The sequence below is a fragment of the Musa acuminata genome, chromosome BXJ2-3 (assembly GCF_036884655.1).
Source record: "Musa acuminata AAA Group cultivar baxijiao chromosome BXJ2-3, Cavendish_Baxijiao_AAA, whole genome shotgun sequence".
Lineage (NCBI taxonomy): Eukaryota > Viridiplantae > Streptophyta > Magnoliopsida > Zingiberales > Musaceae > Musa > Musa acuminata.
This window is the reverse complement of record NC_088340.1, coordinates 15,139,214-15,210,164: the sequence shown is the minus strand read 5'-3', so window position 1 is coordinate 15,210,164 and position 70,951 is coordinate 15,139,214. Positions and strand designations below refer to the sequence as shown.

Genomic DNA, 70,951 nt, shown 5'->3' with positions numbered 1-70,951 from the left:
TTATTAAAATGATTTAACATGGATAATTCAAAAGCAATAAACACCCCTATGAGTACTGCTACTAAGTTAGATATGGATGAAAATAGTGAAAATTTCGATCAAAAAACATATAGGGGAATGATAGGTAGTCTACTCTACCTCACTACGACTAGACCGGATATTATGTTTAGTGTAGGACTTTGCACTAGGTTTCAATCTAATCCTAAATTATCTCATCTTAAGAGTGTTAAAAGAATATTTAGGTATCTTAAAGGAACTCCAAATCTAGGATTGTGGTATCCAAAATCTGAAAAATTTGATTTAATAGCTTATGCAGATGCCGATTTTGGCGGATGTAGGATAGATAGAAAAGTACATCCGGAACATGCCAATTTTTAGGAGATGCACTTATTTCTTGGACTTCTAAGAAACAAAATTCAATTGCACTATCTACGGCGGAAGCCGAATACATTGCTGCAAGTGCATGCTGTGCACAAGTTGTTTGGATGAAAAATACATTAGAAGACTATGGAATTCACTTTAAAAACGTTCCCGTAAAATGTGATAATACTAGTGCCATATGTCTTACTAAAAATCAAATTCAGCACTCTAGAACTAAGCACATCGACGTTAGGCATCATTTCATACGCGATCATGTCCTTAACAATAATGTTGTTCTAGAATTCATTGTCACAAAGCATCAATTAGCAGATATATTTACAAAAGCTTTGAATGAAGACCAATTTGAATTCATTAGAAGGGAATTAGGTATGTTAAATTGTCCCTAAGAATAAACTTGTTTGAATGGATTTTCCGTAAAGTTTTTCATCCTCTCTCCATTCCTTGGTGAATTTGATCCTTCTCTTTCGATTCTAAATGACACGTTAAATTACCTCATCCTATCTTGAGTCAAACACCACTCCCATTTGATCAAGATTAATGATTTTATGATATTTTGTGAATCTCGAAATTGATTTTGATGGCTTGATTATGAGTTTCAAGTTGACGATTTGAATTTGAATGAGTTTGTATTCGAATTATGATCTTGACTTATTGGAGTTACTACTACAAATTTTTTTTAATCACAATCTCTTCTTTGTACACCTACAATTTTTGTTATTTATAGAAAGAAGAGATTTGATAAAATGGATGAATGATGAATTTTTGTATGATCAATGCTGAATTCCTGATGTTATAATCACAAATTATGTGCTTCAAGTCTCATTCCCTTTTTGTTGATGACAAAGGGGGAGAAGTGATAACTAAGTGATGACTTATACCATTTCGATAGCATGACTTAATGAAAATATCTTATGCGCATCGATAACATGACTTATATGAATTACAAGAGCTTATATAATACAAATATCTTATATACCTTGCAAAATCCTTGAGAATATCGCAAGATTGATTGATTATATTGAAAGCATGCCTTACATCTATATCATCATGTTGAAAATCTTTATCTCCTATCATAGTGAAAATAGTCCCTTATCATTTGACTTGAAAATGATTTTCATCGAAGTTTCATATTTACTATTGCTTAATGAGAATAATGATAAGTTCTATGGTTAGAACTTATTGGTTTATACTTGAATTCAATGGGATGGAATTCAAGTGTTTTTATCTTCTCATAATATGGCATATAGATAAGGGGAGTTACGTTTACCTCCGTCATCAATTGATTGTCATCATAAAAAAAGGGGAGATTGTTGAATCTCATATTTTGATGATAAAATCAATTGATGGGTTAATTGATCTAATCCATATTATTGAGTTAAGTGTGCAGGATTAACTACGATAACCAGAAAACATAAAGCAAGAATACCAGAGTCAAGTTCGATGGACGTTTAAGAGACCGAAGAATCGTCGGAGATGCTGCCGGAACCAACCGAGAAGAAATCTGGAACCTGTCGGAATTTTCGGAACTTCGCCGAAGAGATCGTCGGAGGTTCACGAAAATCACCGAGAAGGCTCGGCTACTCGTTAAAGTCATCACAAGATCGGGAGCTTGCTGGGAGTCCGTCGGAAGAAGTTCGTCGGAAAGCTCGGCGGAACAAGACTCGATGTTCGCGGTTGAAAACTTGCTTAGGATGTGTTTAGTTATGTAGTTCACATGTAATTAGGATTAGGATTAAGAGATAATCCTATATCTTGGTTGGGGGCCAACTGGGCCCAAAATTAGACTTGGTTTGGGCTAAATTTAAAGCCCGACCAGTGAACCGAAGGGTCTAGCGGTGGCACCGTCAGACTGGGCGGTCGCAACCGCCCAACACCCGAGAGCTAGGCGGTGGCACCGCTTGGCTGGGCGGTGGCACTGGCAGCATCGGGAACCAAAGAGAATTCAAATTTTGGAGCCCAAATTTGAATCCTCTTGAGGCCTATAAATACCCCTCAAATCTCAACTGAGATAACAACTTTTTCAGAAGCAATTGATTGAGAGAAAGGTCTTAGAAAAGTCGTAGCAAGTCTTGTTTTCAATTTGCTAGAGTGTTCACCTCCTTCTTTCTTACTGAAAATTTGTAAGAGTGTGAACCGCTTGTAAAGAGTTATAAGAGAGGTATTTGCCCTTCCCCTTCAAGAGATTTGCTAGTGGAAGGTGGGAGCCTCATCGAAGAGGGCCTCGCAAGTGGATGTAGGTCATTTGACCGAACCACTTTAAAATCGGCGTGATCTCTGGTTTGCATTTCATTATTGCTATTTACATTACTGCAAACCTTCTTACATGCTTTATTTCCTTATTACCTTTGCTGCACAACTTTACGAATACACTTTCAAATTAAGCACTTCCGAGTTCGATTTTTATCGTACAAAAGATTTGTCAAAACCGACGTTTTAATCCGCTGCACTAATTCACCCCCCCCTCTTAGTGCCGCTCCGATCCTAACACTTTGTTTTATGCTTTGGATAAAAATGAGTTCAATCAAGTGTCCATTTGTGAAACGACTTTTGATATTTGGCATACACTCGAAGTACCTCACGAAAGCACTAGTAAAGTAAAAGAGTCAAAAATTAATCTTTAAGTTGTTGAATCTGAAATTTTGATGATGAAACTAATTGATTGTGTTTAGATGTTTAACTACATTTTGAGTGATGCAGGTCTACTCGATCAGGATTAGACAGTTGATGCAAGAGGAATTGACGTTGCGCCGGAGGAGATCACGTCAGGATATTGGACGGTAGAAGGCTTCGGACGTCGGGCATCGGGCCAAGGAGAGTGGGATTACACCAAGGATAACGGGGTTATGGAGGTCAACCGCCGATTGGGCAATAAGCCACAAGAGAGGACGATGCGTTGAAGAATCGGACGAAGCGCCAACCAATGACGTGCCGAGCAACATAATATCAATTCGCGTTGTAATAATTGTCTAGATCGGAGTAGAGTTTTGGCTTGTGTGTGCAGGATTAACTACGATAACAATGAAGACATAAAGCAAAACAAAGTGTCGAAGTCAAGCACGAAGGATTTGTTGCAAGTTCGAGAGTTCGACGGAAGCCCGAAGGTTCATCGGGAATGCTGCCGGAACTAGCCGAGAATGAGTAAGGGAGCTTGCCGAAGGGTTTTTCAGAAGCTCGTCGGAAAGTTCATTGGAATTCGCTGAGCTCACTGAGAAAGATCGGAGCTTGTCGAAGAAGCTCGTTGGAACTCGCCAAGATCAAATCGTGAAGTCTAGGAGCTTGCCGGGAGTCCGCAGAATGGTTTCCGAGAGTTTATCGGAAGACCGTCGAAAGTTTGCCGAAAGCTCGCTGGAAGAAGTCTTGACTTACGAACTTTGTAATAGCTTAGGAAATGTCTTTAAATTTGTAGTTAACGCATTAATTAGGATTAGGATTAAAAGATAATCCTATATCCTGGTTAGGGGCCAATTGGGCCCAAAATTAGACTTGGTTTGGGCTAAATTTAAAGCCCAACTAGTGAACCGAAGGGTCTGGCGGTGGCACCGCCCAGCACCCAAGATCCAAGCAGTGGCACCGCTTGGCTGGGCGGTGGCACCGCCAGTCCACTGTCAGTGTCAGACATTGACAGGCGGTGGCACCGCCAGCATCGGGAACCAAAGAGAATTCTGTTGAATCTCGTATTTTGATGATGAAACTACTTGATATATGTTTATGATTTAATCTGCGTTTTGAGTGACGCAGGATGCTTTGATCAGGATGAGACAATTAAAGCACGAAAATCATGTTGTGCCGGAGGAACATGTCAGAAGATTGGACGTCGGGCCGGTGGATCGGTCGACGTATCGACAGAAGGCTTCGGGCCGTGGACTCGGGCATCGGGCCAAGAAGAGCGGGTATTGTGCCAAGGATATCGGAGTTGCGGAGTCAACTGGCCGATTGGGCAATAGGCCGCAGGAGAGGACGATGCGCCGAAGAATCAGACGAAGCGTCGAGGGACCAATGACATGCCGGACAACTTGGTTAATTGCTTAGGATTAATTGTCTCGATCGAAGTTTTGTTTTAATTGTGCAGGATTAACTATGATAACGATGAAGACATAAAGCGAAACAAAGTGTCGGAGTCAAGCGCGAAGGATTTGTTGCGAGTTCGAGAGTTCGACGGAAGTCCGAAGATTCGTTGGGAGTTCGCGGAGCTCGCCGAGAAAGATCGGAGCTTGCCGAAGAAGCTCGTTGGAACTCGCTAAGAACAAATCGTGAAGTCTAGGAGCTTGCCGGGAGTCCGCAGAATGGTTTCCGAGAGTTCATCGGAAGACCGCCGGAAGTTTGCCGGAAGCTCGCCAAAAGAAGTCTTGACTTGCGGACTTTGTAAAAGCTTAGAAAATGTCTTTAAATTCATAGTTAGCACGTTAATTAGGGTTAGGATTAGGTGTTAATCCTATAACCCAAGTAGGGGCCAATTAGGCCCAAGTTCGGACTGGTTTGGACCAAGTTTGGAGCCAAACCAAGTGAGCTGGAATAGTGAAAGAGGTGCCACCGCCAGGGTTGGAGGTAGCACCGCCCAGGCTAAGTCTCCCAGCGAGACTGGGAGGTGCAACCGCTCCAGCCAGGCGGTGCAACCGCCCAGGGCTCAGTCTCCAAGCGAGACTGGGCGGTGCAACCTCCTCTGTCAAGCGGTAGCACCGCCTGAGCTCAAGTTTCGAGCTCTGCCTGGTGATGCAATCACCAAGCTCAGTCTTCGAGCTCTGGAAGAGAAGTACAACCTCTCTGGCCAGGAGATGCACAGCCTAAGCTCAGTCTTCGAGCTCTGGCAGAGAGGTGCAACCACCTCTGGCAGAGAGGTGCAACCACCTCTGGCAGAAAGGGGCGATCACCTCTGCTAGTCATAAGTGCCCAGCAAGCCAATCACGTGAGTGATGGCACGTGTGACTTGATACAGAATCTTTTTGCTTATTATATTTTGGCATATATCACTTTATAACTATTGCATAAATGCATATATATTGTGATGTCCTTGGATTTGTGCAATGGGAATCAGATCATGATGAGATCACGATAATGAGATCGATTCACCTTTAAACACATATCCTAAATAATCCCGGTCATAGGTTACTCGAGAGGGACATCGTGATAACCGGATAGACTGGTGTGCTGTATACCCGTCCATATGATGGATGCAGCTGGTCTCATAGCTGCTCGTGTAGGGACACTAGGGATACAGTACAGGTGCTCATTGGAGAATGAGTTCACTGATTGATCCGCTTACGGAATGCTGGATGGTTGATGATGCCTTATTGTCAGACAACGATTCCGTAGTCCTAGTGGTGTATCTGGTTCTTAGACTTGAGACACCAAGGATGTCCTGTATGAGTGCTCCACTCTTTGATACCAGACTTATAGGTTTGGCTGTTCCCAGATCTAGTACAGCTGGTCATTGGGAGTGGTAGTCGACCTTACGAGGGCTATTGAGTGTCGATAGAGGATCATCCACTCTCGGTATCATGAGAGGAATATCCCATGTGTTCTTGCTCAGACAAATCCCTGGCCAGGGTCATTCGGGTTGAGAGAGAAAGAGTTCTCCGGGAGAATCCGATTAGAGCGAGACTCGAGTAGAAACCGTATGGGTCTGACAGCACCATGCTCGATATACGGTCTCTGGGATATTAGATGGATGAGGGACTATAGGTACATGGTAACTGAGGACAGACAGGTCCAATGGATTGGATTCCCCTGTATCGTCTGGGGACTACGGCGTAGTGGCCTAGTACTTCCGTAGTCGATGAGTCGAGTGAATTATTACAGAGATAATAATTCACTTAGTTAGAAGGAGTTCTGACAGGTATGACTCACGGCCAGCTCGATATTGGGCCTAGAGGGTCACACACATATGGTAGGCATTGCGATGAGTAGAGGTTCGGATATGAGATATCCGACGGAGCCCTTGTCTTATTGGATGCAGATCCAATACCCACTAGGGAAAGGACCCATTAGGGTTTTGACACGGGATCTCTATAAATAGGAGGGATTCACAGCCTCATAGGCTAGAGTCTTTGCTTGCCCTTCCTATTCTCCTCTCCCTCTCCACCTCAGAGTAGGCCTGGAGTTTTGAGGAGCGTCGTCGCAACCCTGCTGTGTGGATCACCGCTAGAGAGGAGGACGCTTGACCTCCTTCACCCTCTCCTAAGGATCTGCAAGGAAACAGGGATATACGATCTCCCTAGGTAACACAATCTCTATACGCAGTTTTTGTGTTTTTTGCGGATTTTGCGCACCAATCTTCGCACGACGATGAACATCTTTTTGGGAATCGGGGATTTTTGTTTTCTTGTTCTTCCGCTGCGCATATGATGTCGCCCTCCCATGATTTCCCAACAGTGGTATCAGAGCCAGGTTGTTCGTGCGAATGATTGGTTTTGAACTGCGTGTATTGTATTTAGGAAGAATTTTGACGTCAAAATCGTTGACGCAAAAGCAAGGAAGGGCAACAACAGTTGCTGCCCTCGATCTGCATGCCTGCAGCCACCTGCAGCGGCAGCCGCAGCCGCAGCCAGGCAGCACAGCGCCGGCGCATGCGCAAGCGCTGTGCCTGCAGCAGCCGGCCGGCGGCCTGCTTGCAGCAGGCTTGCTGCCGGCGGGGCTGGCAACCCACGGGCAGAGGCGCCGCAGGGCAGCGGCGCCTACCGCCGAAAGGAAGCGGCGCCTGCCGCCGCAGGGCAGCGACGCGCGACGCCTGCCGCCGCTGCTCCCGCGGGCGAAACCCCCCCCACAGGGGCGGCCGCCCGGCGGGACAGCACCGCCTGCGGAGGCAGCGGCGCCCGAAGAGGGCGCCCACCCGCAGCGGCATCGCCGCCAGCGGGCGTGCCGCCTGCAGGCGAGGGCAGTGCCCTCGCCACGCCGCACAGGCCGCCGCCGGCAGGGTGGCGGCGGCGGCAGCAGCGAAAAGGGGAAAGGGTATTAGGGTTTTCTGCGCAAAAGACAGTTTTGCCCCTCGGAATTTGAGAAATTCCAGTTTCTGTCTTTTGTCCAAATTACGAAAATACCCTTAGGAATTGAGAAATTCCCTATATATCCCTGATTTCAGAAAATATTAATTAATTAAAAGGTTTAGTTGATTATTATTTTTATTATTATCTAGTAGTCCTACATGATAATGATTATTTATACATGTGATGTATGATGAGTGGACGGATGATCATGGACCGTGTGATGTGTGTACTTGTGATTATTATTATTGAGGTCTGCGAACCTCCATTATATTTCTCGTTTATTGTCGGGCCTGCGTGCCTATGATTAAGTTGTAATCACATGAGGAGGTGCAGCGGGAGCGTGGAAGCCATAGCGGGACCCACGAGACGGACGATCATGCATGGAGATGCATCAAGATATCGACGGAACCGACGAGGACGAGATGGACGATCACAAGGCATGGAGATGCACCGTTGCACACATAGATCTTGATGTGAGTGATTAGGCCTACTGGCTCGGGCCTAATCATATTAGGTTGTGGTCCATGATCATCTGGTGTGATTGCTTATACACATACTAGATATGTATATATATTTGCATGCGATGTAGATATATATTAAATATGTATATGTGTGACATGTCATATTAGGAGACCAAATCATAGAAACATCTCTCGATAATATTAAGTCGGTAAACGTGAGGCAATTAGATTGACCCACGTGGCCTTCCATCGTTATGAGTAGGAACCGAATCCTGGTGTAGGTTGAGTTGGTCGAGTCCCTCGAGACTCACCTATATCGCGATTCGCTATCATGCTTACGACATAGAGATGTCACCGGTGACCTGAGGGCATGATATGCTTGGTCGAGTCCCTCGAGGGTATATCATCAAATCAGACTCATCTTGTAACGAAGGTGTTGACTTAACCGAGCATCATGGTTGGTCGAGTCCCTCGAGGCCATGGTGATTCGGAGGCCGAACAGGACGGGAATCACAAGGAGTTGTGATCGGCAAGAGTTGTCTACCTTTTAGGCTTAGTGTGATTGGTCGAGTCCCTCGAGGTTACACTAAGACGCTGATTGGATCCTGATCCCCACTAGAAGTCTGCCGGAGACTTCCGTTTCACGTGCTGAGGGTGTCGTGTGACTCGTTAGTAAAATAGTGGGAGCATATTAAGATAGAAGTCCATATCTTGATAGTTTATTTCTTGCAAAATCTGCATGTTATTCATTTTTGCTACATCTTTATTTTCAGAAAATGTCGCTTTCAAATCCCTTACGTGGCATACTTGATGTCAACCGCCTCACTGGTCCAAATTATACGGATTGGCTCCGTAACTTGAGAATTGTTCTCACAGCGGAGAAAATCGTGTACGTCCTTGATACAGTGATGCCTACGCCCGAAGAAGGGGCAAGCGAGGATGAGATCGCTCGCTACGTGAAGTACATTGATGACTCCACTCTTGCTCAGTGCTATATGTTGGGCTCTATGACTCCAGAGTTACAGAGACAACATGAAAAGATGGATGCCAGATCCATTCTCCTACATGTCCGTAAATTGTTTGAGGAACAGGGAAGGACTCAACGATATGAGATATCCAAGAGCCTTTTCCGTGCTAGGATGACTGAGGGGACACCGGTTCAGAACCATGTCCTAAAGATGATTGAGTGGATAGAGAAACTCACAGGTCTAGGAATGGTCCTAGAGGATAACTTGTGTGTGGATATTGTGCTTCAGTCCCTACCAGATTCCTTTTCACAGTTCATAATGAATTTTAATATGAACAAGCTTGAGGTGACTCTCCCAGAGCTCCTCAATATGTTGAGGGAGGCAGAGAGTACTATTAAGAAAGAGAAGCCAGTTCTCTACACTGGTGAGACCAGAAAGAAAAGGAAAGCAGAAAGGTCCCTTAAGAAGGGAAAGGGCAAGGGCAAACAAGGTAAAGCAAAGGTTGCTAAGAAAGACCCAACAAAGGACAAAGGCTAGTGCTTCCACTGTGGTAAAGATGGGCACTGGAAGAGAAACTGCAAAGAGTACCTTGCAGAAAGGGCGAAACAAAAGCTTGATGAAGCTTCAGGTACATTCATGATCAGTCTCCATTTGTCAGACTCTTATGATAACACATGGGTATTAGATACCGGTAGTGCTTATCATATATGTAATTCGTTGCAGGTTCTGGCAAGGCCTAGGAGACTAGAGAGAGGCGAGATGGACCTCAAGATGGGTAATGGAGCAAAAGTTGCTGTATTAGCTGTTGGCGAGGTCGCCCTACATCTGCCTAGTGGAGCTTTTATTGCATTAGATGCATGTTATTTTGTTCCTTCTATTATCAAAAACATTATCTCCATTTCATGTTTAACAGTTAGTGGATATAAATTTGTTTTTGAGAACAATGGTTGTTCGATATTATTAGATGATAAGATCATCACGAAAGGAACATTGCATAATGGTTTATTTATGTTAGACACCACTCCACATATCATGAATATAAATGTGTCCAAAAGGAAACGAGACGAGTTGAACAGTGCATACCTGTGGCATTGTAGGCTAGGTCACATCCATGAAAGAAGGATTCAAAAGTTGCTAAATGATGGATATCTAGATCCATTCGACTATGTGTCATATGCAACTTGTGAGCCTTGCATTCGTGGAAAACTGACCAACTCTCCATTTAGTGGAACTGGAGAGAGAGCCACTGAGTTGTTGGAACTCATACATAGTGATGTATGTGGACCCATGTCAACTCATGCCATTGGAGGTTACTCCTACTTCATTACATTTACTGATGATTTCTCAAGGTATGGATATGTGTACTTAATGAAGTACAAGTCCGAGGCCTTTGAGAAATTCAGAGAGTATAAGAATGAGGTGGAGAACCAGACTGGAAAGAGTATCAAAACTCTTCGATCAGATCAAGGAGGTGAGTACTTAAGTACAGAGTTTACTCACTTCCTCAAGGACCATGGGATATTATCCCAATGGACACCTCCTTATACACCTCAGCTCAATGGTGTCTCTGAAAGGAGAAATCGTACATTATTAGATATGGTACGGTCCATGATGAGTTTCGCTGACCTACCCATCTCATTCTGGGGATATGCCCTAGAAACCGCAGCTTACCTTCTGAACAGAGTTCCAACTAAGTCGGTGGTGTCTACACCATATGAGATATGGAAAGGGAAGAAGCCTGATCTTAAAGTTGTTAAGATTTGGGGCTGCCCAACCCACGTTAAAAGACACAACCTCGATAAGTTAGAATCAAGGACAGAGCGATGCATATTTGTGGGGTACCCCAAGGAAACTTGTGGCTATTACTTCTATCATCCCGAGGACAAAAAGGTCTTTGTAGCTAAGAGAGCAGTGTTCCTTGAGAAGGAACACATTCTTGACGGAGACAGTGGGAGAATGATAGAATTGAGCGAGGTTGGAGAACCAAGCTCAAGCACCACTCTACAGCCCGAGTCTGTTCAGGTATCTAATACACAAGTTTCAACTTTACGCAGGTCTGATAGAGTATCCCATCCTCCTGAGAGATATGTGGGACATATTAGAGCAGAGGATGTAGAGGATATTGATCCTCAGACCTACGAGGAGGCTATTATGAGTATAGACTCCGGGAAGTGGAAAGAAGCCATGAATTCTGAGATGGATTCTATGTACTCCAATAAGGTTTGGAACCTAGTTGATGCACCCGAAGGTATTGTACCCATCGGTTGCAAGTGGATCTTTAAGAAAAAGATCGGAGTAGATGGAAAGGTAGAGACCTATAAAGCAAGGCTAGTGGCTAAGGGGTATCGTCAAAGGCAAGGTGTTGACTACGACGAAACTTTCTCACCCGTAGCAATGCTAAAATCCATCAGAATTCTATTGGCTATTGCAGCACACTATGATTATGAGATCTGGCAGATGGATGTGAAAACCGCATTCCTCAACGGGAACCTGGAGGAGGAGGTGTATATGATGCAACCTGAGGGATTCGTGTCCAAGAACTGCCCAGATAAGGTGTGTAGGTTGCTTAGATCCATTTATGGACTAAAGCAAGCTTCCCGAAGTTGGAACATAAGATTTGATGAGGCAATCAGATCTTATGACTTCGTTAAGAACGAAGATGAGCCTTGTGTATACAGAAAGGTAAGTGGGAGCGCTATTAGCTTTTTGGTGTTATATGTGGATGACATCCTCATCATTGGGAATGACATAGGAATGCTATCCACAATAAAGGCTTGGTTATCTAGACACTTCTCCATGAAGGACTTAGGAGAAGCATCTTATATCTTGGGGATTAGAATCTATAGAGATAGATCCAAAAGGATGCTTGGCTTGTCCCAGTCCAGGTACATAGAAACTATTGTCAAAAGGTTTGGCATGGAAAATTCCAAAAGAGGTCTCATACCGATGAGACATGGGATATCGCTTTCTACGAGTATGTCCCCAAAGACTCCAGAAGAAAGGGCGAACATGGATATGATACCTTATGCCTAAGCAATAGGGTCTATCATGTATGCCATGCTATGTACTAGGCCTGATATAGCGCATGCTCTGAGTGTCACGAGCAGGTATCAGGCGGATCCAGGCTTGGAGCACTGGAAAGCAGTAAAGTGTATCCTTAAGTACTTGAGAAGGACTAAGGATCTTTTACTAGTATATGGAGGTAATAGCCTTAAGGTTGAAGGCTACACTGACTCAAGTTTTCAGTCTGATGTCGATGATAGCAAGTCGAATTCAGGGTATGTGTACACCTTGAATGGAGGAGCAGTGTGCTGGAAGAGTTCCAAGCAAGATACCACTGCTGACTTGACCACAGAGGCGGAGTACATTGCTGCATCAGATGCAGCAAAGGAGGGAGTCTGGTTGAAGAAGTTCATCACAGATTTGGGAGTCGTGCCGGATAGTGAGGAGCCGATTTCCCTATATTGCGACAACAACGGGGCAATTGCTCAAGCGAAGGAACCTAGGTCTCATCAGAAATCTAAGCATGTTCTGAGGAGGTTCCACCTTATCAGAGAGATCGTGACCCGAGGAGATGTAGCAGTGGAAAGAGTTCCATCCGAAGATAACATTGCAGATCCACTAACAAAGCCATTGTCTCAGATTGTCTTTGAGCGTCATAGGGGTCTGATGGGGATCAGACACATAGGTGATTGGCTTTAGGTCAAGTGGGAGATTGCTAGTCATAAGTGCCCAGCAAGCCAATCACGTGAGTGATGGCACGTGTGACTTGATACAGAATCTTTTTGCTTATTATATTTTGGCGTATATCACTTTATAACTATTGCATAAATGCATATATATTGTGATGTCCTTGGATTTGTGCAATGGGAATCGGATCATGATGAGATCACGATAATGAGATCGATTCACCTTTAAACACATATCCTAAATAATCCCGGTCATAGGTTACTCGAGAGGGACATCGTGATAACCGGATAGACTGGTGTGCTGTATACTCGTCCATATGATGGATGCAGCTGGTCTCATAGCTGCTCGTGTAGGGACACTAGGGATACAGTACAGGTGCTCATTGGAGAATGAGTTCACTGATTGATCCGCTTACGGAATGCTGGATGGTTGATGATGCCTTATTGTCAGACAACGATTCCGTAGTCCTAGTGGTGTATCTGGTTCTTAGACTTGAGACACCAAGGATGTCCTGTATGAGTGCTCCACTCTTTGATACCAGACTTATAGGTTTGGCTGTTCCCAGATCTAGTACAGCTGGTCATTGGGAGTGGTAGTCGACCTTACGAGGGCTATTGAGTGTCGATAGAGGATCATCCACTCTCGGTATCATGAGAGGAATATCCCATGTGTTCTTGCTCAGACAAATCCCTGGCCAGGGTCATTCGGGTTGAGAGAGAAAGAGTTCTCCGGGAGAATCCGATTAGAGCGAGACTCGAGTAGAAACCGTATGGGTCTGACAGCACCATGCTCGATATACGGTCTCTGGGATATTAGATGGATGAGGGACTATAGGTACATGGTAACTGAGGACAGACAGGTCCAATGGATTGGATTCCCCTGTATCGTCTGGGGACTACGGCGTAGTGGCCTAGTACTTCCGTAGTCGATGAGTCGAGTGAATTATTACAGAGATAATAATTCACTGAGTTAGAAGGAGTTCTGACAGGTATGACTCACGGCCAGCTCGATATTGGGCCTAGAGGGTCACACACATATGGTAGGCATTGCGATGAGTAGAGGTTCGGATATGAGATATCCGACGGAGCCCTTGTCTTATTGGATGCAGATCCAATACCCACTAGGGAAAGGACCCATTAGGGTTTTGACACGGGATCTCTATAAATAGGAGGGATTCACAGCCTCATAGGCTAGAGTCTTTGCTTGCCCTTCCTATTCTCCTCTCCCTCTCCACCTCAGAGTAGGCCTGGAGTTTTGAGGAGCATCGTCGCAACCCTGCTGTGTGGATCACCGCTAGAGAGGAGGACGCTTGACCTCCTTCACCCTCTCCTAAGGATCTGCAAGGAAACAGGGATATACGATCTCCCTAGGTAACACAATCTCTATACGCAGTTTTTGTGTTTTTTGCGGATTTTGCGCACCAATCTTTGCACGACGATGAACATCTTTTTGGGAATCGGGGATTTTTGTTTTCTTGTTCTTCCGCTGCGCATATGATGTCGCCCCCCCATGATTTCCCAACAACCTCTGGCAGAGAAGAGAAACTTCTCTGGTCAGGAGATGCACCGCCTGAGCTCGGTCTTCGAGCTCTGGCAGGAAGGTGCAACCACCCCTGACAGAGAAGGTGGAACCGTCCGAGCTCAGTCTTCGAGCTCTGCCAGGCGGTGCCACCTCTCCAGTCGAGAGGTGCAACCGCCTGAGCTCAGACTTCGAGCTCTGCCAGGCGGTGCCACCTCTCCAGTCAAGAGGTGCAACCGCCTGATCCCGGAATTCCGGGATTTGATCGTTTTGAGCTCGAAATTTGAATTGGGTTGGGGCCTATAAATACCCCACCCATTCAGCACTGAAAAGATACAGACCCACACCGAAATCTTGATCTTTTCTGTGATTCTAAGAGCTCAAAAGTGTTGTAAAGCCTTTAAGTCTCCTCCTTCTGTTCTTCAAGTTTTCAGTTGTAAAGTGAGGAGAGAAAGGTCTGTAAAGGTTGTCTCCTGAGCCTGTTAAAAGGAGAGAAACTGTAAAAGGGCAGTTTGGCCTTCGCCCATTGAAGGAAGGCCCCTAGTTGACGTCGGCAACCTCGTCGGTGGAGGAAGCCAAAAGTGGAGTAGGTCAAGGCTGACCGAACCACTCTAAATCTCTGGTTTGCGTTTATTTTTGAGCACTTTATCATTACTGCAAACCTCCTCCATTACTACTGCTCTCTGCGCTTTCACGAACAAGTTCTAAGTGCTGTTCTTCCGAATCTGCATTCAGACGTAAATTCGTATTTTCGTACATTACAGTTTACGTTTACGTTTGATTCTGCAGAACTGTCTTCGGTGCTTTTACGAAAGAGTTTCTTTGCAGTTTACACTTACATTTTGATCCTATTGATAACTGCAAACTGTCCTCTACAATTTTACGAACGAGTTTCAACATTTAGACGTAAAACTGCATTTAGACGTAAATCAGCTTTCCTCTCACAATCATCAGTTCTCAGTTCACGTTTACGTCTTGATTTCAACTACATACTGCTTTCTGCGAGTATACAAACGAGTTTCAAAGTTTAGACGTAAATCTGCGTCTAGACGTAAAACAGCGTTTAGACGTAAATCTGAGTTTAGACGTAAAACTGCGTTTAGACGTAAATCTGAGTTTAGACGTAAACTGCGCTTAGACGTAAAACTACGCTTAGACGCAAACTGTGTTTAGACACAAACTGCGCTTAGACGCAAACTGTGTTTAGACGCAAACTGCGCTTAGACGCAATCTGCGCTTAGACGCAAACTGCACTTAGATACAAACTGAGAATTAGCTTTTGCATCATAATAGTTTTTATTGAACGAACGCAGCTTTTGGTTTTTAATCGCTGTAAGATTTCCGCTGCACTAATTCACCCCCCCCCTCTTAGTGCTCTCGATCCTAACAATTGGTATCAGAGCGGGGTATTTCTCATTTCGGATTTACACCCGAGAGAAATGGCTCTTCAAGAGGGCTTTTCGGTCTTTCGTCCACCATTCTTTAACGGATTGGACTATACTTATTGGAAAACTCGAATGAGAGTTTTCTTGATTTCTCTAAATCTGGATTTATGGAATATCGTTGAAAACAGTTTTCAACTTCCCTCTAAACCGACGAACGAATGGTCGGATTTGGAGAAGAAGTATTTTTCTTTAAACGCAAAGGCTATGAATGCCTTATTTTGCGCTTTGGACAAAAATGAGTTCAATCGGATTTCTACGTGCGAAACGGCTTTTGACATTTGGCGAACACTTGAAATCACGCATGAGGGAACTAGTAGAGTCAAAGACTCGAAAGTTAACTTTTTATTGCATGATTTCGAGCTTTTTCGAATGCAACCAAGCGAGACTATAGGCGACATGTACACCCGTTTCACGGATGTCGTCAATAGTTTAAGAGCTCTTGGAAAATGTTTTTCGGACTTTGAACTCGTAAACAAGATTTTGCGTTCTCTCTCTAAGAAGTGGAATTCAAAAGTAACTGCAATACAAGAAGCTAAAAACCTAAACAACTTACCACTTGAAGAACTAATTGGTTCGTTGATGACATACGAAATGGTGCACAATGAACATGATGAACATGTTGAACACAATCACCTTCCAAAGAACAGGAAGGATTTGGAACTCCGGACAAATGAATGCCACTTGAGCGATGACTCAAGTGATGAGGACAATGATGAACAAAACAACCTTCCAAAGAACAGGAAGGATTTGGGACATAGAACATTTGAAGACCACTCGAGCATAAGCTCAAGTGATGGTGAACTTAAACTACAAATGAAACGAAAATTAAAAAGCAAAAAGAATGGAACAACTTGCTTTAAACGCAAGAAGAAGAAGAACAAAAATTGGGATGAATCGAGCTCCTCCGAAGACGAAGAAAAAATCAACAAAAGCGAAGTGGCAAACTACGCCTTAACAGCCTACGACGTTGAGGTAATTAGAATGCCTTTGATTTATTTTGAAATTACTTGACGCCTTCATGATGTATTTTCTTTTTAGTTTAGAATTAATTTTCTTGAAAATTACATGATCATGCTAGTAATTTCGAAAATGATAATATTGCATATTCTATAATAAATAAATAAAATGATCTTGATTGAAAATATGAAATCATGGTTAAGAAGTAAAAATGTGTATTACGTTGATTTCCATTGTTATTTCTCGACTTTAATTAAAGATCATGTTTGATTTGAAGAAATGCATAATGATGAAATTAAATATTTTGATTAACAATTTTATGCATGAGGTTTTAAGCCGATGATAAGCATGTGTTATTCTCATGAGTATATTTGAAAAACTATGGCAAAAATGTGCTCGAATGCATGAACGTGTTAAGATTATTTTTCGGACATTCTTGATTCAATGTTCAAATCACTTAATTGCCATGATGATTTTACACTATAACATGTTGGAAATTATATGTTTTGGATACATAAATTTTTATGATCATGAGCATGTTTTATCTTCATAATTGAACTTGAAAATCTATAGCAAAATCTTATCCGAATGCATGAAAGTACTAATTTCATTTTCGGATTCACTTAACAATTGGTATCCTAACAATCGGATTTTCTCATACACTTATGAAAAATATTTTTCTAAAATGGATTTGATGAAATGATTCCTGCTTATAAATTCCATCTTGAAATATGAATGATAGTGTCTTTGCTTGCAAAGATTTGTTTCACATACATATCTCCTATGATTCATGTGCAGAAAAAGAATTTATAAATCATAATACAATAAGATTTCTTATGCAAAAATAAAGTGCTTTTGTGATTCTTTGCTAAAGAGAATAATTATTAAAATCATGATCTTGATAATTATAACATGAAGCTCTTTATAAATTAAGATCGTTCATTATGCTCCCTACATTTATCAAAAAGGAGTTCTTCAAATGAAATGCAACTTGTCTTTTGATTTCATGATATTTTGTGAATCTCGAAATTAATTTTAATGACTTGATTATGAGTTTCAAGTTGACGATTTGATTTGAATAAGTTATGTCTAAATCATAATCATGATCTTGCAAAATTGAAATCACAAATAATATCTTTTGGTATTCATGAATTGATACTCACAATATGAAAGTATTGGTATTTATGACTTGATTTTGATTGAAACATTACATTATTAAATTAATCATTCTTCTATGTTTCAAAAATTCTTTAAATGCCTTATGTGATGACTGAAAATTAATTTGCTTTATGATGAATCACGAATCATGACTTGATCTATGATATTGAAATATTTTAATCATGATTCTTGGTCATATAATTCCTTTGCCCTATTAAAAGGATTTGTTGAATGGATCATGTCCTTCTTGAACTTTCCTGATATCATGACAAGATTTTGTAATATGGCCTGTATAATAATTAAAAACTTTTGGCCATTGATTTCTCCTTTCTTTTCGACAAAAACAAAGGGGAGAAAGCTTTTGCTAGTTAGAACATGCAAAGAAAAGCAATTGCAATCTTGCACATGAAGCAAGTGTTGAATTGTCATGATTGAACCTAAGAATCTTGCTATGCTTTTGTGCTTATATGTTGTGATGAAAATATAGCTTCATGTTATAAAAACTTGCATATATTTTAAAATAGCTAGAGCTACTTCTCCTTTTGTTGATGATAAAGGGGGAGAAATATATAAATTGATACTATAAGTGCCATATTTGAATTTTCATCATGTTAAGATATCAAGAACTTGCATCGTAATTCTACTTGATGATATCTTGCCATGTGATGAAATGCTACGATTTGTTGCTAAAATGATGCATGCAATACTTATGCTTTCTACATAATGTATTGCATATGATATGAACCTTGATTAAAATTGCCTTGATTTGAATTCAAGGTTTATCTCAATTATGGAATTTTGAAATAAAAATGATTACTCACCTTTGTCATGATTTAGAAATTGACAGAAAAGGTTTTCCCTTCTTTTTGACAATGACTAAGGAGGAGATAACTTGCATGCACAATTCAAGAAGAAAGCAAATTTTCACTTCTCAAAAGAGAAGAAATTGCTATCTTGAACATCTTAAGAAACAAAAAGAACAAAGGTGCTATCTTGCCTATCTCAAGAAGCAAAACATGCTAACTTGCGCATCTAGCAAAGTGGACAAAATTTTCATATTTCAAGAAGCAAGAGTTGCCTTCTTGAACATCTCTAATTTGCTAGCTTGCATGATGTAGAACTTGCTACCTTGAACATCTCTAATTTTCATACCAAGTGCTATCTTGTATGTTATAAAACTTGCATATCTAAAACTTGATAGCTTGAATATTCTAAGCATGATTCAACACTTGCTATATTTTCTAGCAAAATTGCATGATGATAAAACTTGATATTATGTTTTTCATGCAATGAGTTGAACCAATATCACACACACTTGATTGTGGTACTTCTCCTTTTTGTTGATGACAAAGGGGGAGAAGTATGTTGATGACATGACATGTGATGCATAAGTTTATGCATATGTTCATGTTGACGTGTTGCAAGTATTCATGATGAATATTGCAATGACTTGAATTCAGTTTAAATTCAAGGTTCTATCAATATGGCATATTGATAGGGGGAGTTTGTTTAAACTCCGGGAGTTAAGTTTAACTCCGTCATCAAGTGGTTGTCATCATCAAAAAGGGGGAGATTGTTGAATCTCGTATTTTGATGATGAAACTACTTGATATATGTTTATGATTTAATCTGCGTTTTGAGTGACGCAGGATGCTTTGATCAGGATGAGACAATTAAAGCACGAAAATCATGTTGTGCCGGAGGAACATGTCAGAAGATTGGACGTCGGGCCGGTGGATCGGTCGACGTATCGACAGAAGGCTTCGGGCCGTGGACTCGGGCATCAGGCCAAGAAGAGCGGGTATTGTGCCAAGGATATCGGAGTTGCGGAGTCAACTGGCCGATTGGGCAATAGGCCGCAGGAGAGGACGATGCGCCGAAGAATCAGACGAAGCGTCGAGGGACCAATGACATGCCGGACAACTTGGTTAATTGCTTAGGATTAATTGTCTCGATCGAAGTTTTGTTTTAATTGTGCAGGATTAACTATGATAACGATGAAGACATAAAGCGAAACAAAGTGTCGGAGTCAAGCGCGAAGGATTTGTTGCGAGTTCGAGAGTTCGACGGAAGTCCGAAGATTCGTTGGGAGTTCGCGGAGCTCGCCGAGAAAGATCGGAGCTTGCCGAAGAAGCTCGTTGGAACTCGCTAAGAACAAATCGTGAAGTCTAGGAGCTTGCCGGGAGTCCGCAGAATGGTTTCCGAGAGTTCATCGGAAGACCGCCGGAAGTTTGCCGGAAGCTCGCCAAAAGAAGTCTTGACTTGCGGACTTTGTAAAAGCTTAGAAAATGTCTTTAAATTCATAGTTAGCACGTTAATTAGGGTTAGGATTAGGTGTTAATCCTATAACCCAAGTAGGGGCCAATTAGGCCCAAGTTCGGACTGGTTTGGACCAAGTTTGGAGCCAAACCAAGTGAGCTGGAATAGTGAAAGAGGTGCCACCGCCAGGGTTGGAGGTAGCACCGCCCAGGCTAAGTCTCCCAGCGAGACTGGGAGGTGCAACCGCTCCAGCCAGGCGGTGCAACCGCCCAGGGCTCAGTCTCCAAGCGAGACTGGGCGGTGCAACCTCCTCTGTCAAGCGGTAGCACCGCCTGAGCTCAAGTTTCGAGCTCTGCCTGGTGATGCAATCACCAAGCTCAGTCTTCGAGCTCTGGAAGAGAAGTACGACCTCTCTGGCCAGGAGATGCACAGCCTAAGTTCAGTCTTCGAGCTCTGGCAGAGAGGTGCAACCACCTCTGGCAGAGAGGTGCAACCACCTCTGGCAGAGAGGTGCAACCACCTCTGGCAGAAAGGGGCGATCACCTCTGGCAGAGAAGAGAAACTTCTCTGGTCAGGAGATGCACCGCCTGAGCTCGGTCTTCGAGCTCTGGCAGGAAGGTGCAACCACCCCTGACAGAGAAGGTGGAACCGTCCGAGCTCAGTCTTCGAGCTCTACCAGGCGGTGCCACCTCTCCAGTCGAGAGGTGCAACCGCTTGAGCTCAGACTTCGAGCTCTGCCAGGCGGTGCCACCTCTCCAGTCAAGAGGTGCAACCGCCTGATCCCGGAATTCCGGGATTTGATCGTTTTGAGCTCGAAATTTGAATTGGGTTGGGGCCTATAAATACCCCACCCATTCAGCACTGAAAAGATACAGACCCACACCGAAATCTTGATCTTTTCTGTGATTCTAAGAGCTCAAAAGTGTTGTAAAGCCTTTAAGTCTCCTCCTTCTGTTCTTCAAGTTTTCAGTTGTAAAGTGAGGAGAGAAAGGTCTGTAAAGGTTGTCTCCTGAGCCTGTTAAAAGGAGAGAAACTGTAAAAGGGCAGTTTGGCCTTCGCCCATTGAAGGAAGGCCCCTAGTTGACGTCGGCAACCTCGTCGGTGGAGGAAGCCAAAAGTGGAGTAGGTCAAGGCTGACCGAACCACTCTAAATCTCTGGTTTGCATTTATTTTTGAGCACTTTATCATTACTGCAAACCTCCTCCATTACTACTGCTCTCTGCGCTTTCACGAACAAGTTCTAAGTGCTGTTCTTCCGAATCTGCATTCAGACGTAAATTCGTATTTTCGTACATTACAGTTTACGTTTACGTTTGATTCTGCAGAACTGTCTTCGGTGCTTTTACGAAAGAGTTTCTTTGCAGTTTACACTTACATTTTGATCCTATTGATAACTGCAAACTGTCCTCTACAATTTTACGAACGAGTTTCAACATTTAGACGTAAAACTGCATTTAGACGTAAATCGGCTTTCCTCTCACAATCATCAGTTCTCAGTTCACGTTTATGTCTTGATTTCAACTGCATACTGCTTTCTGCGAGTATACAAACGAGTTTCAAAGTTTAGACATAAATCTGCGTCTAGACGTAAAACAGCGTTTAGACGTAAATCTGAGTTTAGACGTAAAACTGCGTTTAGACGTAAATCTGAGTTTAGACGTAAACTGCGCTTAGACGTAAAACTGCGCTTAGACGCAAACTGTGTTTAGACGCAAACTGCGCTTAGACGCAAACTGTGTTTAGACGCAAACTGCGCTTAGACGCAATCTGCGCTTAGACGCAAACTGCACTTAGATACAAACTGAGAATTAGCTTTTGCATCATAATAGTTTTTATTGAATGAACGCAGCTTTTGGTTTTTAATCGCTGTAAGATTTCCGCTGCACTAATTCACCCCCCCCCTCTTAGTGCTCTCGATCCTAACAAATTCAAATTTTGGAGCCCAAATTTGATCCTCTTGAGGCCTATAAACACCCCTCAAATCTCAGTTGAAAAAACAACTTTTGAGAAGCAATTGATTGAGAGAAAGATCTTAGAAAAGTCTTAGCAAGTCTTGTTTTCAATTTGCTAGAGTGTTAACCTCCTTCTTTCTTGCTGAAAATTTATAAGAGTGTGAACCACTTGTAAAAAGTTGTAAGAGGGGTATTTGCCCTTCCCCTTCAAGAGATTTGCTAGTGGAAGGTAGGAGCCTCATTGAAGAGGGCCTCGCAAGTGGATGTAGGTCATTTGACCGAACCACTTTAAAATCGACGTGATCTCTGGTTTGCATTTCATTATTGCTATTTACATTACTGCAAACCTTCTTACGTGCTTTATTTCCTCATTACCTTTGCTACATACCTTTACGAACACGCGTTCAAGTTAAGCACTTCTGAGTTCGATTTTTATCATACGAAAGATTTGTCAAAACCGACGTTTTAATCCGCTACACTAATTCACCCCCCCCCCATCTTAGTGCCGCTCCGATCCTAACATTAGTCCATACTTATGAGTTATTTTGAATGAAACCGAGTGAGACCATTAGAGATATGTACACTTGATTTACGGATGTCGTCAATGGTCTAAATGGACTTGGTAAAAGTTTTTCGGATTTTGAACTTGTTAATAAAATCTTAAGATCTCTTCCGAAGAGTTGGGATCCTAAAGTAACGGCCATTCAAAAGGTCAAGGATTTAAATAACTTTCCTCTCGAAGAACTAATCGGGTCATTAATGACCTATGAGATGACTTGCAATGCTCATGAAGAGCTTGAGAACAACCTTCCAAAGAACAAGAAGGATATGACACTAAGAACTCAAAAAGACCACTTGAAAGAAAATTCAAGTGATGAGGACTCTGACGATGACTTGGCACTCTTGATAAGGAAGTTTAAAAAATTCATAAAAAGGAATAAATTTAGAAATGACCCTAAAAATAAATTTGAATCCAAGAAAGAACAAGTCATATGCTACGAATGCAAGAAGCCAGGATATTTCAAAAGTGAATGTCCCCAAGCAAAGAAGAAACAACCAAAGAAGAAGAAGACTCTTAAAGCAATGTGGGATGACTCAAGTGCATTAGAAGAAGAGGAGTAAACCAACACCGAGCAAGTTGCTCACTATACGCTAATAGCTATTGGAGACGAGTTAAGCAATTCATTAGATGTAAGTTTATCTTTTGATGAATTACTATGCTCTTTTCATGATTTATTTGATGAATGTAAATTAGTTAGTAAAAAATATGAATTGCTAAAAAAGGAACATACTTCTCTTGTTAGTGATTTTGATAGACTAAAAATTAAGCATAATGATAGTTTATCTCCTTGCACCAAATGCGATAAATTAGAAATGCTTAGAAAAGAAAACTTGCTACTCAAAGAAACCTTAGAAAAATTCGAGGTTGGTAACAAGTCTTTGATTATGATCCTTGTTAATAAGGGTCACGTTCATAAAAGAAGAGATGGAATCAGCTTTGTGAGTAACACTTATAAAAATCCAACCATATTTGTTAAAGGCCCTACCTTACATGTTTCAACCCAAAACAAATGTAACTTTTTTTACAAATTTGGACATATTGCATACAAATGTCCATTTAAGAGATATAGTCTACATAAATTAGTTTGAGTTCATAAAGGAATCTCAAATGACTCAATACAACATGATAAGTTTTGTAGATCGATTTTTTAGGCACCCAAGGTCAAATGGGTACCTAAAAATCATCAATTTTTGTAGAAATGTTTACCATCACAAGCTAGGAGCAAGAGATGGTACCTTGATAGTGGATGCTCAAGGCACATAACTGGAGATCCATCTCAATTCTCTAAGCTCACTAGCATAATCGAAGGATATGTCACATTCGGAGATAACAACTAGAGTAAAATCATTGGCAAAGGAACCATAGGTAACAAATCCAAATTCTTTATTGAAAATGTATTATTGGTTGATGGCTTAAAGCATAACCTTTTGAGCGTTAGTCAATTATGTGATAAAGGATACATCATTAGATTTGAATCCAATGCTTGCATTATTGAAAAACCACACAAAAACTCATCTATGATTGCCCTAAAATAAAATAATGTATACACCATCGACGTTGATGATCTTTGTAATGAAATATGTTTTTCGGTTTTGAATGACGATGCTCGGGTTTGGCATAAGAGATTAGGTCATGCTAGTATGAAACTAATCTCCCAAATCTTATCCAAAGAACTTATAAGAGGAATTCCTTACATTAAGTTCATTAAAGATAAGTTGTGTGATGCATGTCAACTAGAAAAAAAAAATAAAAAGTAGTATCAAACCAAAGAACCAAATAAGCACCTCCAGACCATTGTAATTGTCCATATGGATTTATTCAGACTAATTGCTACATCAAGCATAGGAGGTAGCAAATATGCCTTTATCATCGTGGATGATTATAGTAAATATACTTGGACTTACTTTTTCACATACAAAAGTGATTACTTTAGGCATTTTTCTAAGTTTTGTAAACTTGTTCAAAATGAAAAGGGTTTTATGATTTCATCAATTCGAAGTGATCACGGTGGTGAATTTCAAAACCGTGACTTCCAAGAATTTTATGAATCTAATGGATATAACTATAATTTCTCTACTCCAAGAAATCCTCAACAAAATGGAGTAGTAGAAAGAAAAATAGAAACCTACAAGAAATGATAAAAATAATGTTGAATGAACATAGCCTACCCAAATATTTTTGGACCATGTTAATACGACATGCTATGTCATGAATAGGGTTCTAGTAAGACCATTACTTTCCAAAACTTCTTATGAATTGTGAAATAATAAAAAACCCAACGTTTCATATTTTAAAGTTTTCAGTTGTAAATGTTTTATCTTGAATAAAAAAGATGTCTTAGGAAAGTTTGATGCAAAATCCGATGAAGAAATTTTTCTTGGCTATTCTTCTATTTCTAAAGCATTTCGTATTTTCAACAAAAGAACTTTGGTTATAGGAGAGTCTATTCATGTTGTTTTTAATGAAGTTTCTGAAGTTAAGAAAAATAATTTTGATGATAATGTTAATTTTGATGCTTTGAATTTAAATAAAACCCCTTCTGAAGTTAAGAGCTTTTGATGCATCTTCTTTCGAAACATCCTTACCCAAGGAATGAAAGTATATAGATGCTCACCCTAAGGAGCTAATCATAGGAGACACATCAAAAGGGGTTCAAACTCGTTCTTCTTTTAAGGTTTTTTGTACCAACGTCGCTTTTCTCTCCCAAATTGAACCTAAATGCATTGATGAGACCTTGAAAGATGATTCATGGGTTATCACAATACAAGAAGAGTTGAATCAATTTGAGAGAAATGAGGTGTGGATGCTTATTCTAAGACCAAATGACCATTTAGTTATTGGTACTAAATGTTGAGAAAATCTTTGGGGGCGACATCACATGCGTAGCAGAAGAACAAGAAAACAAAATCCCCGATTCTCAAAGAAATGTTCATCGTCGTGCGAAGATTGGTGCACAAAATCCGCGAAACTGAAAAACCATGTATAGAATAGATTACGTTACCTAGGGAGATCGTATATACCTGTTTCCTTACAGATCCTTAGGAGAGGGTGAAGGAGGTCAAGCGTTCTCATCTCAAGCAGTGATCCACACAACAAGGCTGCGACGACGCTCCTCAAAACTCTAGGCCTGCTTTGAGGTGGAGAGGGGAATGAGAATAGGAGAGGCAAGCAAAGGCTCTAGTCTATGAGGCTCTGAATCCTTCCTATTTATAGAGGTCCCCTGTTAAACCCTAATAGATCCTCGCCTATTGGGTATTGGATCTGCATCCAATAAACCAAGCCTTTTAGATTAGTGGATCTCTATCCAATAATTTCTCATGGGCTCTTATTAGATCTCATCCATGGGATCCAATAATTCAGGGGCTTATTGGATATCCAATAAGACAAGGGCTTTGTCGGATATCTCATATTCGAACCTCTACTCATCACAATGCCTACCATATATGTGTGACCCTCTAGGCCCAATATCGAGCTGGCCGTGAGTCATACCTATCAGAACTCCTTCTAACTCAGTGAATTATTATCTATGTAATAATTCACTTGACTCATCGACTACGGACGTACTAGGCCACTACGCCGTAGTCACTAGACGATATAGAGGAATCCAATCCATTGGACCTGTTTGTGCTCAGTTACCGTGTACCTATATTCCCTCATCCATCTAATATCCTAGAGACCGTATATCGAGCATGGTGTTGTCAGACCCATATGGTTTCTACTCGAGTCTCGCTCTAATCGGATTCTCTCGGAGAACTCTTTCTCTCTCAACCCAAATGACCTTGGCCAGGGATTTGTTTTAGCAAGAACACATAAAATATTCCTCTCATGATGCCGAGAGTGGATGATCCTCTATTGACACTCAATAGCCCTCGTAAGGTCGACTACCACTCCCAATGACCAGCTGTACTGGATCTGGGATAGCCAAACTTATAAGTTTGGTATCAAAGAGTGGAGCACTCATACAGGACATCCTTGGTGTCTCAAGTCTAAGGACCAAATATACCATTAGGACTACGGAATCGTTGTCTGATAATAAGGCATCATCAACCATCCAGCATTTCGTAAGCGGATCAATCTGTAAACTCATTCTCCATTGAGCACCTGTACTGTATCCCTAGTGTCCCTACATGAGCAACTATGAGACCAGCTGCATCCATCATATGGACGGGTATACAGAACACCAGTCTGTCCGGTTATCATGATGTCCCTCTCGAGTAACCTATGACCGGGATTATTTAGGATATGTGTTTAAAGGTGAATCGATCTCATTTTCATGATCTCATCATGATCCGATTCCCATTGCACAAATCCAAGGACATCACAATATATATATGCATATATGTAATAGTTATAAAGTGATATATGCCAAAATATAATAAGCAAAAAAGATTATGTATTATGTCACACGTGTCATCACTCACGTGATTGGCTTGCTGGGCACGTATGACTAGCAATCTCCCACTTGACCTAAAGCCAATCACTTATGTGTTTGGTCCCCATCAGACCCCTATGATGCTCAAAGACAATTTGAGATAATAACTTTGTTAGTGAATCTGTAATGTTATCTTTGGATGGAACTCTTTCCACTGCTACATCTCTTCTGGTTACGATCTCTCTGATAAGGTGGAACCTTCTCAGAACATGCTTAGATTTCTGATGAGACATAGATTCCTTTGCTTGAGCAATCACCCCGTTGTTATCACAATATAAGGAGATCGGCTCCTCGCTACCCAGCACGACTCCCAAATCTGTGATGAACTTCTTCAACCAGACTCCCTCCTTTGCTGCATCTGATGCAGCAATGTACTCCGCCTCTGTGGTTGAGTCAGCAGTAGTATCTTGCTTGGAACTCTTCTAGTACATTGCTCCTCCATTCAAGGTGTACACGTACCCCGAATTCGACTTGCTATCATCGACATTAGACTGAAAACTTGAGTCTGTGTAGCCTTCAACCTTAAGGCTATTACCTCCATATACTAGTAAAAGATCCTTAGTCATTCTCAAGTACTTAAGGTTACACTTTACTGCTTTCTAGTGCTCCAAGCTAGGATCCGCTTGATACCTGCTCGTGACACTCAAAGCATGCGCTATATCAGGCCTAGTACATAGCATGACATACATGATAGACCCTATTGATGAGGCATAAGGTATCATATCCATGTTCGCCCTTTCTTCTGGAGTCTTTGGGGATATACTCGTAGAAAGCGATATCCCATGTCTCATCGGTATGAGACCACTCTTGGAATTTTCCATGCTAAACCTTTTGACAATGGTTTCTATGTACCTGGACTAGGACAAGCCAAGCATCCTCTTGGATCTATCTCTATAGATTCTAATCCCCAAGATATAGGATGCTTCCCCTAAGTTCTTTATGGAGAAGTGTCTAGATAACCAAGCATTTACTATGGATAGCATTCCTACGTCATTCCCAATGATCAGGATGTCATCCACATATAACACCAAAAAGGTGATAACGCTCCCACTTACCTTCCTGTACACACAAGGCTCATCTTCGTTCTTAACGAAGTCATAAGATCTAATTGCCTCATCAAATCTTATGTTTCAATTTCGGGAAGCTTGCTTTAGTCCATAAATGGATCTAAGAAACCTACACACCTCCTCCTCAAGGTTCCCAATGAGGAATGTGGTTTTCACATCCATCTACCAGATCTCATAATCATAGTGTACTACAACAGCCAATAGAATTCTAATGGATTTTAGCATTGCTATGGGTAAAAAGGTTTCATCGTAGTCAACATATTGCCTTTGACGATACCCCTTAGCCACTAGCCTTGCTTTATAGGTCTCAACCTTTCCATCTACTCCGATCTTTTTTTTAAAGATCCACTTGCAACAGATGGGTACAATACCTTCGGGCGCATCAACTAGGTTCCAAACCTTGTTGGAGTACATAGAATCCATCTCAGAATTCATGGCTTCTTGTCACTTCCCGGAGTCTATACTCATAATAGCCTCCTCATAGGTCTGAGGATCAACATCCTCAACATCCTCTCCTCTAATATGTCCCACATATCTCTCAGGAGTATGGGATACTCTATCAGACTTACGTAAAGTTGAAACTTGTGTATTAGGTACCTGAACAGACTCGGGCTGTAGAGTGGTGCTTGAGCTTGGTTCTCCAACCTCACTCAACTCTATCATTCTCCTACTATCTCCGCCAAGAATATGTTCCTTCTCAAGGAACACTGCTCTCTTAGCTACAAATACATTTTGGTCCTCGAGATGATAGAAATAATACCCACAAGTTTCCTTGGGGTATCCCACAAATTTGCATTGCTTTGTCCTTGATTCTAACTTATCGGGGTTATGTCTTTTAACGTGGACAAGGCAGCCCCAAATCTTAACAACCTTAAGATCATGCTTCTTTCCTTTCCATATCTCATATGGTGTAGACACTACCGACTTAGTTGGAACTCTGTTCAGAAGGTAAGCTGCGGTTTCTAGGGCATATCCCTAGAATGAGATGGGTAGGTCAACGAAACTTATAATGGACTGCACCATGTCTAATAGCGTACGATTTCTCCTTTAAGAGATACCATTGAGCTGAGGTGTATAAGGAGGTGTCCATTGGGATAATATCCCATGGTCCTTGAGGAACTGAGTAAACTCTGTACTTAAGTAACTCACCTCCTCGATCTGATCGAAGAGTTTTGATACTCTTTCCGGTCTGGTTTTCCACCTCATTCATATACTCTCTGAATTTCTCAAAGGCCTCGGACTTATACTTCATTAAGTACACATATCCATACCTTGAGAAATCATCAATAAAGGTAATGAAGTAGGAGTAACCACCAATGGCATGAGTTGATATGGGTCCACATACATCACTATGTATGAGTTCCAACAACTCAATGGCTCTCTCTCCAGTTCCACTAAATGGAGAGTTGGTCAGTTTTCCACGAAGGCAAGGCTCACAAGTTGCATATGACACATAGTCGAATGGATCCAGATATCCATCATTTAGTAACTTTTGAATCCTTCTTTCATGGATGTGACCTAGCCTATAATGCCACAAGTATGCACTGTTCATCTCATCTCATTTCCTCTTGGACACATTTACATTCATGATATGTACTTGAAGCTTCATCAAACTTTTGTTTCGCCCTTTCTGCAAGGTACTCTTTGCAATTCCTCTTCCAGTGCCCATTTTTATCACAATGGAAGCACTGGCCTTTGTCCTTTGTTGGGTCTTTCTTAGCAACCTTTGCTTTACCTGGTTTGCCCTTGCCCTTTCCCTTCTTAAGGGACCTTTCTACTTTCCTTTTCTTTTTGGTCTCACCAGTATAGAGAACTGGCTTCTCTTTCCTAATAGTACTCTCTACCTCTCTCAACATATTGAGGAGCTCTATCAGAGTCACCTCAAGCTTATTCATATTAAAATTCATTATGAACTGTGAAAATGAATCTTGTAGGGACTGAAGCACAATGTCCACACACAAGTTATCCTCTAAGACCATTCCTAGACCTGTGAGTTTCTCTATCCACTTAATCATCTTTAGGACATGGTTCTGAACTGGTGTCCCCTCAGTCATCCTAGCGCGGAAGAGGCTCTTGGATATCTCATATCGTTGAGTCCTTCCCTATTCCTCAAACAATTTATGGACATGTAGGAGAATGGATCTGGCATCCATCTTTTCATGTTATCACTATAACTCAGGAGTCATAGAGCCCAACATATAGCACTGAGCAAGAATGGAGTCATCAATGTACTTCACGTAGCGAGCGATCTCATCATCGCTTGCCCCCTTCTTCGAGCGTAGGCATCACTATATCAAGGACGTACATGATTTTCTCCGTCGTGAGAATAATTCTCGAGTTACGGAGCCAATCCGTATAATTTGGACTAGTGAGGCGGTTGACATCAAGTATGCCACGTAAGGGATTTGAATGTGATATTTTCTGAAAATAAAGATGTAGCAGAAATGAATAACATGCAGATTCTGCAAAAAATAAACTATCAAGATATGAACTTCTATCTTAATATGCTCCCACTATTTTACTAATGAGTCACGCGACATCCTCAGCACGTAAAAAGAAAGTCTCCGGTAGACTTCTAGTGGGGATCAGGATCCAATCAGCGTCTTAGTGTAACCTCGAGGGACTCGACCAATCACACTGAGCCTAAAAGGTAAGCAACTCTTGCCGATCACAACTCCTTGTGATTCCTGTCCTATTCGGCCTCTGAATCACCATGGTCTCGAGAGTCGACCAACCATGATGCTCGGTTAAGTCAACACCTTCGTTACAAGATGAGTCTAATTTGATGATATACCCTCGAGGGACTCGACTAAGCATACCATATCCTCAGGTCACCGGTGACATCTCTATGTCATAAGCAAGATAGCGAATTGCAATATAAGTGAGTCTCGAGGGACTCAACCAACTCAACCTACACCGGAAATTGGTTCCTACTTATAATGATGGAAGGCCACGTGGGTCAATCTAATTGCCTCACGTTTATCGACTTAATATTATCGAGAGAGATGTTTCTATGATTTGGTCCCCTAATATGACATGTCACACATATACATATTTAATATATATCTATATCGCATGCAAATATATATACATATCTAGTATGTGTATAAGCAATCACACCAGATGATCATGGACCATAACCTAATGTGATTAGGCTTGAGCCAGTAGGCCTAATCACTCACATCAAGATCTATGTGTGCAACGGTGCATCTTCATGTCCTGTGATCGTCCATCTCGTCTTTGTCGGTTTCGTCGACATCTCGATGCATCTTCATGTAACGCGATCGTCCGTCTCGTGGGTCCCGCTATCGCATCCACGCTCCCGTTGCGCCTCCTCATGTGATTACAACTTAATCATAGGCACGCTGGCCCGACAATAAACGAGAAATATAATGGAGGCTCGCAGACCCCAATAATAATAATCACAAGTACACACATCACATGGTCTATGATCATCCGTCCACACATCATACATCACATGTATAAATAATCATCATCATGTAGGACTACTAGATAATAATAAAAAATAATAATCAACTAAACTTTTTAATTAATTAGTATTTTATGAAATCAGGGACATATAAGAAATTTCTTAATTCCTAAGGGTATTTTCATAATTTAGACAAAATATAGAAATTGAAATTTCTCAAATTCCTAGGGGCAAAACTATCTTTTACCTAGAAAACCCTAATGCCCTCATCCTCCCATATTGCTGCTGTTGCCGTCGCCTCCGGCACCCTGCTGGCGGCGGGATGAGCGGTAGAGGGCAGGGTCGCTGCCCTCGCTTGCAGGTGGCACGCCCACTAGCGGCGCTGTCCCTACAACTGGGCGCCCCCGCGGGCAGGCGCCGTCCCCTCCGCGGGCGCTTCTGCCCGTGAGGCAGCGCCTGCAAGCGATGCTGCCTCGCCGGGCGGCCGCCCCTGCTGGGTTTTTGCCTGCGGGAGCAGCGGCCACAAGCGCCGCTGCCCTTGCGGCTGTTGTTGCAGGCTGCCTGCTTGCACGCAAATGGCAGTGCTGTCATCTGCGACGACAGCGAGGGCAGCAACAGTTGCTGCCCTTTTCTGGATTTGTGTCAACGATTTTGACGTCAAAAGCTTCTCCAAAACACAACACACGCAATTTAAAACCAATCTATCGCACGAACAACCTGGCTCTAATACCATTGTTGGGAAAATCTTTGGGGGCGACATCACATGCGCAGCGGAAGAACAAGAAAACAAAATCCCTGATTACCAAAGAGATATTCGTCATCATGCGATGATTGGTGCGCAAAATCCGCGAAACTGAAAAATCACGTTTAGAATAAATTGTGATATATAGGGAGATCGTATATCCCTATTTCCTTGCAGATCCTTAGGAGAGGGTGAAAGAGGTCAAGCGTCCTCCTCTCTAGCAGCAATCCACACAGTAGGGCTGCGACAAAGCTCCTCAAAATTCCAGGCCTACTCTGAGGTGGAGAGGCGAAGGACAATAGGAGAGGCAAGCAAAGGCACTAGCCTATGAGGCTCTGAATCCCTCTTATTTATAGAGGTCCCCTGTCAAACCCTAATGGATCTTCGCCTATTGGGTATTGGATCTGCATCCAATAACCCAAGCCTTTTAGATTAGTGGATCTCTATCCAATAATCTCTCATGGGCTCTTATTGGATCTCATCCATGAGATCTAATAATTCAAGGGCTTATTGGATATCCAATAAGACAAGGGCTCCGTCGGATATCTCATATCCGAACCTCTACTCATCGCAATGCCTATCATATGTGTGTGACCCTCTAGGCCCAATATCGAGTTGGCCGTGAGTCATACCTGTCATAACTCCTTCTAACTCAGTGAATTATTATCTCTATAATAATTCACTTGACTCATCGACTACGGACGTACTAGGCCACTACGCCGTAGTCCCTAGATGATACAGGGGAATCCAATCCATTAGACCTATCTGTCCTCAGTTACCGTGTACCTATAGTCTCTCATCCATCTAATATCCCAGAGACCGTATATCGAGCATGGTGTTGTCAGACCCATACGGTTTCTACTCAAGTCTCGCTCTAATCGGATTCTCCCGGAGAACTCTTTCTCTCTCAACCCGAATGACTCCCAGGGATTTGTCTGAGCAAGAACACATGGGATATTCCTCTCATGATGCCGAGAGTGGATGATCCTCTATTGACACTCAATAGCCTTCGTAAGGTTGACTACCACTCCCAATGACCAGCTATACTAGATCTAGGATAGCCAAACTTATAAGTCTAGTATCAAAGAGTGGAGCACTCATACAGGACATCCTTGGTGTCTCAAGTCTAAGGACCAGATATACCACTAGGACTACGGAATCGTTGTCTGACAATAAGGCATCAACAACCATCCAGCATTCCGTAAGCGGATCAATCAATGAGCTTATTCTCCAATGAGCACCTGTACTGTATCCCAAGTGTCCCTACACGAGCAGCTATGAGACCAACTGTATCCATCATATGGACGGGTATACAGCACACCAGTCTGTCTGGTTATCACGATGTCCCTCTCGAGTAACCTATGACCGAGATTATTTAGGATATATGTTTAAAGGTGAATCGATCTCATTTTCGTGATCTCATCACGATCCGATTCCCATTGCACAAATCCAAGGACATCACTATATATATATATATATATATATATATATATGCAATAGTTATAAAGTGATATATGCCAAAATATAATAAGAAAAAAAGATTTTGTATCAAGTCAGATATACCATCACTCACGTGATTGGCTTGTTGGGCACCTATGACTAGCACTAAATGGGTCTTTAGAAACAAGCAAGATGAATTTGGTATTGTGGTTAGAAACAAGGCTAGATTAGTGGCCAAGGGTTTCAATCAAAAAGAAAGTATCGATTATGAAGAAACATTTTCTTCCGTAACATAATTAGAAGTCGCACCTTGCCTAAGCTAGTAGTAATAATTTTAAGTTATAATTTTAAATTATTTCAAATGGATATTAAAAGTACTTCCCTTAATAGTTTTATTTCCGAAGAAGGGGAGACTACAACCGGAAGCACCATGCGGCGATGCTTCGTCTCGGACGCGCCCGTGCCCTCCGCTGCGCCTCCATTGCCTTCTCCACCTCCTCCTCCATCGAATCCAGACCTTCACACCTCAGCTCAGACCCTAACATCGACCTCGCCCACGCCATCGCTAACCTCGTCAACGCCCACCACGCCGGCCATTGGCCCCCGTCCCTCGACGCTGCCCTCTCCGCCCTCGCCCGCTCCCATGCCTCCGACCTCACCCCCTCCGCCCTCCTCCGCTCCCTCTCCCTCCTCCGCCGCCCCTCCGCCGCCGGTCCCCTCCTCCTCTGGTCCCGCCACCACCTTCCCCTCGACCCCCGCGCCGCCGCCAAGGCCCTCCACCTCCTCCTCCGCTCCCGCGCTCTCCGCCCCGCCCTCGACCTCCTCCTATCCCTCCCCCCATCCTCCTTCCCTGATCACTCCTTCAACGCCCTCGTCCGCCGCCTCGCCGCCGCCGGCCATCTCCGCTCCGCCGTCCGGCTCTTCCGCCTTATCCCCTTCCCCTCTGTCTTCTCTTACAATTCCCTCCTCGCTCCCCTCCTCCGCCGTGGCCGCACCCGCGCCGCCTCTGCCCTCTTTGACGAGATGCTCGCCACCGCAGTCCGGCCCGATGTCTGCACCTTCAACACCCTCATCCGAGGCTTCTGTCTCAATTCCATGGTCGACGAGGCCTTCCGCCTCTTCAATGAGATGCCGCGGCACGGCTGCGCCCCAGACGTCGTCACCTACAACACACTTGTCGACGGCCTTTGCCGCGCAGGCAAGGTCCGCATCGCCCACAATCTCCTTAACGGAATGCGGACAAAAAGCTCCGATCTTGCACCGAATGTTGTTTCCTACACCACTCTGATCCGCGGCTACTGCAGCAAACTCCTCCCGGATGAGGCCGTGGAGCTCTTCCACCAGATGGTGGCGCTCGGCCTCAAACCTAATAAGATCACATACAATACCCTCATCCAAGGGCTTTGCGACGCACGGAGGATGGATTTGGTCAAGGGGATCATGGAACCAGGAGATGATGGTGGCAAAGAGTTGACTTTTAGGCCGGATACTTGCACGTTTAACACCCTGATAGCTGCGCATTGCAACCTGGGCAGCATCAGCGATGCACTTAACGTGTTTGAAAGAATGGCGGAGATGAGAGTGAAACGTGATTCTGCAACTTACAGTACCATGATAAAGGGCCTGTGTGAAAAAGGCGAGTTTGTACGAGCTGAGGAGCTCGTTGATGAGCTGTTGGAGAAGGAGGTGTTCAGGAAGCGAGGCATTCCCCTGCTGGCAGCTTATAACCCAATATTCGACTACTTGTGTCAGAATGGGAAGACAGAGAAGGCAAGGATGTTGCTTCAACAGTTGTTGGATAAGCAAGCCAAAGTAGATGTGGCAGCATTTAAGACAGTGATCTTGGGCCACTGCAAGGAGGAGCGATTGAGAGAAGGGTATGAGCTGCTGGTGTCGATGGGTAAAAGAGACCTTGTGCCAGATGCTGCAACTTTTCAAACACTGATCGAGGGATTCATGCAGCAGGAGAAGATAGGCTTTGCTTGGGAGGCTTTTAGGAAAATGTTGAACACTTGGCATCGGCCTAGCACAGGTACATTCCATTCAGTACTCGCGGGATTGGCAAAGAAAAGTCGGTATGCTAAAGATGCTGGTGAATTGGTCACCTTGATGGTGGAAAGGAAGATTCGCCCTAATATCGATCTTTCGACGAATGTTGTCAGCAGTTTGTTTGGAGATAACCTAAATGACACTGCTCTCAAGATTGTTGGATTGCTTTACCATAATGGTTATCGCGTGAAGATGGAGGAGTTGATTCCATCTCTGTGTGAGAACCAGAAATTCCTGGAGGCTAAAGAGATGTTGCTTTTTAGTTTGGATAAGTGTGAGAATGTTAATGATGATGTTTATGGTTTGGTGATTGGTGGGCTTTGTTTAAGTGGAAGGGCTTCGGAGGCATTTAGGGTGTTGTACGAAATGAATGAAAGAGCCAGTGCACATGTTTCTTCAAGTTGTTTATATGCTCTAAAACTTGCACTTGAAGAAAGTGGAAGATGGAAAGAAGCAGAGTTTGTTTCCAGGCAAATGAATCGTGCGAACAAAAGAATCGGAAGTTGATCTGACTAATGTGAATTAGATTGAGTTCCCAGTAGTGCTTGGGGGTTCTGCAACTGCAACAGCTTGGACTAGAATTACGTACTGGGATCTGTCCGGTATCTCCTCCTTTCTGATGAGCGAGCTTGTTATTCTTTCGTAGCTCTGATACCACTTGGACTGAAGGCAGTACCCTCGATGCACTCCCGAATCAATGCAATGCGATGCACTCTCGAGTATTCTGGCACTAAATGCATGAGACGCAGGTATGAGCGAGCTTGTTATTCTTTCGTAGCTCTGATACCACTCGGACTGAAGGCAGTACCCTCGATGCACTCCCGAATCAATGCAATGCGATGCACTCTCGAGTATTCTGGCACTAAATGCATGAGACGCAGGTATGAGCGAGCTTGTTATTCTTTCGTAGCTCTGATACCACTCGGACTGAAGGCAGTACCCTCGATGCACTCCCGAATCAATGCAATGCAATGCAATGTGATGCGATGCGATGCACTCTTGAGTATTCTGGCACTAAATGCATGAGACACAGGTATGGAGACAAATTAGCATGAGAAATTAAGGTTCTCTATTTCTTGTAACTACCTCAACTAGATCGTCACTTTTGTCTTTCCTTGTTTACATCCTCCTCGTAATTTCAATACCTCAAGAACTCAATTTATCCACAAAATCTAGCAATTTCATTAATCATTTGCAATGAGAATTGTCAGTGATTGATTCAAAATGTACATTCTTTGATTCTTTGGGGTGATCTCTATGATTTTCTCATATTTTTGGTTGTGCAGATGTGTACTTGATCGAAAATGCAAATTGGAAGGAGATAAATAAATTTTATTTTCTCATAAAGCACCTCACTCCAATCACAGAATACATAGTTAGACTTCAATTTTTGAAAGAAATGGATCGATCCATTTATTTAGCTCAAGAAATGCATGTCAAATATCATGATTTCTGATATGAAGGTGATTAATATGAGGAAGTCATAGGATAAGATATGTTGCTTATAGTACATGTGGAATGAAATGATAGTATGAACATAGAAAGTTTATGAATTGGGATATATATATATATATATATATATAAGTTTACGTCCCACACGTTGACATTGATAATGAGAACAGAGCGTTGCTCTACCTCACTATTGTGGTTTTCCAGCTCTGCCTCTCAGGCTGAGAAGGTTCGCTTATTCCGGCATCCTCCTCCTCGTCCCCTTCCTCGCCGATTGCCTTCTCCACCGCTACATCCTTCGTCCTCTTCCACAACCCCCGGCCTTTGAGGAGCTCCACCGCTTCCTTCATGGTGGGCCGGTTGTCGGGGTTGAGGTCGGTGCACCGCAAGGCGACCGCCACCGCGTTCCGCAGCTCCGCCGGCTCGAACCTTTCCCCGAGGCGTGGGTCCGCGATGCGCTCCCACGCGCCCTTCTCCACCAGCGGCGCCGCCCACTGCACTATGTCGCGCTTGACGCCGCCGGGTAGCTTCTCGATGGGCTTCCTGGCGCTCACGATCTCCAGCAGCAGAACGCCGAAGCTGTACACGTCGCAGCTCTCGGCGACTTTCCCCCACATGGCGTACTCAGGTGCGAGGTAGCCCAGCGTCCCCTTCACCCTCGTCGTCAGGTGGCTCACTCCCTCCGGGATCAGCTTCGCGAACCCGAAGTCGGCCACTTTGGCGCAGAAGTCGGCGTCGAGCAGCACGTTGCTGGTCTTCACGTCTCGGTGTATGATGTGAGGGCTCGCCTCATGGTGCAAGTACCTGAAACAGGTCGGGAGGGCATTGAATCAAACACCTGGCAACGATGGTAACATCATGAACCCGACTCAACTCACGCGAGTCCTTCCGCTGCTCCGATGGCGATCTGCATCCTGCGAGGCCAGTCGAGGAGCAGATCGGCGGAGCGACGGCCATGGAGATGGCTGAGCAGGCTGTGGTTGGGCATGTAATCGTAAACGATCAGCCTCTCCTCGCCACCTGCGTAGAAACCTCTCAGGCTCAGTAGATTCTTGTGCCTTACCCTCCCCAGCACCTCCACTTCGACGGCGAACTCCATCTCCGCCTTGGCCGTCATGGCCTTGAGCCGCTTCACAGCGATCTACACGACAGCAACAAGTCACTCCATGACAGAGAGACTATTATGTATGATGAGTAGTGACTTGCCTCCACTCCTTTGTCAGTTCTACCCCAGTAGACAGTCCCAAAGCCGCCTTCTCCGAGCTTGTTGTCCTCATGGAAGTTCCTCGTTGCATGGACGAGCTGTTTCAGGGTGTAGATTTCCCAAGGATAGCCGCCGCCACCATGGCCCTTGTGTGATCTGAACAAATACTAGTTGTGATCACAACTCTAGAAGAAGTTGAAACAGTAGTATGCATGCAGGAGCAGGACCATACGATACCTTCGTGCAGCCTCACGCCCCTCGAGGGAGAAGCAGCAGCAGATGCATCTCTGAAGCATCCCTATCCGAGTAGTGAAAGAGAGAAAGGTCAATGGTGCTTGGAACTCGAGGAAGTAGACGGAGTAGAACAAAGAGCTAAAACTGGTGGGTAGCTGTCCTTGTTCTTGGGTGTCATTGAACACTTCACCCACTCAATTGTTTGCACCTCTGGATCAATATAATTTAACTCAGGTACTGCAGCATATGCTTTGATTGTTTAATGGATTTGTGGAGGTTGGTTGTCACAACCACAATCACTGAAAACTTATGGAATGAGTCGACTATAGTTGATGCTGATATGGCTGGCTTATTGTGATCCAACACTGACAAGGTAGAAGAACAAGACTAACAACACCAGAAAAAATAATTCTTGATTGCTGCTGTGTTTAGGTTTTCAGACATTGGAAAGGTCAGAGGTCATTTTTTATATCATGATATCTCAACTAAATGGAATGAGAACTATAAAGATGATGTATTAGTTTTGTGGCGTAAGAATCATTTGTAGCACAGATTCCATCAGTCATTTCCTTGCTTCGCTTGTCGCTTTTGGGATGCTTAAATCTTTAGAAAACAATGCATGACATGAGAAAAATTTTCAGTGTCAACGCCATGCCAAAAGTTTGCAGTGAAAGAGAGGAATTCTGAGAAAGATTTGATCATTCTGATAGAGTTGTGTATATATAATATGGCTTAATAGATTATATTTAGGCAGAAATAATTCTACTCAAACATCAACCTTTGCCTCGAGAGACCGACCGTCCCTCCTGAGTTCTCTGTATATTTCAACAATACCTAGCAAATTAGTTGCATTATCTACCAAAAATAAAGACGAGTTTGAGGCCGAAAGCATATCATTGATGTGGAACTATGAATCCACATATCAGTCAGATCCCCTATTATATTATATTATATTATATTAGGATGACAACTAAACACGGACAGGATGTCTATATTGATAGGACAGTCTATTAGATAGAATGACTCACATTATTATTCCCAACATTAACCATTGTCTCCATTCAACGACGATCATCCCGACACACTAAAACCCCCCCCCCCCCCCCCTCAGGTGCATCCTTGAAATGGGTTGAGATATTTTAATTTTATTACTTTCCGAATGATCCAAATCCTTCTCTTTGGCATATCCCAACAAAGTTTTGTAGGGTTGTATTACATTCTCAACACCTCTATCTATTACATTCTCTTTGGCATATCCCAACAATGTTGCACAACCAAAATAAAATTTAACAATACAGATGTCCAATCTTGAGAACCTTAAATTGTGAAAGTGTGAGAAAATTTTATTTGGGGCTACATATTTTAGATAAATGACTTGAGCCTGAAACACAGTTAGATTGATTTACTACTCTGTGGACAATGTGTTTGAACAGGCAGATCTGATCATAACAAGACATACATGTCCAACACAGAATGTTATCTGAGCATATAGGACATGCAATTTACTTGTAATACGTTCTCTGACCATGGAGGACATAGTTAACCTAATATGCTTTGAATATTGATAGATGCACAGCAAATGTATCAGAGGACTATCCAACCAAGTACTCGATGCATTTGATATTTACCACGAGATATAACGAGTGCACCAGCTGATATGAATACTGCTAATATTGGCCCCTATAACAGCTATTAGCAATGGCCAAACAAATATGCAGCTAGCAAGCAGCCAGGCATTTGAATTTTTACAACAAAATTATTCTAGAAACAAAGTTACAGATTCAAACTGATATTGCCAACAACAGAGAGGAACCCACATCAAGAAAAACCCACTTCTTTTCTTTGTTTCTTGTTGGTCATAAGATGTGTGGGTTGGGGTCGAGATCTTACTTGGGTCGCCTGCGGTGTGGATACAATATGTTGTCAACACTTTCTTTGATGTAATTGCCGACTCTGTTCAGGTTCTTAGCGACACCTGAAGCCACCAGCCCAGCATTCTTTCTAAACCTGCATGGAGATAAACCTCTAGCATTTCTTTACTCTTAATCACATTGAGGAAAACGTAGGAACAGAATTAAAACCATATGCTTTCCTGTTTAACAATTCATCCCCTGAAGGGTGAGCTGATCGGTGTGCTCGTGGTTGTGAATGGTGTAGCATCTATAGCAATACCAAACAACAGATCAGAATGACAAAAGTTTAAGAAAAAAGAACCAAAAACACTGAAGAAGCCAAACTTCTGATGAACAAGCAATACTAATAGCTTTTCTCATGGCACAGAAATTATATGAAGTATATGAATGAAAACAATTTGTTGCACAACTATTTGGAATGCTGCATGGATCTTTTACTGTTGTCGAGATTTTTTTGATAAACATGCAAATTCACTACAAAAATAATATATGATGCATTACAAGGTTTAATCATATGCAGACTGACAATCACCAAGTTAGATTAATTGACAACTAGATATGGAATTAGACAAACAATTGAAATGAGTTCTTGCATTTCAGTAGGCATAAAACAGTCTATCATACTCATAGTATGAATCAGAACAATTGAAAACAGGATCATTAACCGGTCCGATTCACTTATTGGATCGGTTATGTTAAAAACCAGAATGAAACAGTTGAACCAACTGGTTCTCAGATGACTTGCACGAACCGGTCAAGTTCAATAAAACCCATCCAGTTTTGTAATATAGCTTATATTACTTAATTTAAAATTTTCTTAAAATTAGATTTAGAGGATATTTACGTCAATTATAAATTGGATTAAGGTGAGAAAGAAAACAACCTTTTCTCCTCTCCCTGCCCTCTCTTCCTTCAACCACCTCTCCCCTCCGCCCTCATCTCCTTCCATTACTATCCTCTCTACCCTTCTCCTGCCCCTTTTTTATGTCTTTTTGTATTTTCAATTCGTTTTTTTTTTCCTTTGATAATTTATGGTTCGCTCTTCTCATGATCACTCTTGCTCTTGTTTCTATTGGTCATCTTCCCGTTGTCATCTTTTCTCGTACTTCATTTTATTGACATAAATTTCAATTTAACTTTCATCATACATATTATGTTATATCCATATAAAAATTCTTAAGTAAATGGATTACATATTCACTTTTTAACTTTTTAAATATTTTCACATATTATTTAATTTTGATAAAGTTCTATGTTCTTAATGTTAATAGTTTTATCATATTCTATACAACTGAAGTTTTGTTTTCATTTGTATAAGATTGTTCAAGTTTTATTAGTTTTGGCATATTAGATTTTTACTATATATAATTTAGAACTATTATATATACTTAAAAAATATTTTTCAATTAAACGTATGGTCCAACCAATTGAAACCCTCGGTCCTACCGGTGACCCATGACTTGGCTTCGGATAAGTATGGTCATACTTGATACTTCATGGCATGCTCGGTTAGAAACCTCAGATCACATGAAAAATCACATTTATAGCCAAAGGAGCAACCTGCAATGATGCATCTCTCCATCCAGATTTTATCCCCTCGAGACGGACGGCCAATCTCATCCTTGTCAAAACCTTCAAAGTGCAAGTGTGTTTGCATCTCTTCACAAGATTATTTATTACTCCCAGAGCCTCCTCACAAAGCCCAGAATTAATTCTGGATGCTAATCATATACCCAAAATATCCAAAACAGTACTAGGTAATGCATATATCACAATAACTGACTCTATTCAGTTTTTGAACTCAAACTGTCATAATTTTATGACCAAATTATTAAATTACAACTATGTGGCAAGAAGTCTTGAGAAACCTCTTGAATACATTTGAGTTATTGGAGTGCCTTATCAGAATGATAAGAGCCAGATACAACTTGACAATAATAACAGATAAATACTGCAGGGCCAATATTAAGAAGAAAGCAATGATAAGTCAAACCACTTCCCAAGATTATCAATATTGACTAAAGAATGCAAGGAATTCTCGGTAATGACATTTGAGAATCTGATGTGAGAAGACTCTTTGCACACACTATAAGTTGGTCCATAATGAACAAAATTTTCAGTGTCACAACTACCAAAGTCAATGCATTTTCAATGATTTTGTAATCAAATAAAGATAAAAAAACAGAATTCCATCTAACAATTTCTAAATCTGGTTCGACTTCTACACTCTGGCTCATTTTTTATGGTACCATAAGACAATGGTAATATTATTATCAATTTTGTTTCTTCTGGTCCAAATGGTGCTTTGAGGAAATTGCTGGTCCAAATTCCAATTTAAAGCATTATCTGCAAGCAAAACAAAATTACCATACTGATCTTAGATATTATCTTTATCTAACTATCTAGAAACTTGACATATTATTCAGCTCCATTTTCCCTACATCTAGCTCCTCCAAAGGAACAAATTTCTTACAAAAAACTTCTCATCCACCACTTCTATCATCATTGAAAGATTCTTGTTGTTTAAAAGACTGCCCCTTCCACATTATCCAACTTATCCACCCTAGCACTAGAAAATATTGGAATTTCAAAAATCAAGCAGAAGCAAAGTCACATGTTGCTAAACCTAACTATGTAACCAAATTAAAAGCTATGCAAGGTTATCATGAAATCTGCACTATGATCCATTGTAACAAGTGATAGACAACTTAATATTCATCTTATATTTTCAAATAAACTTCCACAAAATCTTTCTATGGTTCCGTTACCTTCCTTATGAACATTTGCAGGAACATGACCAGAAGTTGACGCTCTTCTGTCCACTAATAGCAGCAATAAATATCATTCGGATGTTAGAGAAGTGACAATGAATCTAGTTTGTAGCAATCTTGGACACTGAAGGTTTTCAGCTATTACAAAAGTAAAGCACACATATAGTACATACATGTTTTGAACATGTATACTGAATCCCAGAACTGAGAAAAATTACATGTTTTTACACAAAAGGTTCTCCTTCCCACTTCTTGCTGCTCTTTTTCTCCATCTCAGTTAGATACAAAGGTAAAATGCAAAACTAAATATCTCAAACATGAACAATATGAAGCAAAGCATATTTCATTTTAACAGAAGACTCAACTAGATGATTTCATGCAACATCTGCTGTTTATTGACTTCTCCAATCTCCTGATTGTGACTTGAATGACATATTTTAAACATTCATGACTAATGATATTTTTATTAGAATTTGAACCAAAGTTCAACTTAAAGCTAGGGTCAAATCCAACTACCAAAACACGAATGAAATTCTCATGATACTATAGAATCATGTTAAAGGTGTAGTGGTGATTGTCTGTGCATGTAATTATCTGTAATGTTGTCTGTCTGTAAATATAATCAACCATAGCAGTCGTTGGTTGTCTATGCATATAATCAACTATCTGTTCCAGCAAGTATTCTTAGATACAAAAGTGTAATCAAAAGACACATACTTCTGAAAAGGAACACCACATTAGCCAATATGCACTTGAGAAGCTTATAGAAGCAAGAAATGACCTCAATGCCTGCACAAAATGGCAACTCTGCTTGGTTCTCTGGCTTTTCAGCATTATCGTTTTTTGTATCAAGGAAAACTGAATAACCAACACAAGTGTACTTGAAATCTGACAAGCTACGGCCTTCTTTTGTAGCTTCCATTTCAGATTCACCGATGATGTAGTTAGGTACTGGTCACAAGAGTACATATTTAGTTGTCAATGAAAAAGGATCAATCTCATGTACATAATATTTCAGATTTCAAGTAAACATCACAAACTCAAGCTTTCCCAACAGATTACCATAGATGAAGCTTAATTTATATAAAAACCTGCAAAATAATTGATGAATTCTTTCTGAGTATGCCAGTAGTAGTAAGTTGTCTCAGGCCAAAGCAATCTACGTTGGCAAAAAAGACAAAAGTTAACTAATCTGTTACGATAATTAAACTTAATTAAAAGGGAGAATTCAAGTCTCTTGCATGAACATGGGTAAAAGAATTGTAACCGGGTTTGAAGAGACATGAGAGCTTACATGATACAGATAACCATGAAGAAGGAAGTTATATGGGCCATAAAAACAAGGAGTCAATAAAAAACTTGATAGGTTACAAAGTGTATTAATGTTGCCATCAAATCAAGTATTATAGCTCTCATCTAAGCCATATAAATAAGTTTGATGTTTCATGATTAAGTAATAAATGAGTGAAAAAAAATTGAGTAAAGACTTAGACGAAGAAATAAAGTTACTCATTTGCCTCTTCCACCAAAGTTCCCCACCACTCTCTCTCTCTTTCTCCCCTTTTTCTATCAAAGTGAAATAAGAGACAAGTTCAAAATGGCCAATAGCATACAACTCCTAAGTTCTTCACCTCACAAAAGAGAACTACAAGAATTAGAACATTCAAATGAAGCTCTTGTTTCGATCTCAAGACATATGGAAGGTGGTATAGGCTACGATAAACCTCAAGATGATGCTATCTTTACAATGGGCCAAAGGAAAACCTTGAAAGACTTGAGGAAGAAGGACAATAAGTAGCTCTTCCTCATCTACCAAAGGGTAGATGAATGCAACCTTGAGACGATTGCAGCCATGAACACCTCCAAAAATTCCTCAGAGATTCTTCAAAACTCCTTCAAAGGAGTTGAGAATGTGAGAAAAATTCGATTTCAATCACTTAGAGCTGAATTTGAAACTTTGCATATGAATAAGTCCGACACTATTTTATAAGAATGTTCACCATATGAATAAACTAAAAACGAAATAGTGAGAAACTAAAAGATATTCGTGTGACTATAAAAATTAGCTCGATTATAGCATGAGAAGTTCAACTATATCATAGTCTCTATTCAAGGATCAAAAGATTGAAACCATATGACTATTGATGAGATACTGAGTTTTTTGCAAACACATAAACACTTAGTCAACAAGAGGTGACCGGATGTGGTGGAACAAGTCGGCACAAGTGATTGTGGTCATGGAAAGAGGTTGAGGATGTGGATGTGGAAGAAACCATGGCCAGGGTAAAGAACATGGTCAAGGAGGAAGAGGAAGAAACAATGAGAGAGACCATAGTCTAAAACAAGAAGAAGAATGAGGAGATACATAAGGCCAAAAGTATAATCATTCCAAGATTCAATGTTATTGTTTAAAAATTATGATCAGTAGGCTTTTGAATGTTATTAGAACAAAAACAATTGAAGCTGAGGAAAAAGTTAATTATGTTGAAAAGAAAGAAGAAGATATCCTCTTGTTACTAACATTAAAGAAGAAGTTGTCATGCAAAACAATGATACATGGAAACCGGAGATAGCAATCATTTATATGGAGATAACTGAAAAATCTATGTTCAAAGAGTTGAATGAAACTGTAAAAGGACACGTCTACTTTGAAGACTCCACTATCGGTGAGAGGCAAAGGTAAAATCTTAATCCCCCTCAAAAATAGAAGTCATCGATTTCTTTCAAATGTTTATTGTGTGATAAACATGAATAACAATATCCTTAGCCTTGGACAGCTATGAGAAAATGATTATGATATTCACATTAAAAACAAACAACTTTTTCTAAGATGTGACACAAATCATTTAATTATTCAAATGAAGAGAATAGATTATTCATCTTAACCATTAACCACAATGTGACAAGATGCTTAAGGACTTGTAGGAAAGGCTTATCATGGCTATGACATTTTAGGCTTGGACATTTGAACTTCAAATATGGTTAAGTTGGATGGGCAAGAATATCTATTAAGTAAAAGTTTTAGGTATCTTAGGTCAATTACTCAATTATTTAACAAAATAAAGATATTTATAAAAATATTATTCATACAGTAAAGATAGGATGCTTAAAATGACAAGGGGAATCCAGAGTCTCATGTTACCGTCCGGTATCGTTCAGATTAAAATGTAATTTTATAAGATAGTTGTTAAACTAGCAATACTTTAAGAATCTACTTTAAGGATTTGAGTGTTGAACAGTTAAAAAGCAACATCTATAAAAAGTTTGTATTACTGAGTTGAGAATGTTAAGGTGGATGTGCGAAGTTACCAGGAAAGATAAGAAACGAATTGTTTTTATTTATGAACAATTAGATATCACTTCGATAGAAAATATAATGAGGGAAAATCATCTAAGATAGTATGAACATATGCTTAGGAAACCTACAAGTACATTAGTTAGAAAAGGTGAAATGATTACTAACAGTGGTATGAGAAAATGTAGCAGAAGACCTAAAAAGATTTTAATAGAAACTATAAATAAAGATTTAAATACTCTAAACTTAATTAGGAACTTTATGGCTATCCAAATAGTTGAGACTTTACAGCTTTGTTGTTGTACATCTGAACTTCAGAGATCTCAACATGCTATCTACTAAAAAAGCCTCCCACTATACATAACACTCAAGTCAAATAGGTAAAAGGTGTGTTTTTTCCAATTAACGAAGAAGAAGCTTCCACATAAGATAAATATTAAAGTACAGAATCCACTTCCACTAATTCATTCCGATCTTTGTGGTTCTATTAATCCAACACCCTTTGGGAAGCATCACTATTTTCAAATATAAGACAAACTTAGATTTATTTTGTTTGAAATAAAAAAGGGAAAGCCTTTAGTATGCTCAAGAAGCTCAAAACTTTTGTGGAGACTGAACACAGAAATTATATTAAAACCAGCTACTATATTAAAACCATCTGCTCCAGTTGAGGTGGTGATTTCACCTTCAAGCATTTGAAAACTTTTTTTTATGAACATAACAATTAATATTAACTAATTTTGTCATATTCTCTCAAACAAAATGATGTGACGGAAAGAAAGAATCAGACTGTTCTTAACATAGTAAGAAGCATGCTCAAAACCAAAAACATGCCCAAAGTGTTTGTGAAGAAGCGATTGCTTGTGTCGTCTATGTCATAATCTGATGCTCTATATCAAGTTTCGAGAAGAAGACTCTAAGAGGAGCATGGACGAGAAGAAAGATCTTTTTGTGAAAATCTTACAAATTATTTGATCCTAACAATTCAAATGTTGTTATAAGTAGAGATGTGGAGCTTAATTAAGAGCAAGCACCGCTTCCATTTCGTATTCAAAGAAGTAATTATTGTGGGGCTATCTGCATCTGAAGCAGAACATATAATGACATCATCATGTGTATATCACACTATATAGCTAAAAAACTTTTAGAGGAAGTAAATAATACACAACATCAAGCTATAAGGATATCTGTTGATAACAAGTCAACTATTGCAATGGCCAAGAATCTTATCTTCCATGAACAAAGTAAGCATATAGATGTTCGCTTTCATTTCATATAAGAAGTAAGCTTATTAGACTATATCACATCCAATGATCAAATTGCAAATATTTTCACCAATCTCCTCAACTCAAAGATATTTCTCAAAATGAAAACATTACTTAGAATGGATGATGAAAGTGAATAAGTATAAAAGGGTGTTGAGAAAAATTAAACTTAATTAAAGGTGAGAATTCAAGTCTCTCTTGTATGAACACATGGGTAAAAGAATCCTAACCTCTAGATTTGAAGAGACATTAGAGGTTACATGATAAAGATGATCATGAAGAAAGAGGCTAAAAGGGCTATGATAATAAAAAGTCAATAGAATATTTGATAGGTCAAGATACTAAAGTGTATGAGTGTAGCCATCAAATTCAGTATTGTAACTTTTATCTAAGCTATATAAGTAGGTGAAATATTTCATGATCAAGTAGATATAGTAGAAATAAAGTTAGTCAAAGAAAATGTCCAAGCGTAGAGACTTGTCAAGAAGAAGAAGAAGAAATAAAGTTTCTCACTTGCCTCTTCCACCAAATTTCCCACCACTCTTCCTCTCTATCTCTCTTTTCTTTTCCTATCATAATCAGCCATACATATATTCCCCATGAATATTCTAGTAACTTAAATGGTTTTTTATCTGAAGGGTTCACTTTCCTAATCCCTACTGGTCCATATTTATCATCAAGTGAAATGAACAATTCAATACCAACAACGGTCTTAATCATACTTTTCCTGCTTAAGATTTCCTTCTCATCACAACAAAGCCACCAAGGAATCAGCGGAGGCACATGACTGTGTTAACACAGAAGTAACACAACAAACGTTCTCCCAGTTAATGAAGTTGAATCACCCAAAATTCCACCAAAAGTCCGCCCCCTTTAGCTGCATGGAAAAGGCACCACTTTGTTCATTAAAAAGGCCACAAAGTTCTCATCTATTCCATGTTATAGTATTAGCAGACAGAAATCCACTGTGGTAACCCGCAAATCGCAGTCATTACAGGCACGGGAAAAAGCATATAAACCTTGGGGAAGCATCCGGCCGATCCCAACGCCGACCGGGATACGGGCGTCGGATTTGAGGCGCCAGGAGTAGTAGAGGCATCCCTTGCAGGACTTGCCCTTGCAGGTCGAGGCCTTGGGACTGCGCCGTGGATCCCCGTCGGCTCCCAAGGCCGGATCCCTGGAACCGCCTTCGTCAGCTGACTCTGCCATTCGTCCGCCTCGTACGCCGCAATCGATGGATCTTTCGGCCTTAGCCGTCGGCAATGCTTGATCGGACGAAAGCACCACAGCCGCTCTGATCTGGCTTTCGGGAGGAACAGTGAGATTGGCCGTGCGACGGAATCCAAATGTGGCAGTTAACGTCTGGGTTGACTCGCGGTGTGAACCAACCCCGTTGAGTTCGCATCCGCGGTGACCCGAGTCTTGTGAGCCGGTATGTAACTCGTCCATGATGCATTGTAGCTGCTGTGGTTTTCTTGGGTTTATATATATATATATATATATATATATATATATATATATATATATCATAAACTTTTTATATACACACCATAATTAGAAAAATAAATAAAAACAAGCTTATGTTTTTTTTTCTTTTCATTTATAAAAATTACAGGCAACACTCTCTTTACTTATCTTAACAAATAGTGATAACACTCAATAATGATCGTTAATTATGCTATGATAATCTTAAAGGTTTCTTTTATTCAGATATCAATGATTATTCAGATATTATTATTCTTGGATCACTGTGCATCAGTTATTATCAATATTGTTATCATCACAATAAGTTTTTAAAATTTATTGACATAATTTAGGGTTTCAACTAATAATTAACTTATGAAACTAATATATATATATATATATATATATATATATATATATATATATATATATATATAGGCGACATCATGTGACTAATCCTTAAGTCTATTTTGATCATATGAGTGTTTAACCTAACAATCTGAAAACTGACCAAATTTATTTCTATGTTGCATGACCTAATCATGACAATTAGTTGTATTGTCTCAACTCCATATGATACCCACTATGTTACAAGTAGTTTGAGGATTTCAAGGTAAAATAGTTGCATGGACAATGAAGACCTATTGTTCCAGGACAACCAACAAGCAGATCAAGGACATTACTGCATGATAGGAAATTGGAATTAGTGCTGACTTTTATTTACTTTTGATAGAGAAAGCATGTCAACTTTCACCATATTTCAACTTATTTTCTTAGTCATTGTCACTGGGGGTTTAAACAGTATGTTATCATTATCATAATAAATGAAAACAACTGTCTCTATGTTTAACTCAGATAAGACACTCTCCAAAGAAAGGTGAAGTAAATAAAAATTCTCTTCTTCAGATTTCTGATGCAGCTCAAGTAAAGCTTTCAAAGGCTTCCAATTTCCAAAGGTACTGATATATTGTTTCTAATTTCCAAAGGTGGTGGTGTATTGTCTTAAATCATGGTGTTTTTAACTAGTAGGTAAACATAGCTTTCAAAGGCTTACATCTTTCGGAGGCTGTTCCCCTGGCATTTATTAGGCTGATATCTGATGCATAACCTATTCTGAAGTCTCAATTAACACTTTTTCTATTATCCTAAGTTAATGTTTATCGCTAGTAGGTAGCAAAAACTTATTGGCACTAAAAAAAAGAGATTTCCTAAGCGAATATCACATGTTTATCTTGTGCAAGCAATTTTTTCTTGAGGTCACTGCTCTACTATATTGTTGTTTGGCATGCATGAATGTCAAGTGCTAAAAGAAAACCCCTCCCCTATTATGCTAGTATTAAGCCTCCGTAAGGACTGATAAATAAATTTTTGATTGAATGATTACTCAAAAATTTAAGCTTCTAGAAAAGAACTTAATTTACATTAAACTCTAATATCTCTTCTGGTAGGTAAGTTGAACTCGGTTTGATATATTAAATAAAATTTAAGTACATAGTGCAACCATTGAAATAAGAGATGTTGGTTGTTGAATATCGAATTTTGATGATGAAATCAATTGATCGACTAATTGATCTAATCCATATTATTGAGTTAAGTATGTAGGATTAACTACGATAGCCTGAAAACATAAGCAAAGATACCGGAGTCAAGTTCGATGGGTGTTCGAAAGTCCGAAGATTTATCGAAGATGCTGCCGGAACCAACCGAGAAGAAATCAGGGACTTGTCGGAGTTTTTGGAAGTCCGCCGAAGAAATCGTCGAAGGTTCGTGGAGATCACCGAGAAGGCTAGGCTACTCGCTGAACTCACCACAAGATCGGGAGCCTATGGAAAGCTCGCCGGAAGGAGACTCGACATTTGCCGATTGAAAACTTGCTTAGGACTATGTTTTCAGTTGCATAGTTTGTATGTAATTAGGGTTAGGATTAAGGGATAATCCTATATCCTGGTTAAGGGCCAATTGGGCCCGATATTACCTAGTTTGGGCCAGATTTGAAGCCCATCTAGTGACCCGTAGGACCGGGCGGTGGAACCACCGGATTGGGTAGTGGCACCGCCCAGAACCCGAGGATCGGGTAGTGGTATTACCGGACTAGGCGGTGGCACCACCCAGCACCCGAGAGGTTCGACGGTGGCTGTTAAATCTCATATTTTGATGATGAAACCACTTGATATGTGTTTATGATTTAATCTGCATTTTGAGTGATGCAGGATGCTTCGATCAGGATGAGACAATTAAAGCAGGAAAATCATGTTGTGCCGGAGGAACATGTTAGAAGATTGGACGTCGGGCAGGTGGATCGGTCGATGTATCGATAGAAGGCTTCGGGCCATGGATTCAGGCATCGGGCCAAGAAGAGCGGGTATTGTGCCAAGGATATCGGAGTTGCAGAGTCAACTGGCCGATTGGGCAATAAGCCGCAAGAGAGGACGATGCGCCGAAGAATCGGATGAAGCGTCGAGGGACCAATTACACTCCGGACAACTTGATTAATTGCTTAGGAGTAATTGTCTAGATCGAACTTTTGTTTTACATGTGCATGATTAACTACGATAGCTTGAAGATATAAAGCAAGTCTATCGGAGTCAAGTTCGATGGGTGTTCGAGAGTCCGAAGATTCGTTGGAGATGCTACCGGAACCAACCGAGAAGAAATCGAGGACTTGTCGAAGTTTTCGGAAGTTCGCCGAAGAGATCGTCGGAGGTTCGCGGAGATCACCGAGAAGGCTCGGCTACTCGCTGAACACGCTACAAGATCATGAACCTACTAGGAGTCCATCGGAAGAAATCCGAGGGTGTATCGGAAGTCCGCCGGAAGATCGCCGGAAGGAGACTCGACGTTTGCCGGTTGAAAACTTGCTTAGGACTATGTTTTCAGTTGCGTAGTTTGCATATAATTAGGGTTAGGATTAAGGGATAATCTGTTGGGAAAATCTTTGGGGGCGACATCACATGCACAATGGAAGAACAAGAAAACAAAATCCCCGATTCCTAAAGAGATGTTCGTTGTCGTGCGAAGATTGGTGCGCAAAATCCACGAAACTGAAAAACTGCATATAGAATAGATTGTGTTACCTAGGGAGATCGTATATGTCTATTTCCTTGTAAATCATTAGGAGAGGGTGAAGGAGGTCAAGTGTCCTCCTCTCTAGCGATGATCCACATAGCAGGGCTACGACGACGCTCCTCAAAACTCCAGGCCTGCTCTGAGGTGGAGAGGGGTAGGAGAATAGGAGAGGCAAGCAAAAGCTCTAGCCTATGAGGCTTTGAATCCCCCACATTTATAGAGATCCCCTATCAAACCCTAATGGATCCTCGTCTATTGGGTATTGGATCTACATCCAATAACCCAAGTCTTTTAGATTAGTGGATCTCTATCCAATAATCTCTCATGGGCTCTTATTGGATCTCGTCCATGGGATCCAATAATTCAGGGGCTTATTAGATATCCAATAAGATAAGGGCTCCGTCGGATATCTCATATCCGAACCTCTACTCATCGCAATGCCTACCATATGTGTGTGACCCTCTAGGCCTAATATCGAGCTGGCCGTGAGTCATACTTGTCAAAACTCCTTCTAACTCAGTGAATTATTATCTTTGTAATAATTCACTTAACTCATCGACTACGGACGTACTAGGCCACTACGCCGTAGTCCCCAGACGATACAGGGGAATCCAATCCATTGGACCTATCTGTCCTCAGTTATCGTGTATTTATAGTCCCTCATCCATCTAATATCCCAGAGACCGTATATCGAGCATGGTGCTGTTAGACCCATACGGTTTCTACTCGAGTCTCGCTCTAATCGGATTCTCTTGGAGAACTCTTTCTCTCTCAACCCGAATGACTCTGGCCAAGGATTTGTATGAGCAAGAACACATGAGATATTCCTCTCATGACACCGAGAGTGGATGATCCTCTATCGAAACTCAATAGCCCTCGTAAGGTAGACTACCACTCCCAATGAGTAACTGTACTAGATCTGGGACAGCCAAACCTATAAGTCTGGTATCAAAGAGTGGAGCACTCATACAAAACATCCTTGGTGTCTCAAGTCTACGGACTAGATATACCACTAGGACTACGGAATCGCTGTCTAACAATAAGGCATCATAAACCATCTAGCATTCCGTAAGCGGATCAATCAGTGAACTCATTCTCCAATGAGCACTTGTATTGTATCCCTAGTGTCCTTACACGAGCAGCTATGAGACCAGTTACATCCATTATATGGACGGGTATACAGCACACTAGTCTGTCCGGTTATCACGATGTCCCTCTCGAGTAACCTATGACCGGGATTATTTATGATATGTGTTTAAAGGTGAATCGATCTCATTTTCGTGATCTCATCACGATCCGATTCCCATTGCACAAATCCAAGGACATCACAATATATATATGCATATATGCAATAGTTATAAAGTGATATATGATAAAATATAATAAAAAAAAAAGATTTTGTATCAAGTCACATGTGTCATCACTCACGTGATTGGCTTGTTGGGCACCTATGACTAGCATAATCCTATATCCTGGTTAGGGGCCAACTGGGCCCGATATTACCTAGGTTGGGCCATATTTGAAGCCCATCTAGTGACCTATAGGATCGGGCAGTGGCATCGCCCAAAACCCGAGGATCGAGCGATGGTACAGTTGGACTGGGCGGTAACATCGCCCAGCACCCGAGAGGTCGGGCGGTGGCACCGCCAATACACTGTCAGTGTTAGACACTGACAGGCGGTGGCTTAGCAAAGTCTTTCCCCTTGTAAAAGATTGTAAGAGGGGTATTTGTCCTTCCCCTTCAAAGTGATTTGCTAGTGGAAGTTGGGAGCCTCATTGAAGAAGGCTTTGTAAGTAGATATAGGTCATTTTGACCGAACCACTTTAAATTGGTGTGTTCTGTGAGTATTTACTTTTCTGAAACCGTTATTTACATAATAGCAATCTTCCAGTTTTCATCTTCTCACTTTACTCGAGCTACTTTCACCAAGTCATTCATTGTTGAATCGAAATCTCTATGCATTTACAAAATCGTTTTCAAACTTATAAGTTTTAATCCGCTGCACTAATTCACCCCCAACCCCCCCTCTTAGTGCCACTCCGATCCTAACAATTGGTATCAGAGCCACGGTTTTCTACTTTGGTTTAACACCCAAATAGAAATGGCTCTTTTCGGTCTTCAAGAGGGTTACTTTCTCATTCGTCCTCCCTTTTTCAATGGGATGGACTACACTTATTGGAAAACTCGAATGAGAGTTTTCTTACTTTCTTTGGATTTGAATTTATGGCACATAGTCGAAAGTGGATTTGAAATGTCTTCTCTTCTAATGAACCATTGGAATGATTTGGAGAAGAAGATGTTTTCTCTAAATGCAAAGGCTATGAATGTCTTATATTGTGCACTTGATAAAATTGAATTTAATCGCGTTTCGAATTGTGATTTGACTTTTGATATTTGGAGAACTCTTGAGGTTACTCATGAAGGCACTAGCCGAGTGAAAGAGTCCAAAATCAACATTCTTGTGCATTCTTACAAACTTTTCCGGATGAAACCAAGTGAGTCTATCGGAGACATGTACACCCGTTTCACGAATGTCATCAATGAACTTAAAGCTCTTGGTAAAGATTTTTCTAACTTTGAACTAGTAACTAAAATTTTAAGATCCCTTCCAAAGAGTTGGGATCCAAAAGTTACGGTCATTTAAGAGGCCAAAGACCTTAAAACATTTCCTCTCGAAGAACTTATTGGGTCTTTAATGACCTACGAAATAACGTGCAATGCATTGAAAAACTTAAGAACCAGCTTCCAAAGGACAAGAAGGATTTGAGACATAGAACATTTGAAGACTACTCGAGCATAAGCTCAAGTGATGGTGAACTTAAACTACAAATGAAACAAAAATTAAAGAACAAAAAGAACGAAACTAGAACGCAAAAAGAAAAATAAAAATTGGGATGAATCAAGCTCCTCCGAAAATGAGGAGAAAATCAAGAAAGGCAATGTGGCAAACTACGCCTCAATGGCATTCAATGATGAGGTAATCAAAACCCCCTTAATTTATTTTGAAATTACTTTATCTTTTCCATGATGCATTTTATTTTATTTTATTTGAATAATCATTTTTTCATGAAAATTGCATGTTTTATGTTAATGGAATAAAATGTTAAATTCAAATCTAATGATCATATGTATGTTTTTCTTAAGAAAAAAAAATGTGTATCTTGATGATTTCCAATTTTGATTGAAACCTTGATAACTTAATGAAAATATTAAGAAGTTTAATATCATGCTTAATGATGATGCATGCCTTTTGTATGGAAAACTAAGCATGAAAAGATAGATTCACCTAAAAAAAAAAAATGCATGACTACAACAAATAACAAAATGATTTTGGTTGAAAATACTTTATGCTCAATGAAACCATGATTGATGAATATCCTTTATGTTTACTGATTTTTTTGCCTTGTATGTCCTTTAATGATGAATTTTTGAAAATAAATGAAATCATGCTTATCATTCTAGTATTTTTGAAAATAATCATGAAAATTATATGTTTATGATAAACAAAATGATTTTGATTAAAAATACCTTATGAAATATGATATCATGCCTAATAAATTTATTTTTTTTTTAAACTATGCATGATGATGTTGAGTTTTGGGTAATTTATAGTTTATTGATTTTGATGATTTCCATAATGATCTTTTATGATTTATGGATTATCGATTTATACCGTGATAAAAGTGGCTTTAAAAATATTGCATGTTTTGATTTGATATAAATGAAATAGGCATGCTTGACGATTGATGATTGTATACTTTAAAAATGACGATTGACGATTGACAATTGACGATTCATGATTCACGATAATAAGAGTGGTTGTTACACATAAATGAAATAGTGTCATGCTTGACGATTGTATACTTAATGATGCATAAAGTAATAATGAAAATATTAAAATTTTGATACCATGATTTAATGATTTTATGCATAAGATTTTAAAGTTATACATGATGATCTTTATGGTTTATTGATCTTGATGGTTTTTATGAAGAAATTTATTTTTTGATCCTAAACGTTGATGCATATTTTTATTTGACAAAAAGGATAAAGGCATGCTTATATGAAACAACTAAATAGATAAAAGTATTTTTCTTAAAAATTCTTGGTTTGATGAATCTATTTTATCATCTTTTTATGAATATCTTGAAAATGATTTTGATTTGATGATTTGAATTTGAATGAGCTTTATCTTGATTTTTCGAGATTTATAACTTGAGATTTACTCTATAAAAATCAAGATCTTCTATCCTCTATGTTCCTTTTTAGTATCTACTATTCAAATGAATTATGATTGGTATCATTGCTATATTTTTTGTTGTCGTGCATTAAAGAGAAAATTTTCTTAAATGAATCGTGATTTTTCGGAACCACAATTCTTTTTATGATTCATAATGAATTGAGAAATTTTATATGCTTGAATTAATATCTTGTTCTCCTACAAGATTAAATAAATTTTATCTATATCATGATCACCTAAGATCTCTCTTTGAATATTTAAAGAGGAGCATTTTCTAGATGAATCATGATTTTGATGATTGAATATTTGATATGCATGAATTGATATCTTGCTCTCCTACTATTTTTTCTGTTCACCAAAAAGAAGACTAGTTCTAATAAACCATGATATGCTATATGAATTTTATTGCATTCATGAAATAATGTCTCATCACCAATTTTTGTTTATATTCCTTCATGTGATGATATGAATGTATGAAACACTTATGATATGATTTTTTTATACAATTCTATGTATTCATGAAATATTTATCTCATCACCCAATTAATTCCTCTTGATACTCCTAATGTGATAAAATGAAATTATGCATGAAATACAAATAGGGAGAAGTTTTGATCATGCATGGTAGGATACAATTTGATAAATTAATACCATCATGATTTGAAACATTTATGATTTGAAATTATGCATGCAATTGCTTTTTATTGTGATGATATATGCATATAATGTTTATCATGAATGCTATAAATGATGACTGCTTGGTATCATGATCAAAATATTGATAAATGCTATGATTTATTACTAAAATGATGTATCATATATGATATGCCCATAGTGATTAATTTATTTGTATAATGCATGAAGTAAGGATACAAATGTAAAGTTTTGAAGTTATGAATATTTTATTTTGAAAACATAATGATGCACAAATAAGAGTGATACTTACCTTTGTCATGATTTAGAAATTGATGTAAAGGGTCTTCCCTTCTTTTTGACAATGACAAAGGGGGAGATAGCTAGCTTGCTCAAGACAAGGAAAGCAAAATTTGCAAATGTACATATCGCAAAAAGGGGCAAAACTTATTAGTTTGCTCAACTCAAAAGCAAGAAATGCTATCTTGTAATCTAAGCAAAAGTGCTATCTTGCACATCTCAAAGAAGTAATATGTGCCAAATTACATATTTTGAAAAGAGGCAAAATAGTCCATGTTGCACATCTTTTTGCTAACTTTTTATGTAAAAGTTGATAACTTGCATATGTTGAATCTCGGATTTTGATGATGAAACTAATTGATTGTGTTTAGATGTTTAACTGCATTTTGAGTGATGCAGGTCTACTCGATCAGGATTAGACAGTTAACGCAGGAGGAATTGACGTTGCGCCGGAAGAGATCATGTCAGGATATTGGATGGCTAAACGCTTCGGACGTCAAGCATCGGGCTAAGGAGAGCGAAATTGCGTCAAGGATATCGGGGTTGCGAAGGTCAACCATCGATTGGGCAACAAGCCGCAAGAGAGGACGATGCACCGAAGAATCGGACGAAGCGCCAACAAATGACGTGCCGGGCAATAGAATGTCAATTCGCATTGTAATAATTATCTAGATCGGAGTTGAGTTTTGGTTTGTGTGTGCATGATTAACTACGATAACGATGAAGACATAAAGCGAAACAAAGTGCCGGAGTCAAGCGCAAAGGATTCGTTGGGAGTTCGAGAGTTCGACGGAAGTCCAAAGGTTCATCGGGAATGTTGTCGGAACTGGCCGAGAATGAGTAGGGAGCTTGCTGAAGGGTTTTTCGGAAGCTCGCCGGAAGGTTCGTTGGAAGTTCATGGAGCTCACCAAGAAAGATCGGAGCTTGCCGAAGAAGCTCGTTGGAACTCGCCAAGATCAAATCGTGAAGTCTAGGAGCTTGCCGAGAGTCCGCAGAATGGTTTCCGAGAGTTTATCGGAAGACCGTCGGAAATTCGCCGGAAGCTCACCGGAAGAAGTCTTGACTTACGGACTTTGTAATAGCTTAGAAAATATCTTTAAATTCATAGTTAGCACGTTAATTAGGGTTAGGATTAGGTGTTAATCCTATAACCTAAGTAGGGGCCAATTGGGCCCGAGTTCGGACTGGTTTGGGCCAAGTTTGGAGCCCAACCAGTGAGCTGAATTGGCCTAGGCGGTGGCACCGCCCAGCACCCGAGAGCTGGGCGGTGGCACCGCTTTGTCACGGACAAACTTCTAAACAAGGTGTTTGATGTAATGCTTATATCTGTCCATGTCTGTTGGCATGTTCATGCCTTGTACAGCATGTAAAGGGGCGGCCGAAGGCTTAATAGTCCCATTTTAGTTGGGTTGGTAGCCTCTTTAGGCTTGTAAATAAAGGTTGTGTCATGTGGACACGTGCGAGAGCTTTTCGGTCTGTAATGGACCATTTTACCCTTTGTTGTGCCACTGTTCAGAGCTTGTAAAGTCTGTTTGTAATTTGCATTGTCTATGAAGTGTTTTTCGGACATGTTTGCTTGTGGATCCCGATTGAGGCGTTTTCTTTAACCCGTTCTCTCTTTTGTTGGTCCTAAGGGACAATGGGAGGCTTCGGGGAGGCTGACCTTTGCGGACGGATGCGCGAGGGTGCCGCACGACTTAGGCAAAACTAGCTAAGTCTGTGTCATATGGTATCAGAGCGGGACAAGCACTCATAGAAACACTTGACATGCAAACGTGGGGGACCTAGCGGGGCTGCGTTGAGGGCAGTCAGCACACGCGCGACCGTTTGAGGGAAAACGGGCATGGAGATGTAGGGAAAAGAGTCGCTCAGAGGAGCGGGCATCTGAGATTGGCATTCAGAGGAATGGCCAACCCTTCGCGCAAGAGGCACCACGAGAACAGGCAAGCTTGGAAGAATTTGGAGTGCACAAAGGTTGGGATGGCTGAGTTTGAGCTACGGCTCAACGTTGACAACTATACTTGATGGTGCTCTAGGCAAGCGAGGCGCTTGGCAAGAATGAGACCATGCAAGGTGGAATGAGTTGTTCAACGACCAAAAGAGTTATGCAAAGCTCACAGAGGTGAGGGGAATTGCTAACTCGAAGAATTTGGTACTCATGCATGGGCTTGTATGCGGACAATGGAATGTTTGTGGCCATCCCAAGGTGACCGAGACTCGGCGCCATGGAGCATTGAAACTTTCTCTTCGGCATGTGAAGGATACGTCCGTAGGAGGCTGAAGTGTGCAATGAGTTCAGCATGTTGCTAGGCCTTGAGGGGTGCAGTGGGGGCTGTATTGACGGGGAGTCGCAATCTAGCAAGTGCGTTTGCAGGAGGCAGAACAATGCACAGTTTGTTCAGCAGATCGGAGTAGTCTAAGGGGATGGTGGTCTCCGAAACGAAGAAAGATGTTGCTCCAATGAGACAGTTATCCAGGAGGGATAAGTCCCGGCTCTCCAGAGGGAGAATCATGTGAGACGGACCTCACATGTTGAGGAGGAGTACCTCAACAAACAACAACTCTACGAAGCTCGATGGACTGAGCAAGCGGCGAGGAGTCGTTGCATGATCTCGCTTGAGAGAATGCATTGGTGGATGCATTGCGAGATCAAGTGGGGGAGCGACCTAAAGCAACTTAACTGAAGGCACACTTGGAGTCGATGTGGAGATCAGACTCAAGGGAGGGCTGACCCGTGGAATGGTGGGCGTGAGGGCCACCATCAACTCAATGCAAAAACGAGGAGCGGAGCAACTTGGGGGTAACTTGGCGAAGTACTCAAGCCGCTTGAAGGGAGCCAGCATAGAAGTTGGAACATGGAGCAGAGGCACAGTGCTTTCCTTAGACAGAGGTCAAGGACATGAACTCTTGCAGAGGCAAGAGTAAGATCATGTTGTTCCATGGGTCCTTCATTCTGACGGAGCAGACTCATCTTGCATGGTGCCAAAGACGAAGGGAGCTTCGGGGCACATGCACCTTATCTCGGAGAAGCATTTGATGGAGGAACTAAGGCGACTCAATTTGTGGAGGCGAAGTTGGGTTCAGAAGGCCTTAGCACGGGGCAAGAGGACGTAGAGGCAGGTACTCTTGAAGAATATGCCACAGTGTTTCCATTTGAGTTGCTATGAAGGAAGCAGTGCGCAGCGGAGATTGTGCTGGTAGGGGCAGAGGCCCAGGATCCAGACAATAGTGCACAAATTACAGTGAAGTCGGTGGACTTCGGGAGCTACTAGGCGACGGACTGTCCTAGAGCGGTGCTTCAACTAGGTGTGACCCAAGAGTGGGTGGATGAAGGTCGATTGCCAAAGGAGCGAACAAAATTGAAGGTGGAGGAGACCCTGCGATGTATTGGCAGAGGCCACACATGGAGGGTTCACAATTCGAGTTTATTCCACAAGGATCAGAATACAATGGAGATGTCACCAGGAGGCGACATGGTGCAGCGGATTGTGGTGGAACAGTTCGTGGCAATGCGACACACACGACAGCGTCCCGGGAGGGACTGGATCATATGGAGGTATGATCGGGAGCTACTGGAAGCTCCACTTCGGTGAACAACACGACGACAAGAAGGGCTATGGATTCAAGGAGTGAAGGCCATGGTACCGCAGAGGTGGGTCTTCCGTGCGTGCATCGAATTTTGCATCGGATGAAAACCTTGGTCATCAGCATATGGGGGCTGGGTTCCACCAAGGGAAAAGTTCGAATGCAAGTACCAGTGAGTTCCATGGGAGGAACTTGATCATGCAGAGGTATGATCGAAGCAGCTGGAGAGTTGGACTGCTCCAGAGCTCATATTCGCTTAAGGGAGCCCGGCAAGTCAGAGGACAAGGCCGAGTAAGCGAACGTTGCTACCAAGGAAGCTAAGGAGAACAGAATCGGTGCAAACCCTACAACGTGATGGCAGAGGCCATGCATGGGAGTTGTAGTCTGTCTTTCCATCGACCAAACGGACTGCTTGGAGAACACAGAGGTGTTGAAGCAGGAGGTCGAAAGGGGCGAGGAAGCGACGACGAGTCCAGCGGGACTTAGCTACCCAAAAATCAAGCATTAGTTAGAATGGAGGTGGACTCAGAGGAGTGCCACGGAGACATATCTACTGATCGTGAAGAAAAGGGATACAGATGCGAGGAGACGGATAGTAGGACCATGGGCATGGCAGCGCCATGGTACCACAGAGGCGGGACTTCCGTGAAAGTCATTGATCCCTTGCTCTCATGGAGGGAGAGCGCTTGGTCGTGAAAGGGGCCGAGGAGGTGGAGAATGCAGAGGCAATCTTCAAGTACCGAGACAAGGCTGAAGGGCGGAGGCCGAAGAACTTCGTAAGACCGGTGTCAACAAGTTTCTCATCAAGATAGCCGTAAGTGAAGGACTTCGGGTCATGCAAGAGTGCACGACCAAGGAACGAAGCAAGCAGTACGCGGTGCTGTACCTTTGCTACTCAGTGGAGTAGGCGGCAAGGTTGATGGAGAAGATGGTACAATCCCAGAGGCGACCTCATCTACCAGAGAATTACTCCAAGTTGGGGTGAAAACTTCCTGCATTCCAGAAGTTCAATGGCATTGAGAAGGTGAATCACAGTAGCTAACTCAACGCAAGGAGTGCAAACACTTCAAGTGCTTCAGAAGTGTGAGCAAAGAGCAGGCGAAGGCCAGCAGTAACCAGCTCGATGCATGAAGTACAACCTCGAGGAGGCGGGCGAAGTCAAGTAACCTTTGCCTTCTCAACTCTTAAGAGAATGGGCGAAACCGAGTACCCCAGTTCTCTTATCTATCCAGCAGAGGAGCTCTGCACAAGTTCAAAGACCCTTCGAAGATAACGGAAGACAATAGTTGTCAAATCCTCACCAACGGTGATCAGTGCTACTGAGAGTAGATTGTCCGCTTCATTTCCCAACGAAATGCCAATCGAAAGCGGAAGTGATGCGAACCTACTTGGATGTGACAACTAACTGAAAGAAGAGTCAATGAGCAGATTTTGTGGAGGAAGGACCCAAAACTTCAGAAGTTTGCGAGGTGATGCTCGTTAAAGCTCCAACAAGCATCCACCCAGTTCAAGCAGCATGTGGAAAGTTTGAGAAACTGGCGCAGTAAGAAGGGACTTTTCCTTCATTTGGTGGATCCGTAGGAATCAACGAGGATCAACACAACTCAGCCAACCCCACACTAGAGTCAGAGTCATTGGTGAGTTGAAGCAGCATGGCGGATCAAAGTTCGACTACTCAAAAACAGTAGCGGAGAGCAGCTGGGAGCCAGGAGGCGCATTGCAGCTGGAGCAGAAGATTGAAGACTCAGCAAAGGCAAAGAGTTGCAGTGTTCACAAAGGCTTCGACGAGGACGTCGAAGGGATAAGTGGGGGAGAATGTCACGGACAAACTTCTAAACAAGGTGTTTGATATAATGCTTATATCTGTCCGTGTCTGTTGGCATGTTCATGCCTTGTACAGCATGTAAAGGGGCGGCCGAAGGCTTAATAGTCCCATTTTAGTTGGGTTGGTGGCCTCTTTAGGCTTGTAAATAAAGGTTGTGTCATGTGGACACGTGCGAGAGCTTTTCGGTCTGTAATGGACCATTTTACCCTTTGTTGTGCCACTGTTCAGAGCTTGTAAAGTCTGTTTGTAATTTGCATTGTCTATGAAGTGTTTTTCGGACATGTTTGCTTGTGGATCCCGATTGAGGCGTTTTCTTTAACCCGTTCTCTCTTTTGTTGGTCCTAAGGGACAATGGGAGGCTTCGGGGAGGCTGACCTTTGCGGACGGACGCGCGAGGGTGCCGCACGACTTAGGCAAAACCAGCTAAGTCCGTGTCAGCTTGGCTGGGCGGTGCCACCGCCAGTCCACTGTCAATGTCAGACACTGATAGGCGGTGGCACCGTCGGCCTCGGAAACTAAAGAGAATTCAAATTTTGGAGCCCAAATTTGAATCCTCTTGAGGCCTATAAATACCCCTCATTTCTCAGCAGAGAAGAGAACCTTTTGAGAAGCTAGAAGTTGAGAAAAGCTTTAGTAAAAGTCTTATTTTCAATAGCTTGAGTGTTCACCTCCTTTCTATTCATTGAAATCTTTGTAAAAGGGTGAACCACTTGTAAGAGGTTATAAGAGGGGTGTAAGAAGGAGGTTGATCTTCGCCTAGTAAAGGAAGATCGTTAGTGGATGCCGGTGGCCTCGACGGAAGAGGAATCGGAGGAGTGGATGTAGGTCACGATTGACCGAACCACTATAAACTACCGTCTTCTCTGGTTTGCATTTACTTCTTGCTATTACCTTACTACAAACCCCTTCAATAGCTTACTGCCTTCAAGTTAAAACACAATCGAAACGGTTTCAAATGAAACATTGCTTTTATCGTACGAAGTTTCTGAAAGTGTTTAAATCATCGAAAGTTTATCATACTTTACCGTTGCACTAATTCACCCCCCCCTCTTAGTGCCGCTCCGGTCCTAACAGCATACTATAAATTTGCATACCAAATGTGCAATCTTGCCTATCTCAAGAAGCAAAACATGCTAACTTGCACATCTAGCAAACTTGCGTATTTCAAGAAGCAAGGGATGCTTTCTTGAACATCTCAAAACTGCAAGCTTGCATGTTCTAAAATGTTGTAAAGTAGGACATGCTATTTTACTATCTTGCATATCTAAAACTTGATAGCTTGTATATTCAAATGTGATATAGCACTTGCTAAATTTTTGCTAGCCTGCATGATGTAGCATTTGCTAAATTTTCAAGCTTACAAATTACATGATGATAAAACTTGATATTATGTTTTTCATGCAATAAGTTGAATTCATCTCTCAAACACAGAAAGTGACACTTCTCCTTTTTGTTGATGATAAAGGGGGAGAAGTATGATCATGTTATGCATGATGAAGTATTACAAATATTCATGATAAATATTTACAATGACTTGAATTCAAGGTTCTATCAATATGGCATATTGATAGGGGGAGTTTGTTTAAACTCTAGGAGTTAAGGTTAACTCCGTCATCAAGTGGTTGTCATCATCAAAAAGGGAGAGATTGTTGAAACCACTTGATATGTGTTTATGATTTAATCTACGTTTTGAGTGACGCAGGATGCTTCGATCAGGATGAGACAATTAGAGCAGGAAAATCATGTTGTGCTGGAGGAACATGTTAGAAGATTGGATGTCGGGCAGGTGGATCGGTCGACGTATCGACAGAAGACTTCGAGCCATGGATTCGGGCATCAGGCCAAGAAGAGTGGGTATTGCGCCAAGGATATCGGAGTTGCGGAGTCAACTGGCCGATTGGGCAATAGGCCGCAAGAGAGGACGATGCGTCGAAGAATCGAGCGAAGCGTCGAGGGACCAATGACATGCCGGACAACTTGATTAATTACTTAGGAGTAATTGTCTAGATCGAACTTTTGTTTTACATGTGCAGGATTAACTACGATAGCTTGAAGACATAAAGTAAGTCTATCGGAGTCAAGTTCGATGGGTGTTTGAGAGTCCGAAGATTCATCGGAGATGCTGTCAAAACCAATCGAGAAGAAATCGGGGACTTGTTGGAGTTTTCAGAAGTCCGCCGAAGAGATCGTTGGAGGTTCGCGGAGATCACCGAGAAGGCTCTGCTACTCGCTGAACTCGCCACAAGATCGGGAGTCTATCGGAAGAAATCCAAGGGTGTATCGAAAGTCCACTGGAAGATCGCCAGAAAGCTCATCGGAAGGAGACTCTACGTTTGCCGGTTGAAAACTTGCTTAGGACTATGTTTTCAGTTGCATAGTTTGCATGTAATTAGGGTTAGGATTAAGAGATAATCCTATATCCTAGTTAGGGGCCAACTGGGCCTAATATTACCTAGGTTGGGCCAGATTTAAAGCCCATCTAGTGACCCAAAGGACTGGGCGGTGGAACCGCTGGACTGGGCGGTTGCACTGCCCAGAACTCGAGGATTGGGTGGTGGTACCATTGGACTAGGCGGTAGCACCGCCCAGCACCCGAGAGGTCGGGCGGTGGCACTACCGGGTTAGGCGATGGCACCGCCAAAACATTATCAGTGTCAGACACTGATAGGCGGTGGCACCGCTAGCATCAGGAACCCAAGAAAATTCAAAATTTGGAGTCCAAATTTGAATCCTCTTGGGGCCTATAAATACCCCTCAATTCTCAACAGAGAATACAACCTTTGAGAAGTTATAGATTGAGATAAAGTCTTAGCAAAGTCTTTAGCAAGTCTTCTTTTCAATTGCTTGAGTGTTCACCTCCTTCTTTCTCATTGAAAATTTGTAAGAGTGTGAACCACTTGTAAAAGGTTGTAATTGGGGTATTTGTCCTTCCCCTTCAAAGTGATATGCTAGTGGAAGTTGGGAGCCTCATTGAAGAAGGCTTTGTAAGTGGATATAGGTCATTTTGACCGAACCACTTTAAATTGGTGTATTCCTTGAATGTGTGAGTATTTACTTTTCTGAAACCGTTATTTATATAGCAGCAAGCTTCCGGTTTTCATCTTCTCACTTTACTCGAGCTACTTTCACCAAGTCATTCATTGTTGAATAGAAATCTCTACGCATTTACGAAATCATTTTCAAACTTATGAGTTTTAATCCACTGTACTAATTCACCCCCCCTCTTAGTGCCGCTCCGATCCTAACAGTGGCAACGTCAGACTGGGCGGTGGCACCGCCAATACACTGTTTGTGTCAGCCACTGACAGGCGGTGGCACCTGTTGGGAAATCTTGGGGGCGACATCATATGCGCAGCGGAAGAACAAGAAAACAAAATCCCCGATTCCCAAAGAGATGTTCGTCGTCGTGCAAAGATTGGTGCGCAAAATCCACAAAACTTAAAACAGCGTATAAAGTAGATTGTGTTACCTAAGGAGATAGTATATCCTTGTTTCCTTGCAGATCCTTAGGAGAGGGTGAAGGAGGTCAAGCGTCCTCCTCTCTAGCGGTGATCCACACAGCAGGGTTACGACGATGCTCCTCAAAACTCCAGGCCTGCTCTGAGGTGGAGAGGGAGAGGAGAATAGGAAAGGCAAGCAAAGGCTCTAGCCTATGAGGTTCTGAATCCCTCCTATTTATAGAGGTCCCCTGTCAAACCCTAATGGGTCCTCCCCTAGTGGGTATTGGATCTGCATCCAATAAGACAAGGGCTCCATCAGATATCTCATATCCGAACCTCTACTCATCGCAATGCCTACCATATGTGTGTGACCCTCTAGGCCCAATATCGAGCTGGCCGTGAGTCATACCTGTTATAACTCCTTCTAACTCAGTGAATTATTATCTCTGTAATAATTCACTTGACTCATCGACTACGGACGTACTAGGCCACTACGCCGTAGTCCCCAAACGATACAGGGGAATCCAATCCATTGGACCTGTCTGTCCTCAGTTACCGTGTACCTATAGTCCATCATCCATCTAATATCCCAGAGATCGTATATCGAGCATGGTGCTGTCAGACCCATACGATTTCTACTCGAGTCTTGCTCTAATTGGATTCTCCCGGAGAACTCTTTCTCTCTCAACCCGAATGACTCTGGTCAGGGATTTGTCTGAGCAAGAATACATGGGATATTCCTCTCATGATGCCGAGAGTGGATGATCCTCTATCGACACTCAATAACCCTCGTAAGGTCGACTACCACTCCCAATGACCAGCTGTACTAGATCTGGGACAGCCAAACCTATAAGTCTGGTATCAAAGAGTGGAGCATGCTAGTCATAGGTGCCCAGCAAGCCAATCACGTGAGTGATGGCACGTGTGACTTGATACAAAATCTTTTTGCTTATTATATTTTGGCGTATATCACTTTATAACTATTGCATATGTGCATATATATATTGTGATGTCCTTGGATTTGTGCAATGGGAATCGGATCGTGATGAGATCATGATAATGAGATTGATTCACCTTTAAACAAATATCCTAAATAATCCCGGTCATAGGTTACTCGAGAGGGACATCGTGATAACCGGATAGACTGGTGTGCTGTATACCCGTCCATATGATGGATGCAACTGGTCTTATAGCTGCTCGTGTAGGGACACTAGGGATACAATACAGGTGCTCATTGGAGAATGAGTTCACTGATTGATCCGCTTACGGAATGCTGGATGGTTGATGATGCCTTATTGTCAGACAGCGATTCCGTAGTCCTAGTGGTGTATCTGGTCCTTAGACTTGAGACACCAAGGATGTCCTGTATGAGTGCTCCACTCTTTGATACCAGACTTATAGGTTTGGCTGTCCCAGATCTAGTACAGCTGGTCATTAGGAGTGGTAGTCGACCTTACGAGGGCTATTGAGTGTCGATAGAGGATCATCCACTCTCGACGTCATGAGAGGAATATCCCATGTGTTCTTGCTTAGACAAATCCCTGGCCTGGGTCATTCGGGTTGAGAGAGAAAGAGTTCTCCGGGAGAATCCGATTAGAGCGAGACTCGAGTAGAAACCGTATGGGTCTGACAGCACCATGCTCGATATACGGTCTCTGGGATATCAGATAGATGAAGGACTATAGGTACACGGTAACTGAGGACAGACAGGTCCAATGGATTGGATTCTCCTATATCGTTTGGGGACTACGGCGTAGTGGCCTAGTACGTCCGTAGTCGATGAGTCAAGTGAATTATTGCAAAGATAATAATTCACTGAGTTAGAAGGAGTTCTGACAGGTATGACTCACGGTCAGCTCGATATTGGGCCTAGAGGGTCACACACATATGGTAGGCATTGCGATGAGTAGAGGTTCAGATATGAGATATCCGACGGAGCCCTTATCTTATTGGATGCAGATCCAATACCCACTAGGGGAGGACCCATTAGGGTTTGACAAGGGACCTCTATAAATAGGAGGGATTCAGAGCCTCATAGGCAAGAGCCTTTGCTTGCCTTTCTTATTCTCCTCTTCCTCTCCATCTCAGAGCAGGCTTGGAGTCTTGAGGAGTATCGTCGCAACCCTGCTGTGTGGATCACCGCTAGAGAGGAGGACCTCCTTCACCTTCTCCTAAGGATTTGCAAGGAAATAGGAATATACGATCTCTAACACAATCTACTCTATACGCAGTTTTGAGTTTCGCGGATTTTGCGCACCAATCTACGCACGACGACGAACATCTTTTTGGGAATCGGGGATTTTGTTTTCTTGTTCTTCCGCTGCGCATGTGATGTCGCCCCCATGATTTCCCAACAGTGGTATCAAAGCCAGGTTGTTCGTGCGAATGATTGGTTTTGAACTGCGTGTGTTGTGTTTAGGAAGAATATTGACGTCAAAATCGTTGACGCAAAAGCTAGAAAGGGTAGCAACAGTTGCTGCCCTCGATCTGCGTGCGTGAAGCGCAGCCGAAGGTGGGCAGCACAGGGGCTGCGTTTGCAGCAGCCGGCTGGTGGCCTACTTGTGGCAGGCTTGCGTCCGGTGGGGCTGGCAGCCCGCGGGCAGAGGTGCCTGCGGCCGCTTCTCCCGCGGGGTGAGGCGCCGCAGACCCCCCCACAGGGGCGGCCGCCCGGCGGGATAGCACCGCCTGCGGAGGCAGCGGCGCCCGAAGGGGGCGCCCACCCGCAGCGGCAGCGCCGCCAGCGGGCGTGCCGCCTGCAGGCGAGGGCAGTGCCCTCGCCCCGCCGCACAGGCCGCCGCCGGCAGGGTGGCGGCGGCGGCAGTAGCGAAAGGGGGAAAGGGCATTAGGGTTTTCTAGGCAAAAGACAGTTTTACCCCTCTGAATTTGAGAAATTCCAGTTTCTGTCTTTTGTCCAAATTATAAAAATACCCCTATAAATTCAGAAATTCCCTACATGTCCCTGATTTCAAAAAATATTAATTAATTAAAAGGTTTAGTTGATTATTATTTTTATTATTATCTAGTAGTCCTACATGATGATGATTATTTATACATGTGATGTATGATGTGTGGACGGATGATCATGGACCGTGTGATGTGTATACTTGTGATTATCATTATTGAGGTCTGCGAGCCTCCATTATATTTTTCGTTTATTGTCGGGCCTGCGTGCCTATGATTAAGTTGTAATCACATGAGGAGGCACAGCGGGAGCGTGGATGCGATAGTGGGACCCATGAGACGGACGATCGCGATGCATGAAGATGCATCAAGATGTCGACGGAACCGACGAGGACGAGATGGACGATCACAGGGCATGGAGATGCACCGTTGCACACATAGATCTTGATGTGAGTGATTAGGCCTACTGGCTCGGGCCTAATCACATTAGGTTGTGGTCCATGATCATATGGTGTAATTGATTATACACATACTAGATAAGTATATATATTTGCATGCGATGTAGATATATATTGAATATGTATATGTGTGACATGTCATATTAGGAGACCAAAGCATAGAAACATCTCTCGATAATATTAAGTCGGTAAACGTGAGGCAATTAGATTGACCCACGTGGCCTTCCATCGTTATGAGTAGGAACCGATTCCCGGTGTACGTTGAGTTGGTCGAGTCCCTCGAGACTCACCTATATCGCGATTCGCTATCTTGCTTACGACATAGAGATGTCACCGGTGACCTGAGGGCATGGTATGCTTGGTCGAGTCCCTCAAGGGTATATCATCAAATCAGACTCATCTTGTAACGAAGGTGTTGACTTAACCGAGCATCATGGTTGGTCGAGTCCCTCGAGACCATGGTGATTCGGAGGCCGAACAGGACGGGAATCACAAGGAGTTGTTGTAATATCCCATTAGTCCCACATCGGAAGTGGGGAATGTGTATGATTAGCTTATAAGGGCCTGATGAGTGTACTACGTTACCTTCCGCTTAAGCATTTTGGTCCGCCGTTGAGGACCAAAATGGAGTTATTGGCCAGTTAGCTCATCAGACCCGGGTCGTGACATTTGGTATTAGAACCGACCTAGCATTTGGGCAGGGTGAGAGGGCTCGAGTAGGAAAGGGCTACCCGTGGATGGAGTCAGAGAACTCATCACGGCGTGGAGCCACCACTGAGTTAAACCTCATATGCACTATGCTAGGGTTCGATCTGGGTTATGTTTGGGAGCATATTAAGATAGAAGTCCATATCTTGATAGTTTATTTCTTGCAAAATCTGCATGTTATTCATTTCTACTGCATCTTTATTTTCAGAAAATGTTGCTTTCAAATCCCTTACGTGGCATACTTGATGTCAATCGCCTCACTGGTCCAAATTATACAGATTGGCTCCGTAACTTGAGAATTGTTCTCACAGCGGAGAAAATCGTGTACGTTCTTGATACAGTGATACCTACGCCCGAAGAATGGGCAAACGAGGATGAGATCGCTCGCTACGTTAAGTACATTGATGACTCCACTCTTGCTCAGTGCTATATGTTGGGCTCTATGACTCCTGAGTTATAGAGACAACATGAAAAGATGGATGCCAGATCCATTCTTCTACATGTCCGTAAATTGTTTGAGGAACAGGGAATGACTCAACGATATGAGATATCCAAGAACCTTTTCCACGCTAGGATGACTGAGGGGACACCGGTTCAGAACCATGTCCTAAAGATGATTGAGTGGATAGAGAAACTCACAGGTCTAGGAATGGTCCTAGAGGATAACTTGTGTGTGGACATTGTGCTTCAGTCCCTACCAGATTCCTT

The 70,951-nt window shown here is 41.8% G+C and overlaps 3 protein-coding genes across 6 annotated transcripts; 1 reads left to right on the top strand and 2 right to left on the bottom strand.

The window, feature by feature from the left end:
• Window positions 1–33,845: 33,845 nt before the first annotated feature.
• LOC135607478 (pentatricopeptide repeat-containing protein At1g02060, chloroplastic-like) lies at window positions 33,846–37,280 on the top strand. Its single transcript, XM_065099338.1, has 2 exons — window positions 33,846–36,524; window positions 37,148–37,280. The coding sequence occupies exon 1, from the start codon at window positions 33,881–33,883 to the stop codon at window positions 35,996–35,998; it is 2,118 nt and encodes a 705-aa protein (XP_064955410.1). The 5' UTR covers window positions 33,846–33,880; the 3' UTR covers window positions 35,999–36,524; window positions 37,148–37,280.
• LOC135607479 (PTI1-like tyrosine-protein kinase At3g15890) lies at window positions 36,941–38,574 on the bottom strand. Its single transcript, XM_065099339.1, has 4 exons — window positions 38,382–38,574; window positions 38,147–38,300; window positions 37,819–38,081; window positions 36,941–37,744 (listed from the first exon to the last, which is right to left on the bottom strand). The coding sequence occupies exons 1-4, from the start codon at window positions 38,438–38,440 to the stop codon at window positions 37,123–37,125; spliced, it is 1,098 nt and encodes a 365-aa protein (XP_064955411.1). The 5' UTR covers window positions 38,441–38,574; the 3' UTR covers window positions 36,941–37,122.
• A 1,397-nt stretch (window positions 38,575–39,971) lies between these two features.
• On the bottom strand, window positions 39,972–49,037 carry LOC135586115 (uncharacterized). 4 transcript variants are annotated; one of them, XM_065099336.1, is made up of 5 exons: window positions 48,642–49,037; window positions 44,154–44,221; window positions 43,844–44,013; window positions 40,474–40,538; window positions 39,972–40,388 (listed from the first exon to the last, which is right to left on the bottom strand). In XM_065099336.1, exons 1-5 carry the CDS (start codon window positions 48,719–48,721, stop codon window positions 40,265–40,267), a joined length of 507 nt encoding a protein of 168 aa, XP_064955408.1. In that variant the 5' UTR covers window positions 48,722–49,037; the 3' UTR covers window positions 39,972–40,264. The 4 variants fall into 4 exon arrangements, 2 of the variants coding, with proteins under 2 accessions (XP_064955408.1, XP_064955409.1); XM_065099337.1 differs by lacking the exon at window positions 44,154–44,221 and having other exon boundaries at window positions 48,642–49,025; XR_010485189.1 differs by lacking the exons at window positions 39,972–40,388; window positions 40,474–40,538 and adding an exon at window positions 48,345–48,499 and having other exon boundaries at window positions 43,974–44,013; window positions 44,125–44,221; window positions 48,642–48,783.
• Between the last annotated feature and the right edge of the window lie 21,914 nt (window positions 49,038–70,951).

Excerpts from the sequence above, each read along its gene's own strand:
- LOC135607479 (XM_065099339.1), bottom strand. The coding sequence starts at position 38,440 with ATGCTTCAGAGATGCATCTGCTGCTGCTTCTCCCTCGAGGGGCGTGAG. Across the intron at positions 38,082-38,146 it reads GAACTGACAAAGGAGTGGAG|ATCGCTGTGAAGCGGCTCAA; the intron begins GCAAGTCACTAC and ends GCTGTCGTGTAG. Across the intron at positions 37,745-37,818 it reads GGAGCAGCGGAAGGACTCGC|GTACTTGCACCATGAGGCGA; the intron begins GTGAGTTGAGTC and ends GACCTGTTTCAG.
- LOC135607478 (XM_065099338.1), top strand. The coding sequence starts at position 33,881 with ATGCTTCGTCTCGGACGCGCCCGTGCCCTCCGCTGCGCCTCCATTGCC.
- LOC135586115 (XM_065099337.1), bottom strand. The coding sequence starts at position 48,831 with ATGGCAGAGTCAGCTGACGAAGGCGGTTCCAGGGATCCGGCCTTGGGA. Across the intron at positions 44,014-48,641 it reads CGGCCGGATGCTTCCCCAAG|TACCTAACTACATCATCGGT; the intron begins GTTTATATGCTT and ends TCTTGTGACCAG. Across the intron at positions 40,539-43,843 it reads CATTTTGTGCAGGCATTGAG|ATGCTACACCATTCACAACC; the intron begins GTCATTTCTTGC and ends GTATTGCTATAG.